This window comes from Canis lupus, chromosome 10 (genome assembly GCF_011100685.1).
Source record: "Canis lupus familiaris isolate Mischka breed German Shepherd chromosome 10, alternate assembly UU_Cfam_GSD_1.0, whole genome shotgun sequence".
In the NCBI taxonomy this organism is placed as follows: domain Eukaryota; kingdom Metazoa; phylum Chordata; class Mammalia; order Carnivora; family Canidae; genus Canis; species Canis lupus.
The window spans coordinates 38,852,303-38,924,391 of NC_049231.1; the positions used below are offsets into that span (position 1 = coordinate 38,852,303).

The 72,089-nt window shown below is 44.2% G+C and overlaps 2 long non-coding RNA genes across 5 annotated transcripts in view; both read right to left on the minus strand.

The window, feature by feature from the left end:
- Positions 1-15,908: 15,908 nt before the first annotated feature.
- On the minus strand, positions 15,909-38,783 carry LOC106559419. Of its 2 annotated transcripts, none has more exons than XR_005365200.1 (3): positions 38,590-38,783; positions 37,328-37,446; positions 15,909-17,669 (listed from the first exon to the last, which is right to left on the minus strand). It is a non-coding gene; the product is annotated as an uncharacterized LOC106559419 (long non-coding RNA). The 2 variants fall into 2 exon arrangements; XR_005365199.1 differs by having other exon boundaries at positions 38,394-38,783.
- A 23,454-nt stretch (positions 38,784-62,237) lies between these two features.
- LOC111097690 overlaps positions 62,238-72,089 on the minus strand; it is a 16,832-nt gene continuing 6,980 nt past the window's right edge. The window contains exons 2-4 of one of the 3 annotated variants that reach the window (XR_005365721.1): positions 67,531-67,592; positions 65,659-65,891; positions 62,238-62,549 (exon numbers count right to left, since the gene is read on the minus strand). This is a non-coding gene — a long non-coding RNA (uncharacterized LOC111097690). Of the gene's footprint in view, positions 62,550-65,658; positions 65,892-67,530; positions 68,127-72,089 lie in introns of those variants that run through there. The other 2 variants (XR_005365720.1, XR_005365719.1) reach the window with 2 other exon arrangements.

The following is a 72,089-nucleotide window of genomic DNA, read 5'->3' on the forward strand; positions in this document are numbered from 1 at the left end:
TATCACACTGAACCTTTGAACATGCACTGCCTCCCCCACCTCCTGCCCCCCATCAGCCAATGCATAGCTCCTGCAGATGTTCTGGAATGTTCCAGCCTTGGTATAGGTGGGCTCGTCGTGCAGAACATTTGCCTGAGGTTTGCTTCCAGGCTCTCCCCTCCCTTCTCACCACTGAGATGCACACACAGCTGAGCCGAGAAGCAGGAGGCCCGGGGAGCACTGGCTCCGAACAATCCCTGGCAATCTGGGGTCCTGAGCCACCAGCACATGTCAGAGGGAAACTCTGCATGCCCTACTAAATGCATTGTTAAATTTTTAAGAATTTGTAATGTTAATATGATTATTGTAAAGAAAAAAAAATCAAGCAATACAGAATGATATTAGCCACATACATTCCCTGTTCTTTCCTCTCTGATGTCCAGGGAAGGCATTCTTAGCATGGCGCACATACCCTTCTGATCATTTCCTATGTATGTGGAGTCGATACAGAGCCAGCTTATACATATGTCAGTGTGACGGGAGAGCTTGTGGTGCCTCCCCTCCATCCTTGCACACATGATCATGGAGACAGTCACATTAGCTTTCATTCTAAGCTGCCCTCATGTCTACCATGCTGGTTCCTTTGCCAAATGTCCCTCAGTTCCAAGCCCAGCCTTTGCTCTGTGATACTGTAACGGGGACTCAGCGAGTGACATTCTCCAGACGCTCTTCCAAACACACATTCTTAACTTTCTCAAAAATTTCTTTGGCAAACTAAGGAGCCTGCTGGTGGAAGTGTGGTTGGAGGGTATACTAGGGATCCTATAAAAGAATTGAATTTTTTTTTAAGTAGAAGTTTTGAAATCAGACATAACCCCTCCCGAGACATCGGTCTAGATTCTCTAGTGATATGGGACGTTTTCTGGGCAGAGCTGTCTGGCCCGGCTCTGTCTGCAGAGGTTGGAGTGCCCTGGGGTTCTCATTTCCCTCTCACTGGTTTGGGATGCCTGCTGTCTTCGGTGCTAATGCAGCCTCGCAAACTCCCGTGACAGGGGCCATGGATGGGGCACATTGCCTGAGATGGACACCCCTGATTCATAGTGAAGTGCTGGCCTTTGAGATAAACATCACTCTGGGTCCTTGAGGACGACTGAGTTAGCAACTTTTGCATACCAATTTTTCCACTATAGCCAATATTCAATTTCCTTGGGAAGGAAGATGGACTTTGTATTTTGTCTAGTGCATCTGTTTATCTGGTGATTTTGAGAATAAATGCTGGCTTTCAGCAAACCTGCTAAGGAGCTGTGTCTTGGTGATTTCTACCTTGCTGTTCATCCAGTTTTCCTCCTTGCCTTTTAGGAGAGCGAAGACCTACTCTGAGCAAAGCTGCGTGCTAAGTCCCTCAGACAGCATTTTGAATTGTCCGCAGAACAACCTTAAGGGAGAGGTATAGTATTGTCCTGCATTCCGTAATGAAACAGGGTATGAGCATTTGAAGTGCCTGAGCCCAAGATGATGGTAGGCATCTGGCTTTAACCCCTTTAAGTACTGCTCCATCCTGCCTCCACTTCCCGCAGTATCCCATTCCCACCTAACTGTGGGGATGTAGCAAATATTTATTGAGCAACCTTTGTGTTCAAGCCACTATATTGGGTGCAAAGATGAATAATACAAAGCTCCTTCACATATGGAGTTCAAAATCCTAGACTAGCAGCATTGATATCATGTGGGAACTTGTTAGAAATGCAGATTCGCAGCCCTATCCTCTGGACCCACTGAATCAGAAGCCAACAGGGGGCGGGGGGAGGGAATGACCCTGCATTTTTACAAGGACTCCCCTCCACCTCCCTGTGATTCCAATGTCTGCTAAAGCTTGAGAACCACTGTGCTGGACTATTTGGTTGTCCCTCTGGGATGCTGGACTCCTGGATCATTCATCAGTTTAATGAATCTTTACTGTGTGCAAAGCACTTTACTTTTCCCATTTTATAACCATAAGTTGGAGGTTTGAGGGACATTTCATGTTGCTGGCAGAATGTGGGGAGGCCCAGTCAGGAGCAGACCCTGGAAGCCGTTGCTCTAAGTAATTCTAATCATTTGGCACCAGTGGCTCTCTTATTGTCCCTGGGGCAGACCTGAAATTCAACAGTTTAGGACCTCAAATAAATGAGAACCACACTTGCTCCAAACAGACCAGTCAAGCTCCCCACCTATGCACAAATTTCATTAGTCTGAGAATGTGTCACAGCTCACTCCCACCCATGTTTCCTTCTGAGCCTTGGGTCTGGGCACTCACCTTGTGACCACTCCTAGTTCCTCTGGACTGGGTGTTTGGACTCTTCCTTCAGGCACTGGGTTATCCTCTTTATTCTGGGTCCCTAGTGCTCTGGCCCCTGCCTCCTCCCAGCCGCCTCAGTAACATATCCCAAACCAGGCTCCAGAGGACAGAACTCAACCCTCACACCCAAACTCTAAAAGCACACTTAGGAAGAACTTCTGGTAAACTGTAAAGTAAAAAAAAAAAAAAAAGGTGATACCCACAATGTAGGTACCTTGGGATTAGAACTCTAAAATTACATGCATTCAATGAAAAAGATTGGAAGGGAGAATATACAAAATAAAATCTGGGATAACTGACTTCATGTTGATCCATTATAAGGACACCTGGGTGGCTCAGTCTGTTAAGCATCGGACTCTTGATTTTGGCTCAGGCCATGACCTCAAGATCATGGGACTGAGCCCCAAGACAGGCTCTACGCTCAATGGGGAGTCTACTTGAGTAGACTCTCCTGTTGCCCCCCAGGAGAGAAACACATCCTTTAAAAAAAAATCCATTCTATATACAATGCATGTTTTAAAGTTGCATTGTTAAAAATTGTGGTAAAATACATGTAGCATAATATTCACCATCTTGACCCTTTTTAAATGTACAGTTTAGCACTGTTAAGTGCACCAAACTGTTGTGCACTTGATCTCCAGAGCTCTTTTCATCCTGCAAAAAGAAAACTCTGTACCCAATAAACAACTTCTCATTTCCCCCTCTTCCTGGCCCCTGGCAACCACCATTATTCTTTCTGTCTATAAATTTGATTACTCTAAATACCTTATACAAGTGGAATTATACAGTATTTGTCTTATTATGAGAAGCTTATTTCATGGAGCATAATGGCCTCGAGGTTCATCCATGTTGTGGCAGGTGGCAAAATTTCCTTCCTTTTTAAAGGCTGAATAATATTCCATTGTGTGTATGTATATGCCATATTTTGTTTATCTGTTCATCTCTTTCTGGCCACTTGTTTTTTTTTTTCACCTTGCAACTACTGTGAATAATGCTCCTGTGTATTCACTCAGAAGTAAAATAACTAGATCATATGGTAATTTTACATTTAATGTTTTGAGGAAGCATTATACTATTTTCCCTAGCAGTTGCACCATTTATATCCCACCAACAGGGCATGAGAACTCCAATGTCTCCACGTTTTCACCAATACTGGTTATATTCTGTTTCTTTGACAGTAGGCATCCTAGCTGGTGTGCAGTGGTATCCCATTATGGTTGTGCTTTGCATTTCCTTAATGATTAATGATATTGAGCATCTTTTCCTGTATTTATTGGTTGCATATATATCTTCTTTGGAGAAATATCTATTTAAGTCCTCTGTTTGACTGCGTTGTCAGGTTTTGGCTATTTTTATTGAGTTATAGGAGTTTTTCCTATTTTTTGGATATTAGCCCCTTATCAGCTGTTGGCTTTTCATATATGACCTGTATTATGTTGAGGTAGATTTTTTTTCTAAGATTTTCTTTATTTATTCATGAAAGGCACAGAGATAGAGGCAGAGACATAGGCAGAGGGAGAAGCAAAGAGAGAAGCAGGCTCCCTGAGAGGAGCATGATGTGGGACTCAATCTCAGAGACTGCAGGATTATGACCTGAGCCAAAGGCGAATGCTCAAACACTGAGTCATCCAGGTGTCCTCATTTTTTTCTATTCCTAGCTTGTTCCGTGTTTTGTTTTGTTTTTTTTTAATCATGAAAGTTTGTTGAGTTTTGTCACATGTTTCTTCTGCATCAATTGAAACGATCATGTGAGTTTTGTCCTTCATTCTGTTAATACAGTATATCACATCCATTGATTTATATATGCTGACTCATATTTGCATTCCACGAATAAATCCCACTTGGTCACGGTGCATACTACTTTTAAAATTGTATTTTTTAAAGAGAGAAACTCGTTGTTGAAGACAGTGGTTACTGAGAAAACACTTTTGAAACTGTAGAAAAACAAATCTACTTCCCTGCTAACTAAAAGGTTACAGTGAAGTGGATGGTGAAGACACATATTCCATCCCAAAAATATGGGATGCAGGACCTCTGACCCTAACATCTGGGGGTGCTGGTTGACTTCTTTAGCTTTCTTGGTACAATACATCCTTCCTCGCATTGACTCTTGGTCTTTCAACTTTCACCTTGGGTTGGGAAGGTTAACCTCTAACACATTTATCATAGATATAAATTAATAGCTTAGAACTTCTTGTTCAGTTGTAGGTTGGTTTGCAACTAGATTCACTCTATTGGTTGTGGTGATTTCAGATTTTGTCTATTTTGAAGTAGAATAGAACTTTACCACTGGAAAGACCCTCGGGGACCATCTACATGTGTTACCTCATCCTCCAGATTAAAAAAAAAAAAAAAGATTCCCAAGGAGTTAAGTTCTTGCCCAAAGTCATGTAGATAATTAAACATGAGAAAAGGAACTAGAATTCGGGTCTTCCAGCTGGACACTGTCCATATGCAGATTCAGGGCTCGATTACCTCCTGCCATAAAACAAGAAGCTGTCTAGGACCTCAACAGATTTGTAGAGATTTGGGATTATGGTCCAACCAGTTCTTCCAGAGGCAACTCCCTGCCCTCTGCATTGGCTGGGGCTGATAGTCAGAATACCACACAGTGTCTTCTCACCTCCGCCACAGCCCAGACCACAGCAATGACACACACAGGCTGTGCCTTGTTGATTGTTGTGTTCCACCATTTCATAAATGAAAACTTCCAAGTCCTTGCCTGGGGATGGGGAGATTGGGGATGATGCCATTTGATGCCATCTTACACATTTTCCAACTTTTTCTTGAAAAGACAAAGGTCTCTCAAGCAAGTCATTCCAGAGAACATGGACTTGGATTTTCTTTCCTTTCCCGACCTAATCAATATACCAGTACTCACCACCCATTTCTATTTACATGATATTGTGGAAAAATGTTAAATTAGAATACTGTCCTATCTGTCATGGCTGCCAAAGCAAAATACATAGACTAGGTCACTTACCAGCAACAGAAATGTATTTCTTACATTTCTGGAGGTCAGAAGTCCAAGATCAAGGTGCCATCAGATTCAGCATCTGGTAAGATCCACTTCCTGGTTCATAGATAGCTCTCTTTTCATAGTGTCCTCACATGGCAGAAGGAGAAAAAGAACTCTCTAGGGTCTCTTTTATAAGGGCAATAATCCCATTCATGAAGACCCCACCCTCATGACCTAATCACCTCCCAGAGGACTCTACTTCCAAATACTATCTCACTGGGGATTAGGATTTCAACATATAATTGTAGGGAGACACAAATATCCAGTTCATTGCAAATACAGTTTTAATGCCATCCATCGAGTCATCCAATTGTTTTTTACCTTAAAAGTGTTAGTCATTTTTTCTGTGGCAATAATTTTCTGTAATTATAAGATTTCTGCTTCCTAACAGTCTTAATTATAATGTTCAGGTAAATTTCTTTTTCATGAGAAGAAAAAAGACTAGACTCTCCATGTTATTATGATATTTTACTGGCACCGAATTCAAGTAAAGTAGATTTAAGTTGTTTTGAAAAATATGTTATTCTCGATCTCAGAGATTTATTTTATTTAAATGCATTCTATATTTATTTCCTTACTGAATTAAAACATGGCATTCCATTTTTAACTGCCCTTCAAGGAAAATGTGGCAGGAAATTTATGAAGGCAATTTTACTTCATATACATATTTCCAAATATTTAATTATATGCTCATACCAAATCCCATATGTAATTGATCTTTTAAGGCATATATGAAAGTGTTCAGAAAATAAATGGGACATGCTATAGAAAACATTATTTATCAAATACTTAGTTAAAATGCAATATGGGGAGCCTGGATGGCTCAGTCGATTGGGTGTTGACTCTTGACTTCAGCTCAGGTCATGATCTCAGGGTCATGAAATTGAGTTCTGCAGGGAGTCTGTTTGAGATTCTCCCTCTCTCTGCTCCTCCTTCTGCATTTAAAAATGCAATACAACTTGAGAAGGGAGGCTAAGTTTTTAAGGTTAGAGAAAATAGAAGTCAAACTGAGATGAGGTCCTTCTCTCCTTAGGACAGATGCTAAAAGTCCATGGAAATTTTTACATCGAAATTCCCATAGCCACAATGAAAGCAAAGGGACTCTCTTCTTTGATCATATAATCACAAAGACCTTCTCTAAATATTAAGATTTGCACAGAGGAGACATCTTACAAATTCAGTTTGCAGCTCTACTGATAGTGTCACATGACTCTCTCATAAGCCAGTTACGTTTGTGTATACAGAAAGCTGGGTTCTAGTGTCTTCCTCAAGGCAGGTCCTCTCACTTCCCAACCAACAGCCTAGTGTCAGCACCCAGATTTTTCTGATATTAGTCACCAAGAATAGATTTGGCTTTTGTAGACTTTCCCTTTGGAAATCAAGGGGAATCTCTATAAATACACATTACAAAAAAAGTACAGTCATAAACAAAATATCTTCTCACTCATTGTGTGAATTTCTATCACCACAGGGGTATTCTTGCAATTTAACTATGGAGTTTTATTTTTGATAACATTTTACTTTTGAATGATGAGAGTACCATCTAAAACTTGACTAAAAAAAAAGTGGGGAGAGGGGGCCTGGGTGGCTCAGTCAGTTAAGCATCTGCCTTCCACTGGGTATCCCAGGATACGGAATTGAGCCCCACACAGCAGGGAGCCTGCTTCTCCATCTTCTTCTGGTCCTCCCCCTGCTCTCTCTAGTAAATAAATAAAATCTTTTTAAAAAAATTAAGAAAAAAAGAGGTTCAGACATTTTACTCCTGCTTTGGCACGGTGGATGTGTGTGCATGTGTGTGTGCCCGCAAACTCAGGACATCTTTGCCTGTTTCTCCTTGTGGTTTTTTTTTTTTTTTTTTTTTTTTGCCAACCATCTTCCTCCTGTGCAGATTATCTCACAGAGATCATCTTGTCAGGATCTGGTTTCATTTATCCACAGAAACCGCATCTGCTTCCATGTGATTGGCTACCTCAAGAGCATATTCAATTTGACACCTTATCTTTTTAGGCCTAAGGCCATTGCAACTTTCTGGCAGACAAAGGTCTCAGGTTCCAGCAGGGAATCTGCTCTCAATTACAGAAACCCATTTCCCAGGAGACACGACACCAATCCTATATCCCACGACCCAACTATCCACATCACGCACACACATCACACACTCTATAAACCATATAACACACACATACACGCACACTTACACACACTATGTAACCTATAACACACACACACACACACACACACAGTATGAAACTAAGATCCATATGTAGAACACCCTTCCCAAGTGCTGCAAACATAATAGTAATCCTCAAGTCACCTTTGGAATGTAATTTGGAATCTACCCACTCCTTGCCTTTTAAATTAAAATAGCACTTAAGAGTAACTCAGAGTGTACATGAGTCATGAACTTGTCTCCCTTAATGGGCCATGAGTCTTTCCTCAATGTTTAGTCTTAGGACGTGCATCTCCAATAAGTTGAAACTTGGCAGAAATAAACCAGTGAAGGCATCAAGGTGCAGCAGGAGGTGGGAGATCCAAGGGGTGTAACCACAATGACAGAAGTCGGCTGTGGTCAAATGGCCAAACTTTGGTGACAGAGGAACAGGGACTTCAGCAGAAAGGCCTTTAAAGAATTAATATTTCTGCCATAGAGAGATTCACACTGAGATAGGGCTGATGGGACCCACCATACCGGATATGTTGGGAGAGGGGTGGGGGGTCTGGTGAGAGGGAGGAGCTAGAGATCCAACTCACATCAGATCCCTCAAGTGGGTGGGAGGCTCTTCGGGGTATTCTAGGGGAGAGCCAGGCTTGGGGGGCAGGTGGACCAGACCAAACCACCCCTGGGAACTAGGGATCCCTGACACCGGCTCTGCTTAGCTGATACTTCAGTGCACAGAGGTACCTCACGAGTCCTTGTGTGGCTCCCGGGCCGCAGTGGTCCCAATCCATATCCCCAGCAGGCCTGCTTGCTGCTGTCGCTTTATGTCTCATATGAAGGAGAGATTTTCAATCAAGGGAATGACACTATTTTTTAAATTTTTTAAAAAAATTTATTTATGATAGTCACACACACAGAGAGAGAGAGAGAGAGGCAGAGACATAGGCAGAAGGAGAAGCAGGCTCCATGCACCGGGAGCCCGACATGGGATTCAATCCCGGGTCTCCAGGATCACGCCCTGGGCCAAAGACAGGCGCCAAACCGCTGCGCCACCCAGGAATCCTAAGGGAATGCCACTTTTTAAGACATGTCAGATTTCTGGGTGGCTCAGTCAATGAAGTGTCTGCCTTTGGGTCCTGGGATTGAGCCCCACATGGGGGGCTCCCTGCTCAGTAAGGAGCCTGCTTCTCCCTCTCCCTCTGCCTGCCACTCCCCCTGTTTGTGCTCTCTCCCTCTCTTTCTCTCTGTCAAATAAATAAAAATAAAATCTTAAAAAAAAAAAGACACATCAGATATGTTTATGCTGACATTTTATAGGAACTCTTTTCTCTCCAAGTTGAGTAAACCACCCCCTCCTTGGATTTGTGGTGGGAGGAAGACCAGAAGCAAGTATTCTAGCCAGGACGGCCTGTCCACTGCGCAGTGTCACTTGTCTGGGATGAGCGTGGAGCGCTCTCTGGGTGCCCAGCACTCCCTGGTCAGGGCCGAGAAGCTGGAAATGTCCACCTTAAGCCAGAGGGCTGGAGACAGGAAGCTGGGCTGAGGCCGGCAGGGGCAGGCCCCAGGCTGCACCACAGAGGGTGCCCAGGTGGAGGCCCAGGCTCAGGGTTTCAGCTCACCTGGTGGATGGAGAGAAGTGGGGCAGACCCAGAGGATAACTTGGGGGCAGGGTGGAGACTGGGAGTTGGGAGCCCTGCCTACTTAACTTGTCTCTGTTCCAGAAGTCAGGGGGCCCCCTGCAAGTAAGAAAACCTCCCTGGGGCCCTGAGTCTGCTTTGAGAAGGAAAAAAGCTCAGACCAGACCCACCTCATAGGCCCTTCCATCCTGGGCCTGTGAAGGCTGCCGGGAGACCGTGGAGCCTCACTTAACACCCCTGTTGCCCTCCTTCGGCCTCGGGCCCAGCCGCTTGCCACTTTCTACTGCAACTGAAAGTGAACACGATGGTACACTCTATAGACCACGTTTTCATGACAAAAAACTAAAAATAAAAACTGGGAAAGAACTTTCCAGAACAATGCAAGGACAAAATCCAAATGCCAAAATGTACCAGCTAAGACACCTCTCAAAAAGTATCAGGAGTTGGCTAAACCACCCGAGACGCTGTTTACCCAAACCACAAGAGAGAGGCAGACAGACAGCACAAGAAAATACAGGTTAGGTCTGGTGGGAATAGACCTTCTAGCTCTCTGCTCCAGCGGAATCATTGTCACGGCCGGAGGAGACACTCTGTTTACAGAGAGGTGCCTGGCGACCTCATTTCCATCGGGCTCCAGCCAGTGACTCACTGTCTGTTTACTCAGTGCTCTGTCATAAGCCTCGGCTGCATCCCACGGAGACAGCACTTGCCGTACACACGGGGCAGCGGCAAATGCTTCTGGATCTTCCGCTATCCCACCCGGGCCCAGATGCCTTTCTGGAACAGAGGGCTGCTTTTTCTAGCCTGCGGAGCTACACCTCTGTGTCACCTTGAGCACGTTTCTAACCCTGTCTGGGCCCCAGTTTCCATATTTGTCAAATGGACTCATATGACATCCCCTTCATGGAGTCCTTGTCGTGATTAAATGAGATAATACATGCGGAGGGACTTTCAATGGGAACACAGGAAAGTCCACCATACATGTTAGCTATTATACATCGTCTTTAAAAATACACTTTATTTTTTAGGGTAGTCTTGGAATCACAGCAAATTGAGCGGGAGGCACAGATTTCCCATATACTCCTGCTTCCACAGGTCCCCCATGATCAAAATCCCCTGCCTGAAATGCTACGTTTGTTAAAATAGATGCCCTACACTGACACATCACTCTCACCCCAAATCCACCATTTAATTAGTGTTCATTCTTGGTACATTCTATGGGTTTTGGTAAATATATAAATATGTATCTGCCATGCTAGTCATATGGAATAGTTTCACTGCACTAACATCCTGTCCCCTGTGTCCACCTCTCCATCCCTCTTTCCCCCCCACCACTTGCCATCACTGATCACTTTATCGTCTCCATAGTTTTGCCTTTTCCAGAATGTCGTACAGTTGGGCTCTCACAGCGCGTGGCCTTTGCAGACTGGCTTCTTTCACTTAGTAAAATGCTTTTTAAGATTCCTCCATGTTTCTTCATTGCTTGATGGTTCATTTCTTTTTTAGCACAGAATGATACACCATGGCCCGGATGTACCACAGTTGATTTATCCAGCCATTATTATTATTATTAATTATTATTCTTCACACCTGTTGTAGCTCTTAGAAAGTATAGCCCTGGAGGAGCCCCTAAACCAGGTGTGAAGTGAGACATACACCCATGTAAGAAGCCCAGAGTTGTTGTTGTTGTTGTTGTTGTTGTTTTGTCTACTCTGGTGACTTTATTTCAACTTGATTCCCTCTGTAAAGACCCAAGGTTACATTCTGACACACTAGGGGTTAGAGATTGAACACATCTTGGGGATAGGGACACAATTCAACCTGTAACACATACCTACCACATAGGGTTACTGGATGATTAGATGAGATAATCCACCAAAAGGGTTTTTAACTCAGTGCCTGGCAGGTAGCAAGCCCTCAGTATATTGTTTATTGTTCGTCAGGGAATTTATCACGCCCAGAGTAAGATGGCACACCATGCGTCTGCCTTGACCTGACCTCAGTGGAATTAGCTCGACCGGGCAGCTCAGAGATTGGCCATGAACCAGGAAGAACTAAGGGGGAGCTCCTGGGGACGCAGGCAGAGGGGCGGCACAGGTGGTGCCCAATGAGGCAATGAGCTATGAACCCAAGGCAGGCCCGAGCCGTGGAGCTTTGGAGGCTGGGAGGCCGGGGAGGCCCTGCACACACAGTCCAGGCCGCTTCACCCAAACCCTCAGAAACAGGGACGCTGAGCCCGGGGAGCCTCATGAGGGCCTGGCTGAAGGCACTGAGGCCCATCTGGAAGACAGGCTGGGCCTTGCAGGGGTGCTGGGGGCGGGGCGGGGAGGAGGAGAGAGGCCTGAAGAGGAGGCCAGGTGGAAAATGTCTATTCCAGAACACTAACGAGAGGGATGGGACAGAGGGAGTTGAATGGATATTTTACAAAACTGATGAATTGGATTTAGTTTTAGACACTTTGAGATGGAATCCCATGTGACAAATTATTCTGAAGTATTTCTTTAAAAAAAAAATTTATTCATGAGAGACACAGAGAGAGGCAGAGACACAAGCAGAGGGAGAAGCAGGCTCCCTGTGGGGAACCCCATGCAGGACTCAACCCCAGGACCCCCAGATCACGTCCTGAGCAGAAGGCAGATGTTCAACCACTGAGTCACCCAGGTGTCCCTAGTCTAAAATATTTCTAAATCAGGACTTGGTGCTCTAGAAGGAACAGGAACAGAGGTGAAAGTTAGGGGGTGGTCCCCACTGCAGACAGATAATCAATAGATCAATGGATAGATGATAGATAAGTCGACAGAGATACAGGGTAGTTATATATATACACCTACATATACACATATACATAATATGCACATGTACACACTCCAGATCCTTCCATCCAGGAAGGCAGGCTGATTGCAAAGCCTAACGCAGGGAGGATGATTTCTGAGCTTGTTTGCGGGCTGAGAGCTTAGCCCTGGGAGCTCTAGACAGGGGCGGCTTCCTGGCACTGCAGCACACCTGGCCCCACCTGCTGCCACTTCCTATCCTGGTGGGCTCTTGACCTTCCCACCCGCTGAAGGTTAACCCAGGGAGCAGGGAGGCAGGTTGAGGCTTCCTCCCTGGTTTTTCTTTGCCACTCATTAACAAAGCCTCTCTCTTTAATTTGCTTACTGTAGGCACATGATTAAGTAAAGATGCTGATTTATTTACTTAATTTATTATCTATTTTTAAAGATTTTATTTATTTACAGAGGGAGAGGGGCAGTGACAGAGACAGAGGGAGAAGCAGGCTCCTCATAGGAAGCCCAATGTGGGACTCGATCCCAGGACCCCGGGATCATGCCCTGAGCCGAAAGCAGACGCTCACCTGCTGAGCCACCCAGGCATCCCAATTTATTTACTTTTTAATTGTTGCCCTCGCCCCCCGCACTAGGTTTTCTAAGTGCTCTGGCTCTGAGCGGACTCCCCTGACAGCTCCACCTTTGGCAAACAGGAAGAAAGATTTGTAACTAAGTGGCTAGGTGTGGAAAGCTAGCTTCACCTCCGGATAATTCCGAGGATACACACTGTCAAGTTCATCACAAGTACCTCACAGGGGGGCTTCCTTATCACTGAGGGTCAAGAGGGGAGGAGACAGGTCAAAACCATAAGTGTCTCTCTCTTCTCTACAGGCTACTGCTGAGCGCCCCCCACCCCACTCCTGCTTCGTGGCCGGCTGCAGGCAGCCTACTGTGAAGGACAGTCTAGCTTGGTAGTAAAAGCAGAGGCTTGGGAGCCAGGCTTCTTGTGCTACTACAGACTGGGACAGGTCACCTCGCCTCTCTGTATCCCCATTTCCTTGGAATGGAGTCTGGATCATAAAGATGGGGCTCCTTTGAGAGGCTGCTGAGCTGCTTATAAGTAGATGATAGCACATGAAAGATAAGCCATCGTTCTCAAATGAGGGTTGGTCATGAGTGGGCTGCAGCGGCAAAGGCTAGGAAGATCCCCTTCCCTGTTCTGACATTCCCTTCACCCGCAGCTCTGGTTTCACAGCTCTGGTTGCCCTCCTGCGCATCCCTATGTCCCATCTGTGGCCTTGTTAGAAGCACTATCAGGTACCCTGCCTTTCCCCATCCTTCCCCTTTCCCCTCTGGGTAAAAGGGTCCTTCAGTCCACCATGAGGCCTTCCCCAGTTGAAGCTCCAGGATGAAGCCCTCAGTCCAATGGGAGACTGGTTTCCATTTGCAGTAGAAGGAAATATTTTTTTTTTTTTTACAAAATGATCTTATTTATTCATGAGAGAAACAGAGAGAGAGGCAGACACAGGCAGAGGGAGAAGCAGGCTCCCTGCGGTGATCCTGATGCACGATTTGATCCCAGGACCCCGGGATGGGATCATGAGCCAAAGGCTCAACCACTGAGCCACCCAGACATTCCTGCAGTAGAAGGAAATCTTACTGTAGTCCTTCTGCATTCTCAAAGATCCCTCCTTATCATCTACCTGTGACTTTCTTTATATTTAAGGGCAAAGAGTTGCTAGTAGCAATGTTAGAGCCCTTTGGATCTCAACCCATTGGAAAACCATGGCTTCATGCATATACTAGCATGTCATGTTGTCTGCTCTCCTCCATCAGAAACAAAAACAAATTGAAACCTTCAGAGGGATATTTCTCAAAAAACTCAGTGTTTCAGTAGTTCTTTAAAGACCAGCGATGTTCTCTGAGCACACATTTACCTGGGTCTTTAGGGACCACACACAGCACTGAGGACCACAGGAACCTTGTCTTTGCTCTTTTTCTTTCAGGACAAAGACAGCTCTCTCTGTGACATTGGCCTCGATGTGTGTGTGGTCTCTGTGGCCCCTCTCATTTCCCAGTAGTTTCCAGGATCCTATTCTTCCTGGGTGTAGCTACACCAGCAGGCTTCAGCACCCACCAAAGTTGGAAGCTACTTGCAGAGTTCAGTCCAATCAGACTTGAGACGGTGCTCCTTTCTTCCTCCCTGGAATCTGTGTTCTGGTGGGAGGCGCCTGGGCGAATTTGGAAGGAAGCTTCCCCTTCCCTGTCCCTCCCTTCCCTCCTCAGGCCCTGGCCCTGCCTCCTAGCCCTCTCCCTCCATCGCTCAAGAATTGCTCCTGTCCCGGCAGGCATTACACTTGCCGCTCAAGCAGGGACTCTCAGTGTTTGATTCTTAGAAGTTTGGAGGCCCAAGAGGTCATCCGATTTAACCTCCTCATTTTGTGAATGAGATAGGGGGTCAGTAGGTCAGAGGGAGACTTTAAGGGGAGACAAGAGCACACAGCCAGCCCATGTGGGGCAGGGACCAGAGCCCAGGGCCTCCTGACCCCGGGAGTCAAGGTCCCTTGCCAACACATGACTCCATCACCAGAACTCTACCATTCACCTTGCCAGGCTCTGGGGGAAGGGAGCCTTCCTTGTTTTGTCATTCTGCCTGGCAAGTGACCTTCTGCTTATCCTAAGCAATCATAGAGACCCCGAATTTGGGTCTGTCACACTCACTCTTTAAGCACAGAATTCTTGTAAGCAATATACTTAAGGGACACCTGGGTGGCTCAGTGGTTGAGCATCTGCCTTTGACTCAGGTCATGATCCCGGAGTCCTGGGACTGTGGCCCACATCAGGCTCCCCGCAGGGAATCTGCTTTTCCCTCTGCCTGTGTGTCTGCCTCTCCCTGTGTCTCTCATGAATAAATTTTAAAAAAATCTTTTTTAAAAAGTAATACTCAAACTCAGTTGTCGGCATGAATGTTGTTAAAATTCTCTAGGTTTCTAACCTTTAGTTGGGATGGGAGATAAGAGCAACACATGATAGCGACCTCTGATTATGTACTGGGCTCTGGGCTCTGCTCACAATTCTTCGTTTATTCTCAAAACCATCCTACCATCCACTGGCTATTCCCCCTGTTTTACAGATGGGGAAACTGAGCCTTGGAGACGATAAGGTAGTTGGCCAAGATCACACCACCAGGAAGTAGAGGAGCTGGATTTCACCATCTGATTATCCAACTCATGCCACTAAATCCACTAGCTCTAAAGGTGAGGTCCCTGGACCAGCTGGAAATCTGTTAAAAATGCAGATTCTCAGCCCCACCCCAGACCCGATGATTCAGAAATCTTAGGGTGAGGGGTTGGCACCTGTTTTTACAAGTCTCCATGTGATTCCAACAGGTTCACACCAAAGCCCAATAATCACTGTACTAGATACTGGGATGTACTAGACTTCCCAGCTATCCCTCTGGGATACTGGATACCCCCAGGATCGTTGCAATTCACGAATCTGTACTATGTGCATAATACTTTACCCTTCTCATTTTACAACTATAAATCTGGAGGTCTGAGAGACTTTCTAACTTGTAAGTAGAGGATGGGGAGGCTCACTGTGGGGCAGACCCCAGAAGCCCTCACCCCAAGAAATTTTTCTAATCATTAGATACCAGTTCCCCTCTTACTGGTCCTGAGCCAGATCTGAAGATAAATAGCTAAGGGTCTAAGATAAATGAAAGCCACACTCTGTCCAAATAGATCAATAATGTTCTCTACTCTAACATGGATCTTCTCAGTTGACTGAGAACAGGTCCCTGCCAGCACTTATTTTAGCAAAGCTGTAGATTCTTTCCGCCCATCTTAAACATCCCAGTTTTTATCCATCACCTGGGCACCAGAGATCAATGATCTCACAGGTGTGGGGAGACGTTAGCGGTCACTGCAGCTATTAATATACCGATGGAAGAGAAACAATTTATTGTGGGATTTGTCATGCCATTGATCTGTTTACATACATGTTGCTGGAATAACAGGGTATGTGGCTATGTCTCCATGGGGAACAAATCTGACACCCTCACGATGAGAGGAAAGAGCAGGCAATGTTCATTTCGCATAACAAATCAGGTGAGCTAAGAGCTTAATGAGAGCCCGCCTCATTTAATCCACCAGAGGCTTATGAGTGACATTCCAATGTCTCTCTCCTCACCGCCTCCCTCCTATCCCTCACACACACATTACAGAGACACCTTCTCCTGGGCCACAGCGAGAAACTGATGTGAGAGAAATGCCTTAGAAAATTGATTTTTGGAAAACTTATGTCCAAACTATGCAAGAGGAACCTGGTGAAGCCACTTCCTTTTTTTGCAACATGTTCTGCATACAGTAGGTGCACAATTAGTAAGGCATATTGACGACTGCAATGTGTCCTGTCTCTCTTGATTGTCAAGGATGTCAGCTTGCTCCTGTTTGGATGCTGTCTGTATTTTACAAAAACAGTCCTATTTATTCATGTATCCCATTATTTATTCATTCATTCTTTATTCCTATGTACCAGGAATGTGCTAGAAAATGAAAGTCCAAAGAGGAATGAGTCCTCCATCTAGGCTAGGAGATCTAGAGATGGAGACTGACCAGCAACCCTGTAGAATGCCTCGCAGGGCTCCAGAATACCCTCCAGACTCCCACTGGACATGACAGCACCTTGTGAGGGACACAGTTCAGACCGTAATGCTGATTTTAAGGACAAGGAACAACTGAAGGCTCTCTGATTAAAAGACATCTTCTCTCAATGAGATTCCTCCAGGAGCTTCTACAGATTGTGACAATGGAGTTTTGCTTTCTGAGCAAACATACCCCCCATCTCTTGCTAAGATACGGGTCACAGAAGACATGACTGTCACAGGGGTGACAAGTGTGCTCTGTGGAGCAGGTGACTGAAGGTGTCAACCATTGGGACAGGCTTTCTGCTTCCCGAATAGAGCCTGTTGGGACTTGGAAGTGATACTGCGGCTTCTACTAAAGTAGATGTAGCATTGCCTGAGTGGGGAGGGGGGGGCAGGAAGCCAGGCACCCCTCACTCCAATTCCCTGGGGGGTCAAAGTGGATGTGAGTGAGGGATGTCAAAGCCATCAGTGGCTTGTCAGTGGCTGCCTAGGCAGCAGCACACATGTCCCCAAGCCCTTGCAAGGAAGGTTGGTTTGGATGCTTAGGCACTGCAGGTAGAAGATCTCAGTACGAAGGTGTGGGGAGGCTGAGAAGGACCTGTCTCCCCAGCTCCCTGTCTTCTTGAGAGGCCCATGGGCAGGAGTAACCGTGTGGCTTTTCTTGTGCTCAGAGGAGACTGCTGCACGTGAGCAACAGGTGCGCCTGTCTTTCCTCCTTCTGGTCCACATTTCATCACGTCACAGAAGAGCTCCTTAACATGTGCGCAGCAGGTCAGGCCTCAGAAGGCACCGCTTCCCACGTGGAGCCTGTGGCCCTTCGCATGCCTCTCTGATGGGGGTTTTTATCCACATTTTAGCAAGGAGGGAGAGGGACCAGAAAGTCCCAAGTCTCACAGCTGGAAAGTGGTGGAATCAGCTTTGGATGCAGGTGTATTTCTAACGAAACCAAAGCGAGGGCAGACAGAAGCCACAGGAGCCCAGGCTGATGAGCCCGGGAGGGGAAAGGCCCGCGGCGGGTGAGTGCTGTGTGCTCCAGGTCGGGGAAAGCCGAACGAAAAGGAAACCCTTCTTAGGAAGGAAGCAGAATCTTCGAGTCATCTGGTTAGGTATTTTGTTTGTTTTTCCCTAAAAAGAAAAAAAAAAAAGTGAGTTTTTCTGCCTTCTTTGTTGACATTATTTTGTTTGAATTAAACATCTGCTGTGTGCCAGGCACTGTTTTGCACGCAGGTTTCCTGACGCCAAGTCTGGTGAATTTTTCATCCGGCGCAGCTGCCTTACCCCACCGCCTGGCTCCTTACCCTCCCCTCCAATCCCTGGTGCTCTAAGTCATTCCCAACAATAAAGGACGTGGGGTTTGCAGGAGCTCCTGAGTGTGATCTTTCAGCACACCGGGTCTCCGCAGCCACGGGAGCTCAGCATGGCAAGACAGAATGCAACACTGCAAATACTCAGGCAAGCAAACCTCCTCTCCTTTGCCTGTCCCCGGCTGGGTAAAGTAGCATCCCTGAGGCAGAATGGTTTCATTTGCAATCGAGCAATCTCATGCCAGAGCTTTCTGATCAGCAAAAAACAGGCAATGCTCCTTTTCTCAGGAGCTTGCAGACATGTCAGTCTCCAAAGTCATTAATTTTCTCTCAAAGCAGCCAGGCATGTGGACAGAGGACTACAATAGAGCTCTCTCTTCCTGGAGTCGGGACCCTTGCGAAACTGCAATTTTGATTGTCACCGAATAAATCACCACTGTGTCATTTGGGGATACATACAAACAAGTGCATTGAAACAGGGAGAAAAGTGCCCTTCTCAAGAAACTCCCGTGTCCTAACAGGGTGGTTTCCATAGGCCCCCGTTCTTCCTCAGAGTCAACAGCAATGGATGAGGGTATAAACAAGACCTGCATCTTTCAAATGTTTGTTCCCAGAACTAAAAATTCCTACTTTGCATAGAGAGAAACCAAACCTGAGCTCGTCTGGCCTGGTAGCATCTGAGGGAATGCTCCTCATTTGACACCTGCAGCTGCTCATTGCTCATTTGGGAGAATTTCCTCCTGGCTCACAGCTATGTCAGGGACACCCTGCATCATCTCTTCTGAAAATCAAGTGTTTACAGAACCTGTTCATCCTGCTGTGACTTCCCGATGACCCATTGTGGGTGATCACCCCACCCCCACCCCTTTTGAAAAAAAGAGAACGTGACACCTAAGAGCAGCCGGTCAGGCTGTCTCAAACTCTTGCTCCCATTCTACAAATACTCAGGGTAAGAGAAAAACTGGCAAGAAAGGAATCTAGCAGTTCTCAGTCATTCTGTTTGCCTTGAGTGTCATTTATTCTCTGCCTTGACAGTAAGAGAAAGACACAGGAGTTGCCTTCCCTGGCTGTGCCTGGTTGCTGAGGATTAGCAACCTTGTGTCCCAGTTGGCTCTATATTTTTGCTAGGAATAGACAAAGCTGTAAATTCAAGTTTCTGAAGCCCCGTAAAAATCCCTGCAGAAATCCCTGTTGGGGGCACCTGGGTGGCTCAGTGGTTAAGCAACTGCCTTTGGCTCAAGTCGTGATCCAGGAGTCCCAGGATTGAGTCGCACATCAGGCTCCCCAGGGGGAGCCTGCTTCTCCCTCTGCTTATATCTCTGCCTCTCTCTCTGTGTCTCTCATGAGTAAATAAATGAAATCTTAAAAAAAAATAAAAAAAAAAGAAATCCCTGTTGAGATGGCCATAAACCCTTAATAAATCTCCTGCCTATTCTCCACACATCAGCTCTTTCTCTGATAGGCTGCTCTGGGCCATGGGGACACAGCTGCACATAGGACCCTGGTAAGAGTGGGGGGAAAGGGGGGTGATGACAGGCTGTATAAACCCTCCTGGTGAAAGGTGTGCAGCCCCTGAGCCTGAGGAGGCCTACCAAGGGTGTCATCAGTACGATCCTTAAACATGGAGCTGGGGTAGGACACATGCTGTGAGGGTACCTTCACGGCTTTCCATACCGTGCTAAATCAACTACTTGGTTATGAGCACTGCTAACTATGGCCCCAGGATCCTGAGAGCAGTGAAGAAGGCGCACGGAGGCTGTCTCCCTTGGCTTCTCCCCTGCAAACCCCTCTTCCTCCTACCTACTCTGTATCTTACTGGGCCTTCAACTCCTTCACCTTCCCTGTTCCAGCCCAGCCTCCCTTCCCCAGAATTCCTGGATGACTGGGCATCCATACCAAATTTTCACTCAGAGATTGCCTTGTGATGAGATTATTTCCACTTGTATATAATATCTTCTTTTCTTTTTTTAAATTTTAAATCAGATGACAAACTCTTTAGTGCCGGGGGTTAGTACCATTTCCCTCCACTCACTTTTTATGGCTGAGCCATCATGCATTCATTGCAAACACTAGAAACATAATAGAATTTATTGGTCATCTATTCAACTCATGTCTCAATCAGCATGTGAGGTAGAGATACAGACAATGTTCATGTGCAGTGAAAATAAATTACTCGGGCCATGTGGTCAGGTAAGGCCACCACGTGGTCAGGAAAGAGGCCCCTCCCCACTCCACCTCTGTGATGACATGTGTGATTTCATCATCAGCTGGCCTCGTGGTTCCTTTATGTGAAGGGAGGAGATTATTTCAGACCACCTGTGAAGGTCCCTTCCAGCACAAAAATTCTGCCAATCAACACTGGCAAATTTGCAGGATGGAAGCCCAGTGGCTGCCCAGGCTGCCTCCCAGAACAGCACTGTCCTTCTCTCTAAGGGGGGAGCCTCACACCTTCCTCCTTGTCAATCCCATCAGTTGGTCCTCAGTTCTGCCTTTTGAAGTCCCAAAGTCAGTTGAATCGCCTTTCCCATGATGGCTCCTCAGATGCTGGAATACCTGTGTCACATGCCACCCTGCTTCCCCATTAGCCTGTTCCCTCCACCCATCTGCTCATCCTCTGACATGCTTCCCAGGCTGCCCAGCGCATGAGTCCTGCGCCGGGCAGGCCTCACTGGTGGAGCTGCCTACAGTACCCCAGATGGGCCGTCCTCCGCAAATGTGCTGAACAATGGGTCTATTATCCCCCTTGTAATGGACACTGTACTTTTATTAATGCAGCTTAAAATTTCACTAGCTTTTTTTGGCAGCCGTGAGCCATTTTTAGATCCAAATGAATATGTGGATATCTAAAACCTCCTTGCCCTTTCCAGAAAAAAAGCCAAGTTTTCTCCCCAGTTCTCTTAACAGGCATTATTTCATCGAATTTAATTGATTAAATCAAAGTTACTAGCTTCTACTGCTTATTCTATTTAAAAGGGTGGTTATTCATAATAGGAAATTTTGTTAAGAATGTTTTTATACTTTGACTATGTGGCTTGAATAATAACTTAATAGAAAAAAGGACAATTTTTAGTAGTTCCTTTCTTCGGAAAACACTGTTTTCTTTGTGGATAAGTGAGAGTTCTGATCTTTGGAACTCTGAACTAAAGATGAATCTGTTTTCTATGCACCCATTTGTCATTCTGTAGCATGTAGATTATTCCAAATGTATCACACTGGGGTTTGGAAAAACTAGGATAATCTGAAAAAAGGAACTCTGAGTCATTGAGTGATGTTTCTGGGGAGAGCATTCAGCTGCTTTCTAGGCTGCTTACTTGGAAACAAAATTAATTATAAGATTCACAGATGAAGTTTTGCAGTTATTGAATTTGTATACATTTTTCAAATTCATCTGTACTTTTTAAGTAAATTTATTGCTTAGGGGTTTGTTGGGACTTAAATAGAAACAAATCATCCTAGCCCTTTACAATAGTAACTCTAGGCTGGATTTAATTTTGAGAAGCATGCCAAAAACTTCTTACTCCAGTTTGCTAATTAATATCTTTACAGATGCAGTGGTGTCATTACAAGTAAAAGTCTTGAGGCCAAGAGGGTCCAACCTGGACAATTTGATGAAAATGTAAGGCCTTCATGCCAATGAAATATGAGGATGCCATCAAATTATTCAACCATCAAATAATTAGGTTTCAACCTGTTGTTCTATAATCCCAGTGATATATATTTTTCTTTGTAGAAAGTGAAATTAATCTGGAAAAACCTCCTTGGAAATGTTTGTGAAATCTTGTGGTCACCCAGATTAGAGCTGTTCTCCCCAGGACAAAATGAGCCTTTTCTCTGACACCTGTCATTTTAAGCTACCAGGGCTATATCTTGGATTAGGAAACATCACCAGCTGTTCCTGGAATGCTTGTGTGTGTGTGTGTGTGTGTGTGTGTGACATTTTGATTCTTGTTAGTACCGTTTTGAAAATAACATGTTTTTCTTATAAATGTTATATACATAAAATCTTCACTGCAGAAAATTAGAAAAGTAAATAAAATATAAAAGAAGAAAAATCATCTCAGCATCATAGTCAACATTCTGGTATATTTTCTTATTACTTTTTTTTCTATTCATGAAACATGTAGGGTAATTTTGAAATAAGACATCATTTTGTATATACAAAATACAAGGCTGTGAGTTTCTTTTTTTCTTTTCAAATTATAAAGTAGGCAATTCTACGTATCATTTACTATTGTTCAAGTATCTGATGTTCAATGGCTATATAATTTCCATATATATGCACATAAATATATAAATATACATATACATATATCTCCTAATTTAGCACATTTGGGTGTCTTCAAACCGTTTGCTGTAATAATGCTGTGAGGAATATCTTTGTGCATCCATCTTTGACCAAGTATCTGACTATTTAGAATAAGTTCCAAGAAGTAGAGTCATTAAGTTTAAAGGAATTAGTGGTTTTTTTTTTTATGGCTCTTGATATATATGAACCTAATGCTTTTAAGGAAACTTTCCTCAGTACAAACTCATTTCAAGACTGAACAGGAATGCCTTCTCACTTTATACTTTGCAGCACTGAGTCTTATTTTCCATCTGTCAATTTTATATGAAACAGTCAATTCTCATTTTAATTTGCATAGCTTTGATAATGACTTGTGAGAAACTTTTCTATGTGATATGTACATAGGTTTTTTTATGAACTGACTTTTCTTGTCACTTGCCTAGGCTGTGAATCTTATTAACCTTTACCCCTTTTTAAGAGATCTTAACAGTTGACATTTTAAAAGCCAACTTTGGACTGCATCTGTTCAGGATATATTGCACTTGTAAACATAAGTTCATTGTGGCTCAAGGAGGGTTCAGGCTAGTGATTCTTTCCAAAGCACTCAATGTACTGGCCATTCAAGCAACAATTATTTCTTCTTTTGTCCTCACATCTCATTGGCTTAGATAGTATTCAAGCAAATTATACAATGTTAAGAATGAATTTGGAAACAAAGAAAACTTGCTTACAGAGCAATGATTCAAGGAGCAGAGCAGACCTGGATGGGCCTGGGTATATGTTAGAGAGGTCTTCAAGCCCAAAGAAGGATGCGGTGCACTGGCCCCAGCCAGTTTATCTCACAGGGGAATGGGGAGTAAGGGCTGATGCATCCAGCCAGTTTGGTGAGTGGAGCCAGGCCAAGAGGGTCTCCTGGACTTCATATGCCCAGAGGAAATTGACCCTAGGTTTCTCTTCATTTCTTCTTTCCTCCCTTTCACTCTCTGGTTCACCCCTAAGCTTTGAGAAGGTGAGTCATTCACACTCCCTTTTATTTTGCTACCAGCTCTTTGATGCTATTCTCCAGCAAGACTTCTTGCAATTTTTGACAGCCATTAGCAAAGTCTAATAATGACATGCAGCAAACTCATAAAGTTCTGTTGCATGAATAAGTAAGCAAATGAATAAATGGATGAGCTGCCAAATATGTTAATCATAAAAACACAACAATTACTACCCAAAGACTAATGTTCAGTCTCTAACAAGGGAAAAAAATACGCTTCTAGAAGATGCACACTGACAATCTATGGAGTGACAACTGAGGACATTTATGTCCCCCAAAAAGGGACATAAAGCAATGGCCCTGTCACCATGGCATTTTGGTGGTGAAAAAAGCCAAGTGGCTGTCCATATTTGGGGTTGTCAGATAGTAAGTTTATGTACTTTCAAAATGAAGACAATTTGTGATCCAGCTATCAGATCATGAGCAGAATTGATAGGAGAAAAAAATAGTGGGAAAATAAGTTGAGTAAAGAGAATGATGGAAAAAAAATCACTTGGAAGTACTGAAGGAAATCCTTTTTTGCATTGTAAACTGGGACATATTTACAAAACAAAAGGCAAAACAAATACTTTCCAAGGGTAATGTGTTCCCAGTTACATAGCAAACACTCCCAGCCACTTGGACAAGCAGGTGGGACACTCACCTCCAAACAGTAAGTGTAGATGCTGGGGATGCAGTGTTTGATGTCACATTACCTCCCCAAATGGCTTGCTCCATGAAAAATCAACTGTTAGCAGATATCAGGAAATGTGTCACATGCATTCTCATAAAAACATTTAGAAGGGATTTGCTATAAAACCTCAGTATAAACAGTCAACAGGAAGTTTCCAAGCATAAAATCATGGTAGAGATTATTTGCTTACCAAAGTGCATTTTATTGGCCTCTGAAATCTTGCTTCCCCTATACTTGCACCTTCTCTCTAGGTTCAAAATGATCAAAAAATGATCTCAGTTGTAAACAGAGGCATCAGGCATCAGAGTACTTGCCAATGGGATGAGCAGAAGTGAGGCATGTCATTTCTAGGCCACCTGGTATGCTCCTCTCTGGCTCTTTCTCCCCATCTGCCACCGTCAAGACCAGAGCTGCTTGAAAGCTTTGTGCTGAAGGTGACAGGGTCTCCATTAGCCCAAATCCCTGGATGATTGCATGGACCCGAGCCCCTGCATCCCCATTGGCTGGACTTTCTGTGACAAGGAAGTAAACTTCTGTTGGTTGTTAAGCCACAGGTGTGGAGCAGAGGGCCATGCCCACTCCGACATATCTTCTTTTTCTAGCCAACAGAGTGGGTATATCCCTGAACTATGGACAAGGAGCAGTGGTGGGCAGGAGAATGAGTCCACTAGATTATCACAGGCGCTAGGGAGGTAGGGCCTGGTGAGAAACCACTCAGAGAGCAGACCCAGCACTCTGCTACCCACTCCTGGCACACACCTCCTCTCTATTCATCAGTGGGGGATCTTTCTCAATGAGCTAATATAGATGACAGAGAACACAAATTTTTTCTCCAGTATTGAGGGACTTTGAGTTATTCCTCAGAAGACAGCTTGGTTCAAATGATTATATGGGTAATACAGTTTCTCCTTTTTCCTAAATCACATGTTTTATAATTTTGTCTCAAAGTAGCATTTTCATGAAAATCATCAAGAAAGTAACACTAGCAGTGTTCCTTAGATTGAACTGTGGCTCAAGATCAAGTGCCACCCTGCAATACATAGGAACTTGTTTCCTTTCTGAGTTTCATGAATCAAGGTGAAGCATTAAGAATATTTATGTGGATCCAAAATGATACTATCTTAGTTTGAGTTCCTCAGAAGCAGACCATGAGAGACATCAGAGGGATTCCTTAGTATTCCCAGGAAAGGCCCATGGTTGGGGAGTAGAAGAGAGGAGGGAAGAAAGCCAAACAAAGCTACAGTATCCACTAGAGACCCCTGGCAGCCAGTGTCCACTCAATGCCACAGGGAGTTTGGGGCAGTGGGGTCACATGGCAGAGTTGCCCTGAGGGTAAGAAAGCTCCAGTGTTTATAGACTCTCATACTGTCAGTCCTTTTATGAAGAGTGGACACCTCAGGGCAGCCCTTGTGTCCGGGGCTAGGGGAGGCCTTTGGGGAGCCAGGATTGAGGGGATAAAGGCAGAGCACTCCCAGTATCCCCTATAGACAACATGAATAGAGTGGGCAGAGGATTGTCCCACCCCAGTACTCCACCACGTTGTGCTGCTGTCCCTGGGTGGCTGCTACACACAAATTAGGTCACCCCACTCATCATTTTGTTCTCTCCAGCCACTGCCTCCAAGCCAAAGCTGAAGTGGAGGAGGGCAGCTGAGACATAGAGGGTGGCTATGGTTGACCACCAGAAACCCCACTCATGGGGGCTGTGGGATCTGCCGGGTGGCAAGCCCCCCCCCCCCCCCCCCCCCCCGTAGCTGGCTTGGCGTTCAGTGTCAGTACTCTACAGAGAACACTTTTATGGATATTTTCATACAGGCTGAGCTTCCTAGGACTAACAGTCCTCTGTTTTACTTTGTTTTCTGCTCTGACTTCTGTTCCCTGGGCATGATTTTAAGGAGTCTGTATTTTTATATGAAGAAAAAAGAAAAGAAAGACAAGTTACCGACTTATCTACATATATTTTCATTTAAACCCTAGTGCCACCTTGTGAAAATTTATCAAATGGTGTATCCATGGTTTGTGCAATTGTCTGTTTTAGTTATAGTTCCATCAAATGCTGAAAAATAAGTATAATTTTACATTTTACCTTCAGAGCATGACCAGCATTCACGGAAAATTTTCCCCTTGCCTCACACTTTAGCTGGAGCTCTTAAGTGACAAGGTGGATATCCTTCTGCCAGTCTAGATGTTCAGATCTGGGCTCTTTGACTTGTCCTGGAGGCCTTGACACCAGGTGAATCGAAGAGATGGCTTGCCAGGTTCCTAGCAGCCACTGCCTGGGTCAACCTGGCTGCCAGCAGAACTTAGGTCATAGAGAAGGTGGAAAAACCCAGAATGATAAAAAGGAAAATACTATCAATTTTCCAAGAAGATGATTCTCAGATATCACAAGAGTGGATCTGAAAACAAAGTAGCACTCACTCAATTATTTATGGGACATATTTAGCTCGCTGGAAATATTTTGCAGTTTATAAGCAGAGCTAACTGAACCCTATTATTCTGTTTGTTTGCATGGCCTACATATTCTGGAAGAGAATTCTGAAGGAAGGTTCTATTGCTGAACAAGCAGATGGGAAAGATACTACTTAATCTTTCTGAGTCCTGGCCTCTATGTGTCATTCCTCTCAACTCCCCACATCTGACCGAAAATAATGCTTAGGACCTAGGGTTCTAGACCTCTTCTCACCCAACATAGCATGCATGCCTTGAGCAATTCCTCTCTGTTCTAAAATTCCCTCATGTCTGAAAGCCTTTTGAAGAAGAAATGTTAAAGGAAAACAGAAACCAGGTCGAAAAAAACGATGTTATTGTTTTTTTCAGTTGGTCGAGTACCAACTACTAACCACTCCAAGTGCATTTTTCTAAAACTGTCACCCATTCTTTCTCAGGGACGTGTGAAGGGATTTAAAATAAATGAAATCAGCGTTCTTTCTCTCCCACTGACACACGTGTTCCTTTTCTCAATGGATGGCTTTTCCAGGACCAATAACTACTAATAGAGGTCTATCACCAATTCTGACTGCTATGATTATTTTTGTCTCCAAGGGGAATATTACTTTGTAATTGAGAGCCTTCCGAAATTGCATCTGGCTCTACTGAAAAAAGACATTTATTGAGGGCTCCCAAGAAGCCTGCAACTTAATCTGAAACTATGATTAAAACATACACCAATCAAAGGTCCAATAGGATACAAGCGTGACATTCAAAACATTTCAATAAAAATGATTTTTTCAGTAATAGAAATAGCATATTTAATTTTGAGGGGCATAAATGTGAGAAGCAAATGAACATCACTCACGACCCCCATACTTAAGAGGTAATGACTACGTTGTATGTGTGTACTATATACGTATATATGCACACATATACAGAATTCCATTGAATGCAATTTCATATTTGCCTTTTCAGTTTATATGAAACTAAATCTTCTCATACCATCACATATTCCTTTAAAAAATGTGCATTTTTAGGGAGTGCACTTGTCATGAAGAGCTCACAGTCATGTGTGGCAATGTTGAATCACTATATTGCACACCTGAAACTAATATAACATTATGTTAACATAGTGGAATTTAAATAAAAACTTAAAATAAAAGAAAGGTGCATTATTTACCACTGACAGAATGACAGGAAGAGCATCTTTGTAGCCATCTCTCAGCCAAAGAAAGAAAATATTTGGATCCTGCTGAATTCCTTTGTGCACCTCTATCAGTCGTAAATCATTTTCCCCCACTGAGAGGCAACTGTCTTGCAGATTTTGGTGAATACTATCTTGTCCATTTCTTTATATCTTCCCCTCATGTATTTTGGTTCCTAAGCAAGATACAATGGGATTTTTTTTTGTACTTTTAAACTGAAAAAAAAAATGCCTTAGTTTTCTTTATTTTGCTTTTTATCTTCTCATTATTTTGCAGACATAATATTTTGTTTGGAGGTTCATGAATGTGGATTTGTGCCACTTAGGCTGTTCACACTCACTACTACCTGGTGAGCTGTGAAGTATCCACCAGCCCTCTAGTGCACTGCTGTTTCCTGTGTGTTTCCTTTAGAAGCATCATTGCTATTACCATTCTTGGCTGTGGAGCGTTTCTCTAGGAAACTATACCTGGAGTGGAATTGTGGGGCACTAGACGTTGCCCATTGTGCATAGATTTCATATAGCTTCGTGGACTTATTGTCAGACTCTCAGATTTTTACCAGGTTGATGGGTATAAAATATTATTTCACTGTGGTTTTAATTAACCTTGCCTGTTACCTAAAAACACAGTTTTCATAGATGCATAATACTCTGTCTTAAAAAGAGATCAAAACTTATTCATTTTCCCCTTATTACTGGATATACAGTGTGTTCTCAATTTTTCACTATATCAACAATGCTTCTCTGAATATCATTGTACATCAAATATCCTTTAATGGAGGAGAAGCTGATCACTATTCCTTAGGATAAATTTAGGAGGACACATTACTCCAAGTGCTTACACTGGCTGCCCAATTCCCTTTCATGAGGACACACCCGTTTCCTCACCATGGAGCCACTTCTGAGTGTGCCCATCTGCTTGCACTTCCATAAATACTGGTTTTTAAATTATTTAATAAACAGTATTTATCAATATGTGAACAATTGTAACTTGTTTAAATTTGCATGTTACTCCCTCACTGGTGAGTTCAGTCTTACCATTATATGTTTGTTGATTATCTTTATTTTTTATTTTGTGAATTATTAACACATTCTCACTGCCTATTTTTACACTGACTGTCTAAAGAAAGAGATAGCTTGATCCTTGAAGATATTGTCGTTTAAAACTGATTTTCGATCAACACAATTGCAGGATAAGTTCCCCTAAGCAAATGAGCTATTTTGTAAAATGGTGTATGTCCAGAGTGGATATTATTAATCAAGTCACATGGTACCATTAGGAGGATAATTATTATATGGACGTGGAACTTTCAGACTTTGGTTTTGATTTTAGTTTGAGCCAGGTTACCTGATAATGTTTCCTAAGGACTATAAACCTGGCATTAATAAGTTCAATGTTAAAGGTAAAGTATGTTAAAAGAATATTTTCTATAAATCCAGGGTGTGTGTTTAGCTGAGAGAAATCTCACTGGACCAAGATAGCTCCTTCCAATATACTCACGCACAGCCTTGTGGCAAACTTCATAATTAAGTGTGATTATAGATGAGAATATAATTCAAAGCCTTGGCAATTTTCTACTAGGACCCAGAGCCATAAGAAAGAAGTTCACTCTAGCTAAGAGAAAAGTCATAAAACAAGCTGGTAATGAAGCTCATTTGCAAGGGAAATGCAGCATTTGTGTGAGCTGAGCTGATTGCTTTCCTTAAATGGGAAAAAGATTGTCATCTTTTCAACCTGATAGGAAGGCTCTGATATCTGTTTCAGGAAGACTCTGCCTGTCTCCCCAGTCTTCTTTCCCTCCCTACACTGGGGTGAGAAGGCCCAAGATGTTGACATGGCACATAATTAAATGGCAATCAACTCATAAATATGCAAGAATGGGGAGAAAATCATTAGTTTGAAGTCAAATGAAGTAACTATAAATCTGAGAGAAATGTAATGAAGCAATTAGAAGTCTGAAGACCAAGTATCTTAATATATCTAGAGTCTAACCTTGTTATTCACAGGATTGTCGACCCTCACACAACACAGGGACTAGGGGCACTGGCCCCCACATAGCCAAAAATCCACGTATAACTTTGGACTCCCCCCCAAATTAACTAACAGCCTACTGTTGACCAGAACAGAATAGTGCATTAACACATATTTTGTATGTTATATTTATTGTACACTGTTTTCTTACAATTATGTAAGCCAGAGAAAAGAAATTGTCAAGAAAATCATAAGGAGGAGAAAATACATTTATAGGGCTCTATTTTAGAAAAAAATCTGAGTGGATCCAGGTAGTCCAAAGTCACGTTGTTCATGGGTTCATTGTAGTTATACTCTATAAAGTCACCTCAAACACTAATTTAGTGAATACTGAACCTCTGCTGCTAGAAGAAATATAGAATTAGGTTTCTGCAAGCTTCTGGTCAACAGATCAATACATCAACTTATTTTCTGTGTGCTTCGTTTTAAGGACACCTTATTTAATATACACTGTTGAATCATTGACATTGAACTCATGGCTAACAGCACTCTAACTCATGCGGGAGCGAAGCACATCTCACACTCCTGTATTCTTCATAAGGCATCTCTCAGCCCCCCTGTGCTTGGGAACACAGGCACCACTTCAGCACAGCCCCGAGGGCCATTTTAAACACAACGTCACCATCAAAGAGTTCAAAGATGCAAACAATTTCATAGTATGAAATAGCCTGGGAAGAAGATGCTTTTTTACAGCATGAGGGTTGGAACAAGAAGGCAGACCAGTGCCTTGTCCCACCTGGATTTGGAATGAGCACATGAGTCAACTCAAATCCCCTGCACCCTGTAACATGTCTGTGAACCACCAGGAAAGCACCCAGAGTATTGATTTGGTGACTGCAAATAAACTTCAGTGAGTGGGTGAATTCACAAATACAGAGTCCATGAAAGATGAAAGATAAGGACCGACTGTATTTTTACTGTACCGTTCCATCATGGCAGACATTAGTTGTTTCAGCCTCTGTTCCTCATTTTTTCCTGATAATGTTACTTAGTTTTTCCTGAGATGCTCGCCTTCCTCCACAGTGAGCATTCCCGACAATATTTCAATTAGTAATCCGGTTCTCTTATGACCAAAGGATGGACATGCCATTCAAGCCAGACCAGTAAGAATATCCATTCTGGGCATGTGAATCTTGAGTTGAGTGATACCTGGAAAATGGTTGAAGTTGATTCATGCAGACAGTGGCACCTACAGGACTTGGTCCTTTGGTTCCTATGCTCTTGAGCCCCACATGTCCTTTTAGTTTCTTCCTTGACTGTGAGCTACCTCTCCTATCCTTCCATTAGACTCTTCTTCTGTTTAGTTAGCCAGAGTGAGTTTCTATTGATTCTGCCTAAAGGGTCTTGACTAATACACATCCTGAAAAAGGGTGGGTGGGAAGGCGCCTGTCTTGTTTTGTCTCCTTCCACACAACTGTACCAATTTCTGCTCAAGGAAGCAGGCTCCTATTATTTGCATATTTTAGGGCCAGGGAAAGTGGCCTTCAAATGAAATTGTGCGTAATTACAATATACAATACATTTTTAGTGCATATGTTTGGCATTTTTTTAAAACAACAAAATACCCATTGATGGAAAAGGACACAAAGTATGCACATCAATCTGGCCATCTTCAGTGACATCTGTTGATGGGTAAACCTCAAGAACCTCAGAGAGCCTGTCCTCTGGTTTCTTTCAAGAGTATTGAGGGCATTGGGCAGCAGCTGGTGGAAAATAGAAGGTTCTGGAAAACAAGGACTCCTATCCTCTTCTTTCTTAATGCCTTACCTCTGGTGAGTAAGGCAAGACCTCTATTATTACTTCCCATTTAAATGAATGGCAAAATTCAATATATCCAAAATTGCTTTAGTTAAATGATTGGCCTTATCATTATTGTTGTTGAAATGGAAAGTTAGGTTTATAACATGAAAGGGTACTCCCAGATATTTTTATATGAAAGGTGATGATAAAATTAAGCCAACTGTTTTGAAGGCACATGTCCCTAAAATCCTTGTGAATCTATTCATCCATTTAATGACCATTTAACAAGTATCTGCTGTGTTATAGGCACTGAGCTAATCATTAAGGACACCAAGATTCATTCCTTGAATTCATTCCACTCAGTACTGGCTGAGTGCTTCTGCACTCAGGAAATCCAAGCTTCTGCCTATAGGGGATTGCTCATTCTGGTGCAAGAGGTTTACATGTAAACAAATGACTGGAAAACACTCCATTCATGTTACTTTTGTGGGCCTTGGCTACTCAGAGTGTGTGTTGAACTAGCAACACATCACCTGAGAGCTTGTTAGCAATTGCAGGAGGTGATGAGGAAAGAGGTAGTTTAAAAGTAAGTCTGGAGGGACAAGTAGAATTATCAAGCCAGGCCAAGAGTTTTGCCTTTAGGAGTGAAGAGCTTTGCTTTTCAGAAAAACAAGTCCGGCAACTACACTGAGAATTAATGGTAGTATGGAAATTTGGGGTGACAAGAAAACTATAAACTAGACAAAAGACAGGAAGACTAGGTCCATCAATCCCAAGGCCTTTCTTATTTCTATCACACTGTAAGTGACTGTACTTTCCAGATACAGTCCTTTTGAGCTCCTTCATTGACAATTAACATGGTTCTAGAACCTACCATGCTGGCTGTGTTACCAGGCTGTGCGGGGGGCTTAGGATGAACAGTTTGTAGATTTGCCTTTCCAAACACCTCCAGTCAAATTGGCAAGGTTGGAATGTTGAGTGTGTACCTGTAAAAGATGACTGTAATACAAGAGTACATACACCTAGTGCCAAATAAAAGGTGGAGTTGGTAAATGCTATGGGAAGAAGGTGATGTCCCTTGGCCACAGATGTTGAGGGGAGTCTTTAAAGAAGGTGGGGCTGAAGGTGGATCTTGAATGACCTCTCCACTCCTGTCAGGAGAAAAAAACTCACAGGCTAATTCTTACTTGTTCATTCAAGGGCAGTTCTAAGACTATAGGAAGAAATATGAATGAGGCACAATTATAGACTGAGGATCTCTACACTCTGGTGAAGAAATATTGCATTATTTAATTTTTCTAAAACATATGAAAATCCTGCCCAAGTCTCATTTTCCAGGAGGTAGAGGAACTTCAACTAAGCTCTGGCATTCTTCGAAGGGAGTGTATATTGCTTCCATGCCAAACTTGGGATTAGGTGGAAAGCTACGGACCTAGGGTTCCACTCCACCTGGAGGGATGGACCATCCAGCATCTCCAGGCTGACGCCCTGCCTCTTTCTGGGATACTGAAGTGGTGCTTCAGCTGCTCCCATGCCTGCAAATCTGTCTTCTATCTCCTCACCCCAGGTCTGCGTGGTGCTCCTTCACCTTGCCTTTTAAACAGGGTTGAACTTCTATAGTAAGTGGAAAAAAGACCCCAAAGATGTCCAAATCCCAATCCCTGGAACTGGGAATATGCTACCTTATGGGCTGAAAGGGACTTTGCAGATGTGATTAAGGATTTTGAGGTTGGGAGATTATCCTGGGTTGTCTGGGTGGGTCACTATAATCACAGAGTACTTGCAGGTAAAGGGGGAGGGGAAGGTGGGAGAATCAGAGAGATTTGAAGATGCTACGCTGCTTCCTTTGAAGATGGAGGAAGGGCCATGAGCCAAGGACAGAAGGTAGCCTCTAAAAGTTGGCAAAAGAAAAGGAACAGATTTTCTCCTAGAACCTCCAGAAGGAACGTAGCTCGACTGGCACCTTAATTTTAGTCCAGTGAAACCCATTTTGGACTTCAGACATCCAGAACTCTTAAGTTAGTGGATTTGTGTTGTTTTAAATCACCAAATTTGTGTGAATTTGTTATAGCAGCCATAGGAGACTAATACAGGCCTCCTTTCCTGAGGAGGAGCAGAGCGGAGGAAAAAGGGAATCAAACCTCCCCATTCTGTTTCTTGCTAGAGTGTTAAAACATGAGTCAGGGACTTAGCCCACTGTCACACGATGTGGAGCCCAGCCGCCTCGGGAGGGAAGCCTGTTCTGTCACAGAAGGAGCTAAAGGCTGTTTCTCAGAGATGTTTTGGAAGGAGTTCCTGCTTTTGTGTGTGTAGGAGGTGGAGTGAGGGGGAAGGGTTAGTCTAGAATGTCCTCTTCTGTGTTTTCCATACCTGAGTTTCCATTATTTTGAATTAGAAAAGAAAGACTGCTTTTCTTCTTTATGCTCAAATAACAAATCCCTTGTTCTAAAAGCTGGATCTTTTTTTGGTTCTTTTTGCATTTGGAGATGGTAATGTAAGCTGCCAAGATGGCTTATAATCCTTTATTTGAATAACATTCAAATAGCAAAAGGGGCTTACTTACACCACACGTGGTATATGTGCTAATCGGGTTCATTTTGCATTTTCTACAAGAAGGATTTTTTGAGCATTCCAAAGCAAGCCAGCATCCTGAGATCCAATGAACCCCATGAGTCCAGCTGCATTGGGTCTGGAGCCCCAGAGTGAGATCTGAGGAATTTTTCAGCCTCCTGAATTGTAGGATGCTCTCTGAGAACACCGGGAACTCGGGTTCATTCCCCACATATGCCAGGCGTGGAGCTGGGACAGAAGTGGGAAATACGCCTCGTGTGTGCTGGGGGCCTTGTGAGCCTCCCTTCTCTCATCTGTCAAACTGGAATAACAACACCTGGGAACGTAGGGTTGTTGATAGGACCAAATGAGTGTGCAAAGCACAGCGCCTGGCAGAAACCGAGTTTCCTGGATCCGCCTTGTCCAGCTTTTGGTGCTTGTTTCCCATTTCCAGTGACTAAGTGTCCATCTCCTTTCCAGGCAGGGCCAAGGCCTTCAAATTAATTGAGTATAGCTCGTTTTAATTTTTCTTCCTCAGAGAACTTGAACATTAAATGTGCTGCCCAGAGAGGGGCATGATTAACCCAGAGGAAAGCGGGTCAAATGATGGTGGTCTGGGTGCAGAGCGGCAGGGTAAAGAGGACACTGGCCTGGGGAGATGGGGCTGGGATCGGAGGACATCCCTGGACAGCTCGCTCAGCACCACACAGAGAGTGTACGTAACTACCTTCTGTCTCCTGGGGGGTGGCCTTCAGGCACAAGGGAGCTGAACAAACAGGCCTGGCTCCGTCCAGCTTTCCCTTGAGAAGAACCAGGGCCTGCCCTACTAATGGCAGCCTGCTGGCACCCTTTTCTTGGCATATATGGCACCCCAAAACAAAATAAAAACCAATGACCTGAAAATGGAATTGTATTTCTTCTTATTCTGGGTAGCTGCTTCTAACTGACACAATGATCCCCACACCTTTCCCTAAACACAAAAGCCCCCCTGTCTGCCGGTCAAACATGCTGGTAGGCCTTCCAGTTCAACTCAAGCACACTCCAGAGTCATTTCCCAGCTCTCAGGAGCTTATGTTGCCTCTCTCAGCCTTGATTTTCCCAAGCGAGGCTGTTAGGCTGGGGTCACAACGTTTTGGGGGGACTCCACTGTTTTTTGTTTGTTTGTTTTTTTTTACCTATAATCTTTAGACTATATGTAAAAACTGAGGGCTCTATAAGGAGCATTCTTGAGCTAAGGACTTTTTCTGACTCTCCTGGGCTAATGAGATGTGTGGAAGGTTGCCCAGACTCAGAAAAATGTCACGTCCTCTGTTTGCAGGAGTGCCTGGACTAGAATCACCACATTTTTAGCCCCTTGAGCTACTGACCTGTCCTTTTTTTCCCACGATCACTCCCCACTCAACACCAGATTGGACCACCGGTAATAAAGTAGTCAATCCACAATCTCCCACTTTTAACAGGCAGGAATTCCAAGGATATCATTTCTACATCTCTCTGCATGCCCCGAGAAAATTCTAAGCTTCCCCATAAGCCTGTGTTTGTGCGCTTACCCCTTACTCCTTCCTGGTAGACAGACTGATGCCCTGCCCACTCACCCACCCCCAAAGATATCTATGTCCCAGTTCCCAGAATCTGTGAATTTGTACCTTCCATGGCATAGGGGATTTCACAGGTGTGATGAAGTGAAAGCACCGGGATGGGGAGATGATCGTCCCTGAGCCTGATGTCATCACAAGAGTCCTGATCAGGGAAAGCGGGAGGCAGGTCAGAGTCAGAGAGAGAGAAAGAGTCAGAGAGAGAGAGAGAGAGAGAGAGGTGACAAGAAAGCACACAAAGAGACAGCAACTTGGAAAGGACTTGCCCACAGGGAGTCGGCTTGGAAACTGGGGAAAGGGCCTATGAGCCTGGGAACACGGTGGGGGGTGGGGGTGGGGTGTCTCTAGAAGCCAGGATAGGCAAGGGATGGCCTCTCCCCTCGGGGCCCCGGAAGGAAGTGTCAGCAACTTTCTCTTAGCCTGGTAATACCGGAGTCAGACTTCCATCTACAGTAGTGTAAGATAATAAACTTGTGTCATCTGACACACTCAGTTTGTGGTGACTTGTACCAGTAGCCGTAGGACACCAATATGCTCCTCCAAAGTAAAATCAATACATTCCATTCAATAAGAAGATATTTTTTTTTTAAAGATTTTATTTATTTATTCATGATAGTCACACAGAGAGAGAGAGAGGCAGAGACACAGGCAGAGGGAGAAGCAGGCTCCATGCAGGGAGCCCGATGTGGGATTCGATCCCGGGTCTCCAGGATCGCGCCCTGGGCCAAAGGCAGACGCCAAACCGCTGCGCCACCCAGGGATCCCGAAGATATTTTTTTTCAAATAGCTATGGCTTCGGACAATTTGGGTTCATAGTAATCAAGCCCAAGCAGTGTAACGTGTCTATTCTGAAACCACTTTTTAAGGAAGGATGGAGGACAGCGCTTGCTCCAGGTCCCACGGTTAACGAGGTGGCACACCAGCTCCAGAGGTTGAGCCTATGGGTTCCTCTGACTGTTTCTGGGAAAGGTGACTCAGTCCCTTCTTCCTACTGCATTTTGTCCCATGGCTTCTCCTGCATCTGCTCTAGTAATGTTGTAACTCCCAAGCCCACCCCACATGCGCCCAGGCACACACACACACACACACACACACACACACAAAGAGGGAGTTTTCTTTAATGTCACCCCTCAGTTGAAATCACCTTTCCAGATAGAATGATGCCTAAATTATCTCAGTTTCAACGTAATTCAGTTAAAAGTCATTTCTTGAATTATGCATTGTGTTGGCTCCATACGTACAAAGATGTGCAGGAGCTATATGCACCTTGAATACATCAACCAGATGGGGTGAGAAGAGAAAGGAGAGGCTGATCTTAGTTTTATTTATTTATTTAGAAATATTTTGCTTATTTATTAATGAGAGACACAGAGAGGGACACAGGCATAGGGAGGAGAAGCAGGCTCCATGCAAGGAGCCCGATGCGGGACTTGATCCCAGGACCCCGGGATCATGCCCTGAGCCAAAGGCAGATGCTCAACCGCTGAGCCACCCAGGCGTCCCTGATCTTAGTTTTATTACAAAGGTGCTCAGATAACAAAATGCTACAACCTCCCTAGATGAGGGCTTTGCTGTCGCCTTCTAGAAGCCTCCTTCTCTTGGGTTCTATGAACAACCATCTATCTCTGAGGCCCTCAGGATCTCCTTCCCTAGGGTCGCCTTCCTCTGGCCCCTAATGGGGTCCAGCCTGGGGCAACCTTCACTGTTCGTTTCACACATTCTCTCTCAGAGGTAACCCACCCTCCAGACCCAACCTCACAGCTCTGGGCCAAGATGACTGCTCTTGGATGTGGATGCAGACAGACATACACAAGTCTGTCCTTTTCTCATCCAGGCGGCCATGCACCTGCACCCCACCTCTGTCAGTAGCTCTGTCATTTTCTGAAGCTTGAAAGTACGAGTTGTACAGGACTTGTTGCTCCTTACCTCCACTCAGGTCCTAGCCCACTGCTTTGTTGCTCATTTTTACTTTAGCTCTCATGTGCTGAATACTTGCCAAGGGAGCCGAACATTGTAGTCCATCATCTTATCATTTCCAGAAAACCCTACGGGATACGAGTATTAATTCCATTTTAAAGAGGAAGAAACAGACACCGAGTCAAGTCTACACAAGCTGCCACACAGCAAGCCTGAGAGTCAGCCCAGGTGTGTCTGACTTGATTTCTGTGTTAATTATGTTTTTAATTTTTTTTCTATTTTATGATATTTTGACATCTCAGGGCCTTGTGGGCCTGGGGAGGACAGCCCCTCCCAGGGTTAGCTATTTCCTAGAGATAGCAAACAACCAGCCTCAGAACATTTCTTTGATATGCAAACTAACCAGTCTGGAGCCTGGAGGCCCCCCCATTCACTTCCTTTAGCAAACTGTCACACACTCAGACAATATACCACCCCCACCCCTCCCTAATGCACCCCTGAGCCAGATACCAGACAACTGGGGACCACCCCTATGGCCAGGTCCTACTGAAATTACTCAGGCTATGCCATCCTGAGTTTATTCAGCATGCCACCCCTGCATCACCCATTTCTTACCAGGAAAACCACAACAAAGGCCCTGGCCCCTGCCTCCCCCTCACTTCTGCCTCCAGACCCACCCTGGTACTTCCCCTGGCAACCTTGCAACACAGGCATGCCCCCACCCTCTTGGGAACTTTGAGTGATGACTCTCCTTTCAAGGCCTTATCTCCCTGTCATCTTACCACATCCGATTAAAACAAAATCCTGGGGACATTTTAAAACAACTTCCTGTTTTACCCTGCTTCTCTCCATGTCCCCTGTGCTGATCTCTTAACCCTGACCATTCTCCTTAATTTGTATGTCTAGTAGCCGCCTTCATTTCAAAGCAGGATCAGAACCAGCTCAACCTTCATTGCATGTTAGAATCACCGGATGAACTTGTAACAAAGCCACACCTCCCTCACTTCACCCAGAGATCCCGAATTACTTGCTGTGCAGTGGGGAAGTCTCATACTTGGGAGGGCATCTCACTCACCTGAAGGACTGATTAATACAGACCGTGGCCAAGTACTGCGGCATACTTCTGGAGGACAAGGCACTGGCATGCTGAATGAAGCAGGAGTGGGGACCTTGGCTTCAATGTCCCCTGCTGTCATTTACTAGCAAGGACCCCCCAGTCCCTGGGAATCTTCTCTCTGCTGTAAAATAAGGAGACCACCTGCCAGACTTACCTTGCTGGGAGCCATGAAAAGCCCATGAAATCCTCGTTCCATTCTGCCCAGAGGAGGGATGGGGGAGGCAGGGACACACAAAGTATCAGCAGAAACTGAATTGTCCCATAATCAGAGCCCTCGCTCACCAATTTCTCCTGTTTATAAAAGGCCATTTTTAGTTCTTTTTCTTTTTCTTTCTTTCTTTCTTTTTTTTTTTTTTACCGACCCTTTATAGTTTCTTTAAAATAATGCTATGAAAAAGCCATGTATAACATTGACCTGAGGACATCGTTAACTACCCCAAGGGAATAGATTTCTCTGCTTGCTGAATATCCAGGGCATCTCCACTCTCAATTTTTCATATATTCCTGTGAGTTGTCTCTCCACTGCTGCCCGGGAGGCAGACGGATCGCACGCTCAGTGGGGACTCCGCTTGTTTTCCCACACTCTCCGGGATGAAATACAGACACGCTGTTCTCAGCTCCCCCAATTTTCCTGACTGAGTATGTTCCAAATCATCCCAGACCATCTGTGAATTGGCTCACACTAAATCACTCTGTCTCCTTATCTCCATGGAAGCCTTCTCTTTCAACCCCTTCCTTCCCGGGACAGCGTGTCCCCAGCTCCTCCTCTGCACAGCACTCAGGGAACCACAGGATGCAGAGAATGGAAAATCCCGAGAGCAGTGTCCTGAAGTGTTTCCAGCACTTCTGCCTGAAGCTAGGAGACTGTCTTTGATAGGTTTGGAAGAAGGCTCCAGAATGTAACAAACCCTACAAGAATTTTAAGGGTCTCTACTCTTATGAATCTTTCTAGGATGTGCTTTTCCTTTTAACTTGGGTCCCTAAGGCTGCTGGGACCTGCAAATTCAAATCCAGCTAACCTGATGCCCAGGATCCTGCCAGGGTCAGGAAATGGTAACCCACCCTCTTCTGAAAGGGACACAAGCACTTGAAGGCAGATTAGTTCTCATAGTTTATCCCATGGTTTTCAAACTTCAGTCCCTGGAGTCCCCGGGGGGTTCCCACAGAGCTGTCTGAATCCAGCCGTTAAGAGAGCAACTCCCTCCCTCTCTACTGAGTGGTGGTCATCTTTCATACAGTCTGTTTGAGATCTTGTCTGACCAAACGGAGTGCAAGGAGGAGTGAAAAGTGATCCTCTTCAAAATAGTCCCCTTTCTCCACTTAAAATATTGTTTCATTGTTTTTAACTGGAATATACGCAGATGATTAAAGAAGTTAAATAGCAGTGGAAACATGTAAAGAAAAGTGACAGTGGGGTTGACAGGCCTATTCAAAACCATGAGACCATCTCCCGTGTTCAGCCCCATGTCCTGAGCCTGCTCCAGAGCTGTGGTTCACGCCTGAACCACAGGGTTGGCCAGGCTCACTGAACTCCTTCATCTGCTGTTCTCCCTCGAAACCAGGCCAACCTGCACATTCTCCCCCCTCTTATCTACTTTCCTTCTCCCATCATTCTGTTGAAGTGTCTTGTCTCTTAGTGACTCTCTTCATTAAATTTGCATTTATATGTTATTTATTCCTTTCCTATAATTTTATTGGGATCTCTGGAAGAAGAGGAGATAAAATGTGTTGGTTCAACCTGTTGTCTTTAACCATCTCAATCTAGAAAGCGTTTTCGATGTCAAATTTCAAATATCTTCAAATTTAGTGCCAGTATGTTTTCTTTACATCATGGCTTTGTTGACCAGAGATAAGTCTGGTTCCATTGTTTTAATCTGATGTTTTTGGTTATGGAAGATGTGGCAGTGACTGTGTTGGGGCTCAGGTATAGTGTATGCCAGAATTAGTGGTTGTAACAGGTCAGGATCCCTGAAAATAGACCCCGAGACTCTGAGATTTTTGTGAAGGTTTTGTGGGAGTGCTCTGAGGATCAATATCCATGGGGAGAGAAAGTGGAATTGGGCAGCAGAGGCTCCAGTCCATCCCACAGGGAACTCTACACCTGGGGCATCTTTTTGAGATGTTTCAAGTCAAGGTGAGGGACTGGGACCTTGCACCTCCACAACGACCATTTTCAGGATGCCTGCTCTCCCTAGGAAGGAGTATGACCTTGGGTAAGGCAGCTTCCTTAGGCCAAGGGCAAGTCCCAGAGATGTGAGTGGTCAGCAGCAAAGCCTGCCAATGGGGTCTGGGTGCACAGTGCAGTATCCACTACATTTGTCATTTCTCCGGATCTGAAGGACTGAGGTGGGGCCTCAGAAAACATCACCAAGAGGCCTGGTAAACATGAGCGTCAGCAGGCCAGTGGATGTTCAAACTCTGCTCCAGGAAGTCCTGAGGCTGCTGTCAGTCCTCTTTGCTACTCCTAGACACCTGGATTTAATTCTTTGTGCTTATTCGGCTTTCTGGTGTGGTTGGAAGCCTCATCAGAGAATCATCTGTGAGAGTCTCCCCTTACTCCTTCAGGCAGAGTGAGTCACAGAAGGCAACCCTGCCCAAAATGAGGGGAGTGCCTTTGGAGGGTGGGAGAGTAGCTCTGTAGTCTAGAGAAAGGGGTCTGGGAAGCTACCTCTCATGTTTTGTAGGCCTAAAAGGAAAAACTGCCTGAATCTTTGGGGTAGAGCCCCAGGTGGGTAAAGGACGTTAGTCCTGAGACCTTGTAAGTGGTCCTGGTGCCAACTGTTTTTGAGGATCGTGCAGTCAGAACAGTGACTGCAGGAGTCCAGCTGGGAGGGTGTCCTTGGGTGAGGGGATCCTCTTGTCCTGAAATCCTGGTTGGTCCTTGGAGAGCTCTGTCCTTGGGAAGGTTCCTGGCTGCAGTGGGTAAGTGTCTGCTGTATTCTTCAAGACCTGTGTACAATGGCCAGGCTGAAGGCCAGCAAGTCACCAGGACACAATCTTGGATGGCTACCCCTAGGGTTCCTGAAAACTATATTGGGGTGTGTGTGTGTGTGTGCATGTGCACACATTTTCTTTTGGAAGGGAGATTTCATGAGACATATACTGAATTTTTTTTTTTTTTAGTTAATATGTGAGGTGAAGGTTTAAACAATTAGAAAAATAACAATTGCTACTCTATTTGCTTCCTGCATTAATAAAGCAATTCATCTGGTTTATATACACCATGTTCCATTTGAACAGAAGCCTCTGGGGCTGAAATGATTTTTGAGAGCACTGTCCCAACATGAAGGCATCCTCACAGCAGGGGTTATCAGGGAGCAGGAGCAAAGGCCAACACTAATTCTGGAACTGCTTGTACTACCTCAATAATCCCCTTACGCAGCAACTGCACCAGCAAGGAAAGGCCTGGCTCCTTCCTCCAAGGGGCCACAGCTCTGGAGAGCAAAGTAAATCATCTCAATATGTCCATCGTGATTGACTGACTTTACAAGTGAACACCCACAAGCTTAAATCGTAATGCTCCAAGGTGGTGTGAACCTTGCTGTGGATTGAACTGGGTCTCTGAAAATCTCGTATGTTGAACTCCCTAATTCCCAATGTGACGATATTTGGAGATGGACCCTTTGGAAGGCAATTAGTGTTGGACGCGATCACGAGGGTGGGCCCCTGTGATGGGATTAGTGCCCTTGTAAGAAGAGACACCAGAGAGCTTGCTGAGTCTCTCTCTGCCATTTGAGGACACAGCAAACAGTCCTCTGCAAAGCAGGAAGAGAGCTTTCACCAGGAACAAAATCTGCCAGCACCTTGATGTAAGATTTCTCAGCCTCCAGATCTGTGAAAAACAAATTTCTGTTGTTTAAGCCACCCACTTTATGGTATTTTGTTATGGCAGCCTGAACAGATTAAGACAAGTCTTAAAGGAAAAGCAGTCTAAATGGCATCTTGGTGTCTGCTCAGCTTCGAGCTGTTAAAAGCGGGGGAAAACCCCAAAACTTCTATCAGAGTGGTAGACTGGCCCTGGAAAATATCAGGCTGATATGATGCTGAAGCCGAAAAGCACAAGAAATTGTTGGAGATGAAGCACCGGAGCCTAACCTCTCGCAGCACAACATTTTCCCCGTGATCATTGGTGCTGCCGTGTGGGTGCCCGGCTGCACCCCAGGAAAGGTACAAAGATGCAAGTGATCCAGATACACACCAGGAAATGGGCAGACTGCCATGTGAAGGCAGATGAAGCATTCTCCTCCTCCCTCCCTCCCCCGCAGACAACAGGGAACGAAACCCAGACACCACAAAGCAATATTCAGCCAGCACAGGTCTGACTCTGCTCCTTCAGGTGGGTGAGAAAGCTGACCCTCACCGCCATCAGCTGTCTTAAAGGTGCTCCTGCAGTTTTGGGACTCTGTTGAAGGGTCTTTTTTTTTTTTTTTTTTTTTTTTTTTTCCTAAAGAGCTTTTTGGCTTTATTCAATGATTCTTGGGCATGGTCCTTTTAAGAAACAAAGAGCCAGGCCATGAAACAGCCACTCTAGACAAGGTCAGAAGGGAGCAGAAGACATATGTGCTGTTGTTTTAATTCATTTCATGAAAGAGTATTTGTGGGTCCCAAGTAGACATGGCATAAGCAGAAAATGCGCGGCACCACCCAGCAGCGGTGGAGGCAGCTGGGATCAGAAGTGCTCTCCTGGCAGCAGATAGAGGCAGGAGCAAGCATAAGACACAGAGTCGAGAATGCTAAGAAGGCAAAACAATGTCTTTAAAAAAAAAAAAAGCAACAAAAAAGCATATATTATGGATACTTGAGACACAAACATGAGGGAAAGGATAATAAATACAGTGCATACCTGTATATTTATCACAACATTTTAAAAATGCATAACTGCCAACAGGCTTGATCCTGTGATCTTGAGTAGGTGAAATGGTGCCAGGCCCACCTGTGCCTCCTTTAATGATCGACTTTTTCACACAGGATTGTGATTGCCAGATTAATGGTCTTTAGCCAGCTCCTTGCAGGCAGGCACTTATTCATTGTAGGGGCTACTGCAGGTTTGCAGAAGACAATCAGAAAATACTTGAGGAATTAATGAAAGTGTATATCACAGAGATAGTAGGTTCCAAAGCCCGAAGTAGGGGTTTTTATGGCCAGATTGAGAAGTCTGTCTTTTTTTCACATGCAGGCATCAGATCGACAATGACAGTAACGTACAGAATGAACAGTGAGTGTATTAATGGCCAGCTAGGAAGCTCCCCAATTTAGTTGTTTGAACAATTATTGAACACTAGCTATGGGCCAGGCACTGTATTAGTCTTCAGAATGTGGACCTCATTCAAAAAAGCATAGCCCAGCCTTCCTGTCCATGTCCGAGGGCAATGTCTTGGAAAGGTCAACTTAGAAATCTTACACATTTGCTATAGGATGATGGCCTTACTCATTGCTGGGATGTATAAACATTAAGTATATATATATTTGCAAATAGTATTGAAAAATATAAACCATGATTTTTATATGATTCATGCCTGTGGTTTCCTACAAAAAGCCTGCTTGATACAATTGCATTGCCTCATTCCTGATGACTGCCATTAGTGCCTGGGATTTGCTTCCCACCAGGCAGGATCTCAAGTGCTCAGCATCTGTAAACATATTGACTAAAGATCTAGGGTTCCAAGCTGCATCCCATTTTTTTCTAAGTTGGAAGCTGAGCCATCTGTGGGGAGAAGAATGAAACTATCAGGGGAAGGTGGTGGGTCCATGGGTCCAATATCCACCGTAGGGGATGTGGGAAATCTTAGGGCACATTACACAGGATGGCCTCTGTCTCTGTAAGCTCATCCCCCACTGTCTTCCATAGATGCTTTAGGAAGGTTCTGGAATTAGGAGAATTTGATCAGTTTAAGAATAATTTTCTCCAAAGGAAATCCTGCATAACAAGGATTGTGTGGTTCCTGCTCAGCTTTTAAATGTCCTGTGTACAGCATTTGAAAAACTGTCTGCTGGTGATTTCTACTTCCACTTCCTTAACACACAATTGCCTAATAAGCAAAATAACAAAGACAAGGCAGCCACATTTTAGATTCTAAAACCAGATTTTAAAAGCCTGGTTTGGGGATCCCTGGGTGGCGCAGCGGTTTGGCGCCTGCCTTTGGCCCAGGGCGCGATCCTGGAGATCCGGGATCGAATCCCACGTCAGGCTCCCGGTGCATGGAGCCTGCTTCTCCCTCTGCCTGTGTCTCTGCCTCTCTCTCTCTCTCTCTCTCTCTGTGTGACTGTCATAAATAAATAAAAAAAATATTAAAATAAAATAAAATAAAATAAAAGCCTGGTTTGGAGTTATGTTCCTATGGGACCCCAGCTCTCAAATTTTAAATCTGAAAACACTCGTACAAATGTCACTGTACATTTAAAGGAGTGGTTCAGAGTGGTGAACTTTCTCCCTTTCTAGTGTTGTGGGTCAGCAAGTGGACCAATGCAGGACTCAGCATGGGCAGGCGCTTTAGAGGTGGCAAGCTTTGGCAGGCAGAGAGCCCCATCCTTACAACCGATAGACTTAGAGGCTGAAAATTAACCATCACAATATTGTTTGGCAAACTTACATGTTTATTTAAAACTCTGAATCCTGAGATGCTTGGGTGGCTCAGGGGTTGAGCGTCTGCCTTCAGTGCAGGTCGTGATCCCAGATCCCGGGATTGACTCCCACCGCGGGCTCCCCCCAGGGAGCCTGCTTCTCCCTCTGCCTGTGTTTCTGCCTCTCTCTCTGTGTCTCTCATGAGTAAATAAATAAAGTATTTTAAATAAATAAATAAATAAAATAAAAGTAAAACTCTGAATACTGTATTTCAGAGTCTTACTTCAAGGGATTCAGTATCACGATTGCTAGAACACACTGAAATTTTATAAGTGAAACATGAAATTTCATGTTTTCATTTCATGAAAATGAAAGGCATTCTATTTCCTTTTAAAAGGACTGTTTTCACACACCATGCTTCACAAACATCACCTGGGTTAAAAATTTGGGTCTGCCCTTCATTGGGTGGGGTTTGGAAATATTTTGGCAGCTCTGCCTAATTTCCAACAACAAAGAAATATTTTTAAAACATGTTAAGAAGTTTTAAATCTTTGATAATTCATAAAGTGTCGACCTATGCAATTATTTTGACTATCTCTGATGTGTCATTCCCTTGGCTACAGTAATGAGATTTTTCTGTAATTTTCTTGCCACATTATCTTCCTGCTTCTCTGTAGCTTTCTTTGACCGAGCAACCAGATTTCCCACACTTTCTTGCCTCCCTTGGCTGTCATCTCTGCAGACACTTTTTCTTGTCTATATTTTCCCTTTATTTCAAATTTCCATATTTCTCTTTATCTCTGATCTGTTTCTTGGGAAATGCAAGTGATAGAATCAGCGAAGTCTGACGGGTTGATTTAGACACAACACCTTTCTCAGGCGTCAAAGGGGCGGTCTCAGAGGGTCGGCACTTCCATGGTGCCAACCACAAGCAGGGAGGGAGGAACAGACCACTGAGGGCTGGGACAGACCAGGGCACAGACAGTACTGAGGGACAACACGAGGACACCAACTGAGTGTCCTCTTTGCTCAGAGAGCTTGTGTCTCCTCCCTAACTTCATATTCCAGGTGATGCATGACTGGGTGGATGATTCCTTCTTACCTGGTGTCAACTTCCCTTTGGGGAGAGTCCACCTCACAGTCAGGAAGAGGCAAAGAATACTTGGTGATTGCCCAATAGACTGGGGCCCGTGTGCCCCAAATGTAAGGCAGACAAATAACAAAATCAGCCAAATGCTCTCTGCAAATAAAAAGTCATCCCTCCAGCGTTTGGCCTGAGAACAGGCAGGCTTGCCTGAGAAGAGCTGTGTCTTTGTCTGTGGAACTTCTCCTACCGACCGTGACAAATACTTCCAGAGATTTCCACTTCCAGAACTGGCTTCAGCCCTTTGACAGAGGCCTGATTTTATTCCTCAGTTCCTATTCCTGAAAGCTTAGCTAGCCCCTCAGCAAATTAAAAATGGAAACCTTTGGTTTTGCATTTGGGGTCTTTTAGTCAGAGGATGATGTCATGAGTTCACATCTGTGCTCTGTGGTGTCTGAGGCAAAACTGCTGTGTGCCAGAGGGCCCTGGTGCCTTCTAGAAGGACCTAGTGGCTCCCTGTCTTCCCCTTTTGCATGTTGCTCTAGCAGAGGTCAGACCAAGGTTGTTCATTTTCAGACTGAAGCCCTCCTCTTTCCATATGAGTCTACCATCTTTTTGCCATGACAGGGATCCCCACTTTTCCAAAGTTTGCATCACACCACTTCTGTTTATGAAAGACCTACATCATCCCTGTTTGCACTAAACTGAAAGAAACCCTAAGAGGATTTTTGCTTTTAAGAAAAAAGATAAGAAGTGACAATAGCGTGTAGGGTTGGTTTTGCAGTAAGCTGTTGCACAGGAGCACACCCCAAGTTCCTTCCTGGGGAGCCACACTCAGCATCTCAGCTTTGCTCCAGAGATCAGAGCTCTGGACTGTGTCTGTGAGCACCTGGGCTTTATCGCCATTTATTTCCCACCTTCTGTAGCAAGATATGTCCTAAGGTAACAGAAAAGCCTAAGAGAGGCTTTATTTTGGGCCTGGGAAAACTCAAAAAATTTCCATGGAAATTGATGTAATTGCTTCTTTGCTTTATTCCATTTTGGCTCATGAAAGGTTTCATGGGAACGGTCCGCCTCCGGATATGGGGGGACACCTGTACTTGTCACCTACATGGGTCCACGGCTCCCTCTGCTCCTCCCTCTCCTTCATGCCCACTAGGGTAAAAACTTTGTCCTTCAGAAACCTTACCGTGGTGAGTTAGTGCGCGGTTAGCCTGCGCCGTGTGGGGATGCGCTGCGTTCTGGAGAGCCACCAAGCCCGCCTCCCACATCTGCTGTTTTCCTCACCATGTGCGGAGCCTGAGCAGCCAGCAAACATTCATCACAGAGGTTGAGCTATGCACTGTTCCTGATGAACAATGATGAAAATGATTCTGAATTTTCCAAAATCACATCACAGAAGGTTTCGTGCATCAAGTGTTGCAGCATATCTAAAATCTAAAAGCGCAAATGGAAAGACCTGGAAACCCTGTTGAGATGTAGGAGGAGAGACAGGCCTGGAAGTGAGGCAGCTGGTCACACAGAGGGGATAGAATCCTCCAGTTTCGGGATCTGGCCAGATAAAAGTCCTCTTCTGTCAGAAAGTTAACATAAATAGGAAGCATGCATGAAGCCATAAATAAAATGAAAGAGGAGTGTGAGCTTTCCCAGGGGCTTGGGTCAAAGGTCAGGTAAGTCAGCCAAACACTGTCCACTCAGATTTTGGCTCCATCCCAGACCTCTCTTCTCCCAAACTTCAGCTTTTGCATGTTTCCAACATCCTCTTTTCAGGCCTCTCGGGGGTTAGAGTCACCAGCACTGAAGAGGCAGTTGCCTGATAAGAGTCGGCTGTGGGGAGACAGGGAGGGAAGGGGGCAGAGGGAGTGATGACAGGAGCAGCACATCCTCCTCCTGGGGCAGCCTGAGCTGGAAGACCGTGTACCCCAGGACAGGGGCTGGTGGGTCAACCCCTCAGAGGGCTCCAGACTGTGTACTGAGGATGGAGGGGTGAGTGGGTAACCCCCTCAGGGGACTGGGAGACTGTGCACCCCAGGAAGGAGGGCCCCAGTGGGTAAACCTGTCACAGAGGGCTCCAACCTGTGCACCCCAGGACAGAGGGGCTGGTGGATAACCCTCCTCAGAAGGCTCCAGAATACCTTGAAAAGGTCTTGCAGACTGTCAGCTGGCAGGCCAGTTCATTCCCAGGCTGCCTGTCTGGAGGCAGGACTGGGTCCCCGGATTCCCAGAGAGGCCCAGGGGTGCGTCCCATGTATGTGGAGACAGAACCACTTCTGAGGGCACAGAGGGAACCGCTAAGGGGACTCAGCCGGCTCAAAACTTTTGCAAGCAGAATAGGTTCCTGAGTTGAGAGAATCCTATGCTGTACCCACTAGCCTAGGAGAAAGAGAAGCGAGTGGAGAATGGCTCTGTGGGCAGTGCTCTCCAGGGGTAGCATGGTCGGGTCAGCCCAGGGCTTAGAGATCCAGGGGCACAGAAGCTACTGGTTGCTATTGCTACCCTAACTCAATGAGTTTTACGGGTCCTTCCAACAGTGTAGTGGCTGAAAGATGCAGGACAGGCTGATCTGGTGGAAAGATGAAGAGAGAAGAGCAAATCTCCAGTACCAGGGGAAAGAGGGGCCAGGGTGTAAATAAGAGAAGGAAAATACTCATGGCCAACAAGCACATGAGAAAATGCTCTGCATCACTTGCCATCAGGGAAATACAAATCAAAACCACAATGAGACACCACCTCACACCAGTGAGAATGGGGAAAATCAACAAGACAGGAAACAATGGAGAAGATGTGAAGATGGAGAACCCTCTTGCACTGTTTGTGGGAATGTGAACTGGTGCAGCCACTCTTGAAAACAGTGTGGAGGTTCCTCAAGAAGTTAAAAATAGAAATTCCCTACAACCCAGCAATTGCACTACTGGGTATTTACCCCAAAGATACAGATGTAGTGAATCGCTGGGTCACCTGCACCCCAGTGTTCACAGTAGCTACATCCACAATAGCCAAACTGTGGAAGGAGCCTCGATGTCCTTTGACAGATGAATGGATAAAGAACATATGGTCTATATATACAATGGAATATTACTCAGCCATTAAAAAGGACGAATATCCCCACTTGCTTCAACGTGGTTGGAACTGGAGGGTAGTATGCTGAGTGAAGTAAGTCAATCAGAGAAGGACAATCATCATATCGTTTCACTCATATGGAGAATACAGAAATAATGGAAGGGATTATAAGGGAAAGGAGGGAAACTGAGTGGGGAAAAATTAGAGAGGGAGACAAACCATGAGAGACTCCTAACTCTGGAAAACAAACAAAGGGTTGTAGAAGGGGAAGTCGGTGGGGGAATGGCGTGACTAGGTGATAGGCACTGAGGAGGGCACTTGATGGGATGAGCACTGGGTGTTATACTATATGTTGGCAAATCGAATCTAAATTTTAAAAATTAAAAAAAAAAAGAAGAGAAGGAAGAAAAGAAGAGGGTCAAGACAGATCCTCACTCTCCCCTGCGGCCCAGCAAGTTTGAAATGCAAGAGATCTCATCATGACATGATGCTGTTGTCAACAACCTGGTACGAAGCAAAGGACCCCAGGGATTAATAAGTTTCCATTCGTGAATATATATATATATATATATATTTTTTTACTGATTTTTATTTATTTACTCATGAGAGACACAGAGAGAGGCAGAGACACAGGCAGAGGGAGAAGCAGACTCCCTGTAGGGAGCCCGATACTGGACTTGATCCCAGGACCTTGGGACCACAACCTGAGCCTGTGTTCAACCACTGAGCCCCCCAGGTGCTCCCATTCTGTGAATATTTTAATACTATTGTTGGGACCTGGGAAGGTCATGGTGTTTTAGGGTTCCCTTCTTGCCACTGAATCATCTATCTGCTTCTTACTGCGTCACAGGAGGTTCTTCTGAGAAAGCGCAGCCCCATGAAAACAGATCTGGGTGAGAGTGGCCCCTCTGGCCCAGTGTTCTGCAGGAGCTCCTGCCCAAAAGGAAAGCCATTTGCACAAGTCACACAACAAGAAGAGGAAGAAGACCCAAAAGGCTGTTATTAGAAATGATATCTAGCCATTCCCATCCATGCCATCCTAGAGTAATCAGCCCTAGAAAGACAGGAATGACGATGGCCCTGAAAAAACAAACAAACAAACAAACAAAAAACAAGTAAGGCAGCACGGGAGAGTTAAGGACACCAGAGGATGGGAGAGCAGACCTGGCGAGGTGAGTTGTGGGCAGGCCATCCAAACTTGCTGAACCTCAAAACTACCTTCTGTATGAAAAGAAGAAAAGCAACTGTCCTTTGGGTGAAACCATGGGTCTATTTGGGTGAAACCATGGGTCTATTTGAAAACTCTTCATGACCTGTAAGGTGTGATTCCAGTACAGGTATTCCAAAACAGGGTGGTTCTTCAATCTGTGAATCTGAATGTTGACACTAGAAACCAATGAATTGCTACTCAGTTTGCAAATATTGCCAGAGAACCGGTTGCACAAAGATTACATACACGAGGGTGCAGGTCTACCCTTAGTATTTGCCAATCTAGGGGAAGACAAATGGGAGGCTTACCAAGCACATGTCTAGTATTTAATTTCCCACTCAAGCTAACAAAATGTGAAATAAGTTCTACCTTTCTACCTTGATAAGAGCCTGGGAGATCAGTTTTGGATGAAGCTCCTCAGCATCCCATGCTAGAGTGTGCTGGTGCAGGGAGAGCTTCCCCATCGGCTTCTCCCCTCCCAGCCCTGCCTCAGCCTGAACCAAAGCCTTGAGCACCTTGCACAGATGCTTGGTCTGTGGGTCTGAACCCTGTTCGCACCACTCACAGGCTGTTGCTGCCCCAAACCAGCCAGGAATACTGAGAGGAGGCTGCCTGGGAGGCCTGTCTGTGACAAGGGATGCCAGATGCCATCTTTGGAGCCCACCAGCCACTTCCAGCTCGCAAGTGCTGCTGGGAATACTGTGGCTCAAGGTCATCGACCTGGAAAAGATGTTTGGAATAAATTATGCAGGGAAAAAAGCAGGTTTGAAGGTACTCTACAATATCTGTTGAGGAAAAAAATAGCCCTAAATCTGGGAATGTATATATATATATATATATATATATATATATATATATATATATATATATATATATATACACACACACCAAAATGTGTGACTTTTATTATGCTTTAAATAAAACCATTTCTATTACCTGTCCCTCCTCAGGAACAATTAACTTTTGATCACTACTGTGGTGTGACACTGAAATAGATGGATACATAGATGGATGGGTAGATGGATGGATGGAAGGATGGATGGACAGACAGACAGGTGGCAGGGATTTAAATACAGCAATATAGGTGTTTCACAACACACATGATCGACACGTTTGAGGAATATTCTCAATAGGTGATTAGTGACCTGTGGTTGGGGAGGTTGGGGATGGAGAAGGAGTCTCATAGATGTCCGTTCTCTCTCTCTCTCTGTCTCTCTCTTTTTAAAGATTTTATTTATTTATTCGTGAGAGACAGAGAGAGAGAGAGAGAGAGAGAGAGAGAGAGAGGCAGAGACAAGGCAGAGGGAGAAGCAGGCTCCACGCAGGAGCCGGACATGGGACTTGATCCCGGGTCTCCAGAATCACACCCTGGGCCAAAGGCGGCGCAAAACCACTGAGCCACCCGGGCTGCCCAGATGTCCGTTCTCTACCCTGTTAGGAACAGCCCCATCCCTGACGGGGATAATACAGCCCACAGTGTTCATAAAGTCGGTGGCTGGAGAGCAGGATGCCGGGAAAGAGGCTCCAAATGCTGGAAGGTCAAGTGCAGACTAATAGAAGAGTCTGTGCAAACAAAGGGCACAAACGTGAGCTGACAGCACGTGGAGCTGTGCGGAGGGGCAGGCAGAGGTGGCAGGGCAGAGCAAACGTGGGTGGGTCATGAGAGAGCAACAGGCTACAGGTGACACAAGGGCACATGCACACACATCTGTTGACTACCAGGAGGAGTAAAGAGGCTGGTAACTGCACGACGGCCTTCTGCCCTCACAGCAGCTCAGCCTGGGGTTACCAGGGCCTGCAGGCTGGGGCTTCATACTCACGTGGGTGAAGATCCTCAGGGCAGGTAACTAAAATAATTACCTGTTTGGGCATGACAAATACCAAAGCCATCTCTCAGTTGAAAGGGAAACAAGCTAAGTTGGGCTTTCATTAACAAAAGTACTTAAAATATAACAAACTAGGGTAGAAAATAACAGCACCATACCACCACCCAGATTGGAACCGAAACTGCGGGTGATTCCATGGCCTTTGGCTCCCTCACCTCATTCCCCTCCGCCCTTTTCTAGGGGTAAGGTAAACATGACCCCCAAGTCAGGGAGGGTTCTTCCTGACAATGTGTTTGCATTTTTTTCTATAGATACTATTGTTTGGAGTAATTTAAAATTGGTATTGATTTGATCAGCCCAACTCGCTTTCTCCCCACTAACTTGGCAGAGTCTGTTTGGCCAATTCGTTCGTGATGAAGTATGCTTCCTTGAGCTCATCAACTTTCACTCTCAGATAGTCTACCTAGCATTCCACCCATAAATACATTGCAATTTACCCGTTTACCATCGATTGACTTTTTTTTTATTGTTCTTTTCATTTGCTGATACAAACAATGTACAACAAGCACCTTTACGCATCTTCTGTCCTGCGTATATAAGTTTCTCCAGGACAGAACCGTAAACGTGCCCCTGCTGAGTGGTACAACGTATGCACACCTTCACTTTCATCAAATGCTGCCAAGTTGCTCTCTAAAGTTGCTGAAACAATTTATACTTCTGCCAGCAGTTTGAGAGTTTCCATTTCTCTACATCCCTGTCAATACTTGTTGGCTCTACAATAACTCACTGCCATTTAATTGACATTTTCCTGATTACTCGTGAATGATCACATCTTCGTTATATTTTGAGCTATGCAGTTGTCCTTTTCTGTGTTTTGCCCATTCATATCCTTTGCCTGTTCTTCTCTTGGTCTGTTTATATCTTATTGATTTGTAGAAATTGCTTATGTTACTATTGTCCTAGTCTTTTTTTGGTTCTATGAATTACAAGCCTTTTCCTAACAATGGCTTGTCCTTTAAATTACTTTATAGTGTCTTTTCCTGGAAAACTTTTCACCTAATAGTTTTTTGTTTTGTTTGAAGATTTTATTTATTTATTTGAGAGAGAGTGAGTGAACTAGCCACAAGCAGGAGGGGAGGGGCAGAGGGAAGGAGCAAGAGACAACCTGCTCAGGGAGCCCAATATGGGACTCAAAACCAGGACCCTGAGATCATGACCAGAGCTGAAGGCAGACATTTATCCAACTGAGCCACCCAGGAGCCCCACTTTTCACCTGATTGTAATCAAGTATATAAGTCCTTCCCACTCAGTATCAGGTGTGTTTGTTCTCACTTGAAAATATCCTTTCCTACCCTAATAGTATACAAGTATTTTCCTATATTTTCTTCCAAATGTTTTAGTTTTGTTGTTTGCATTCACAATTTTTTAATGCATCTGGAAATAATCTATTGTCCCTACCTTGATAGCTAATTTTCCCAAGTACTCTTTATTAAGTAGCCCATTCTTTCTCCAGTGTCTGATGCTATATTTGCTCCACCCCGGAGTTTCCATATGTTTGAGTCTGCTTTTAGAGTCTCGGTTCTATTCCACTGATCTTTTTGTACATACTTCATAATATTTTTTTTTTTGTAGAGCAAGTATTCCAACTTTTATTCTTCTTGAATTTTCATGTTCTTAGGCTTAGAATTGTTTACAAAAATGAGTTACATTTCTCTGCTTCCTTTAAGGGTATGACAAAGCATCAGTTAGGAATCCTTTCTCCTGCAAGGAACAAAATATGCCTCTGACTATTTTAAGCAAAAACAAGGGGGGGGGGAGTTTTTGGGTTTTGTTTGTTTTTCTTTTTTTGAAAGACACAGGTCTCACAAAATTGGTAGGAAAAACTCAGATCTGGCTTAGAAAATGGGTCAGTCCCAAGACACTGATAGGATACCAAGCAGAATGAAGCATAATCATCACAGAGTGGCCTGGAAGGTGGTGAGGGTGCAAAACAGACCCTTTCAACATTGGAGGTTGTCTAACAAACCCAGGGATCCTATTTGATATCATTCCTGTAGAACCACTCCAATTTTCAGTAACTGGAAGACATGGACATAATGTCGTCATAGAGGAGGAGCATATCTGACTTGCTCCCCCTAAGTATCAGATGGACAAATAGCAAATTCACATCAACTCTGTCAAATGATTTTTATAGAGGTTCAATTAGTGGTACTTAATCCTCCATGTATATTAAAATCACCTGGAAAGAATCCCTCTCCCCAACCTTTCACAACTTAATGATGCCCTTGACCCTTCTCAGACTAATTAAAGCAGAATCTCTGGAGATGAGGTCTAGACTTCAGTACTTCTTGAAGCCTTCCTGCCCTACTCGCCCCCCATCCAGTGATGCTGATAGACAAGCCAAGGCTGAGAGGCACTGAGTTCTGGAGAAACTGCTGTGCTGATGTGAGTTCCCAGTCACAGTGCCTCCATCTTTGATTTGCATGGAAGTATCATCACACTAATTCAAAAGAGGCACAGACAGCTTGCACTCTACTTCAAAATTTCAGTTTATGGATGGAAGCAAAGGCTAGTAGAAGGTAGACACATTCTTCAGACACATTTAAATAATCTTGATGAGATGAACCACAATATAATAGTGTTTGTGGTGAAATAATGGGGCCTGCAACCACCTCCTCTTATGGGTGATATTCTTTATTTTTTAAGTCCTTCATTTTTTTTTCTTCATATTTTTTTAAGTGGGATCCACACATAGCTTGGAGCCCAGCGCAGGGCTTAAACTCACGACCCTGAGATAATGACCTGAGCTGAGATCAAGAGACGCTTAACCAACAGAACCACTCAGGTACCCCTAAGTCCTTCATATCTTTGAGAAGAAAAAAATCATATTTTGTAGAGAACTCTTATTGAATCATAAATTTATAATATAAAGGGGATAAAAGACTCCATTTGCAAAAGATGTAATATACCAGATATTTTCATCAGGAGCAAACCATGTTGATAGACTTAATTATAGTAAACAGTTTGGCAATTAAGTTCTATCACTCAGAACAAGATCTCCGTAATTCTGATGGCAAGAGAGCTACTCCCGAGGCATATTTTTCTTCTTCAAATTTGAGTGATCTAATTCTTGAGATTGGTTGGAGTCCCTGGCTTCCAGAAAAGGGAATCCTTGGAACCATTTTAAAGAGCACTTGGATGACTTTAGAGTGAATCACTTAGTTTAATCATATATGAAGATCTATGTCTGTAATCTTTTCCCAAGAGCTCTACCTCGATCAACATCCTCAGCTGTGTATGTGTTATTGATCCTATTATCTGAGTCCAGTAACTACACAGTATTGGTGGTGTGCCATAGATTTTTTAATAACCAACTCTCTTGGGGGAAAGGTCCTGTATGTAGTGATTTCCATTGTGTACATACTCCCACCATGGCTGATTTCATTCCAGGCTACCAAATTGAGACCACTTAACATAGAGTTGGGAAGATTAGCACAGCAGCACACCCCTGCACTGTAATTCCACTATATAGGTGCGATAGAGAGAGGAAAACTTAGTAACATAGATACTAGCAATATGTAACAAGGAGGAAATGAGGAGTTTTGTGATTATTACCTCTGTTTTTAGGATATTTCATTTAGTTGAAATTTATACTGTTCAATTTTTTAACAAGCTCTATTTTTAGAACACTTTTAGATTTATAGCAAAATTGAGTGGGAAGCACAGAGATTTCTCATATACCCTGTGCCCCTGCACATGCACGGCACTCCCATTATCCACATCCCCCACCAAAGCGGTACACCTGTTACAACTGAAGAACCTTACACTGACACATCATCACTCAAAATCCAAAGTTTACATTAGGTTCACTCTTGGTGTTGTACATTCTCTAGGTTTTCATAAGTACATAATGGCATGAATGCATCATTATAGTATCATACGGAATCACTTCACTGCCTAAAAATCCTCTGTACTTGGCCTATTAATCCTTCTCTCTCCTCTGACTCCTGACAACCACTGATATTTTTATTGCATCCATAGTTTTGCCTTTTCCAGAATGTCATATAGTTGGAATCATACAGTGTGTGGCCTTTTCAGACGGTTTCTCTCACCTGCTGATATGCTTTGAAGTTCTTTCCATGCATTTTCATGGCTTAATAACCCATTTCTAGTTAGTGCTGAATACTATTCCACTGTCCAGATGTACCACAGTTTACTTATCCATTATCCATTCATCTACTGAAGGACATCCTGGTGGCTTCCAATTTTTGGCAAGTATAGTAAAGCTTCTATAAACATCTGTGTGCGGGCTTTTGTATGGACATAGGTTCTCTACTCACTTGGATAAACACCAAGGAGTGTGATTGCTGAATACATAGTTTAATCTTTAATAATGGAAGTGTTTAACAATCATCTTGGGAAGTTCCTGGAAATTTAACAGCTTTCATTAGCCTGTGTGAGCCAGCTTTGACACATCACTGCATTACAACTGTATCCTTACTCTTCCTCCAAGTTATACTTAATAAAAATTTCAACTTAAGTTTTTAAAATGTTCCTTTTGTTTCTGTATTCCTGTGTATTAAATTAAAAATAAAACTGGTTAGTTCTCAGATTTCCAACAAAAGTGAATCAAAGCTAGTACCATTCTTTTTGCTGCCCTGAAGGCCTAAAAGGGGCAGAAAGTGATGAACTCCTATGATCAGAGATCATTCAAACCACTCACAGTATCTCAGGCTTGTAGAAGCGCCCCAGGGAACAAACCAAATTCAAGTAAATCTCTCCCTCTCCCCAACTTTGGCTGTTCTCCCTGAGGTTCCTCCAACCAGAGCTTCTCCACTTGTCTATTTGATGTCCAGGGTTTCTGCACTAGATTGTGTTTGAAGAAGGATTTTGTGGACTAAAAATGTTTTCAAATCACTGCTTTGGAACTCACAATGTTAATCAAGGAATTGGCTCACACCTCACAGTGTTATTCCCTGACTCGTCAACCATACTGTTTGAACTGTGTTTGCCATTCGCTTCAAAACAATTGCTCTCAGGATCAGAAGGCAGGCAGAGAGGAGAAGCCTCTGGCACTGGGGTTCAAGATGTCCTTCTCCATAACAATGTTACAAAACGGAGAACCAATTGCTAAGTAGGCAAAAGTGCTGTCTATGTCATTATAGTTATGTGTGGAATTATTCTAGATTCATACCTGGGGCTACCACTTAACACTGTAAAGTTGCAAATAGAAACAAGTGTGATCAATTTTTATTTTCCTCTTTGACTCAATCAGGTCTTTCTAGAGGAATGACCCATTAAGACACAGCTTTGGCAATCGAGACTCCAGACAAAGTCTTGGCAGACATGTTTGCCAGTTGCGTTAGGTAAGCCTCCCTGAAATTTATGTTGTCCAGTGCAGATTTCTTTACTGTCATGTGAAGAGTTTATCACATTGATCCTAGGCATTACATATTTATATTTTATACATAATTAATTGGTGAGTGCTGTGGACCATAAAATACACTCTGGAAGCTAGATCAGAAGTGGAAGAAATGAACACAGAAGGTAGGCTCTTTGATATCTCAACTGCTGGTTATGATCATGCTATTTGCTGACTCCTCAGTTCTCTGACAGAGGCAGAAAATGGGGCAAAACTTCTTGCAGGTATGCCTCATGGGGAAGAATCTATTCATTTGGAGCTATTTCAGAGGCAAGATAGAAGGAAATTCTCCCACGTACAGTTCCCTTTTGCAAGCAGTCTTCTAGAAAGATCAATAAATCTCCTTTACTTTCTGTTCTTTTCCTTCATTTGCTTTTCTGGAAGGACTCCATCTGGGTCTCTCCCTGGGTATGGCATAGTAACTATCATATTCTTAGGTTTCATGTTGGACTGATTAGAAGACTGGAGAAGGTTATATAAATGGTATACCATGAAAGAAGCTGGATCAGATGTCATTTGGCAGGTGGCAGGCTCTGTATTGAAGGAACAATATGTTTCCAGAGGCTCTCTTCCATCCATCTGGGGATGGGTTTCATTGTTATTTGGAAAGGACCAGATCTGAAGCTCTGTTGTACTCCCCAAATATTAGAATCCAAAATTTCAAATCTTGAGATAACCTTGCACTGCATCTTCCATTTTATATAACAAAATCGGAGACCAGAGAGTTTAGCCAGGCTGAAGGAGGCCACACAGCTCAGAATCGGCTGAGGTAATATGTCACTTCATGTCTAGTGTTTTTTTTTTTTTTTTCTTTTACTTTTATTTGATTTTATCTTTCTGAAACTTTTTGTTAAAAGAGGGCAGACCTTTAAACAAAAGGTGAATGGATCGGGGCTCTGGTCAGGAAGCTAAAAATGCCTGTGAAGAAAGAGGAATCTGGCCTTATTCTGGTACGGAGAGGATGGTTTCTCCTCTTCCCCTTTCAGAGAAAATTTTAAAAAACGTAAAGAGATGAATTAGCAGAATCCTCAACAGTAAAAAAGGCTCACTGAGGTCTAAGCAAGTCCCAAAAGGTAGAAGCTACAGAAGCCTTTGTATCTCTGGGAATGTGCTAAATTGCTCACATGCTCAAGATGAGGGAATTCAGCTGGAAATTCATTTGTTACCTAGAGCCACAGGCTCGGGCTCACGACTGCCCTGCCTGCAGCCCACCACCCCCAAGCCTGAGGCATTTTTCACCTGAGAGGGGAGGTGACATGTAGGCCAAAAGGTCTAGCCACAGCACAGGGGCTTTTGCAAACCCCAGCAAATACAAACAGCCCTTGCCTGCTTTGCTGACAGGTTTATTTCTGGGAAAGTTAAATGCAGGGCTGGCTCTAGGCAAAACCGTAAGTAGGTGAGTCCGCTTCCGGCACCTTCTCTTCCTCCCCATTAACAGCACCCTGTTATCCCTGCACCACCCACTGCTGGCTGCCACTCACGCCTTTCCATCCCTTCCTCATTCTGGTCCAGCTGTCCTGGGGGCAGCCCTGTCCTCCCTCGTCCCAGCCCCAACTCCCTGACAAACACACTGGGGCCAATGCATTGGTGTCGCTAATGGGTTCCTTCGTTCACTCCTTCCTGGGCAATACGCTTTCACATTAATGTTAGCTGGCTGGAGGCAATGTAATCAGATTTTTCAGTGGTAGAAATTTCCAGAGCTATAAAGTAGGGGGACGTTGAGAGAGGGAGTGGGGGAGGGCTTTGACCTCTGGCCGTCAGTCGCTCACTTTGGTTTGGAGAAACTAAAAAGTAGTGCAGGACATGGCATCTTTTTGTTTTTTGTTTTTTGTTTTTTAAGACTTTATTTATTTGTTCATGAGAGACACAGAGAGAGGCAGAGACACAGGCAGAGGGAGAAGCAGGCTCCCTGCAGGGAGCTCCATGTGGGACTCGGCCCCAGGGCCCCGGATCAGGCCCTGAGACCAAGGCAGACACTCAACTACTGAGCCACCCAGGCGTCCCAGGACATGGCATCTTAAAAGCTTTTCCCAGGCACCGGATTTTCTGAAACTTTTGCACCACACAGACCTGGTTTTTTTGGCATTCCCTAAATCACCAAATAAATGCTAACAGTGGGCTGCCGGTGGCTCTTCCATAATTGGGCCTTACTCAAGGAGCCTCTCCCCAAGCTCAGTCTTACAGGACACGGGTTCTCTGGGGCTGGCCCTGGCTCTGGGCACCCGGGTTGGGAATAGACACTTATTCTAATGACGAGGTCTCGGCTCCTCTTCATCAGCCGCCTGATGCCCAGTTTGTGGGGGCATTCTGCGTTGTTCTTCCACCTTTCTTTCTCCTTGCATTTGTTTCTTGGTCCCCAACTTTGCTTTGCTAGGAAAGGTCAGATGAGGTAAGGCCAGGGTGTCTGGGACTCAGAACTCTTGTTCACCCTCACATTGTGGTTTTGGTGTAAACACACTGGTTTAAAACGAGGAGGAAAATCAATCAATCAATCAATCAATCAAGGAGGATGGGGCACCTGGGTGGCTCAGTGGTTGAGCATCTGCCTTTGTCTCAGGTCGTGATCCCGGGGTCCTGGGATCCAGTTCCATATCGGGCTCCCTGCAGGGGAGCTCCCTCTGCCTCTGTCTCTACCTCTCCCTGTGTGTCTCTCATGAATGAATAAATAAAATCTTTAAAAAATAAAATAAAATAATAAAAAAATAAAAATGAGGAGGACATCATGGGAAATTTTTTAAACAGATATCCCTGGGAAGGAGGGACCTTGGTACTGGTGTCAAAGGTCTGCCCATGTTCCTCTGAGAGAGCCCTGGAAGTATCACTGCACGGTCATTAGCACTTGGGATAGCCACAAGGCCGCGGAAATGAGTCCTTCATTGTGTTACCCTGTGTGCTGCCTGACTTGAGTCACACGCTCTGTCTCATCTGTTCAACTCTGTCACAGCATTATTGCCACCTGAGATTGGTGGCCCCGTTGCCCATGGCCAGCTGCACTGTGGGCTGATGTCAGGGAAAAGTGGCCTAAACAGATCCTGCCTTTCTCCTCCTGAACCTGCGTGAGCATTTTCCCGAGACAATGCCAGCAGCGGTTAACATTGCTCTAGGTCAGGTGCTTGGTGACCAAGGGGTGGAAGAAGTCTTGGGAAGCAGACAGTGGTGCTGGGAGACAACACCCCCCATTCCAGGGCTGCAAAGCTATTTTGTCTCCAAGAGTGACAACCTGAAGCCTGTGTTCCTTGGCAGTTGACATCAAATGCATGCGCTGGACTCCCCCAGACACAGTCACTCGTGCTCCCTCTCTGCAATAAGCATCCTCAGGAAGAAAGCATCTCCTCTTCTGTTGAGCTCTGTAATTATCTTTCGATAAGCCAACTTCATAAAACAAGACAGGCAGCCTTGTGGGCCATCCGCGCGTGCACACACACACACACACACGCACACACAAATAATCACAAGACTTTATTTTAGAAGCAGCCAGAATAATAGCTGAAGCATCCAGGAACAGTTTTGAGGAGTGTCTGTGAGTGATAATTAAATGTGAGTGCTTCCCACGTCGATGACAGCTTCTCCTTGGAGTGACAACTTCAAAGTCAATGTTAGCAACACAGTTCATGACTTCTTCAGTGCCAGTGAAGTGTGGGGATTTCTCAGGGCGGTATGCCAAGCACTTAAAAATGGACTTTCATAAAAGTAGGCGTTTGTGCCATGGCTGCTCAGTGATCAAAGAAGTGGTTTCTGATGCTCCAGGAAAGGGGAGCCTCTAGCACATTTAGAAGAAAGCTCCCTGTGAGGTTAAAGCTTTCAAGGACAGTCAACCAGGAAGTCACAATCTCTTCTCAGACTTCTTTTTGGAAGGGGGTTGGTGTTATGCTTCACAGCACTTAGCCACTGGGAAGTGTGACCTTGGTGGCCTTGGCCAGGGCCCCTGGAGCATTTCTAGAAGGTGATGCTGCTGCCTGAGCCCCACCATCTCAGGAGGATGTCACTGATTAGCCCCACCTTCACATCACAGCCACCTATCATTCATCAGCTTGTCCCCCTAAAGAGATCTTTGCTTGGTCACTTCTTTCTCCCTCTTTTTCTCAGGCTGACCTGTCATTGTCCTTTACACACTTTGGTACACAATCCAAACCCTACTATTCCTTCAAGGCCAAGTTCACGTTCCACTTCCTCTACAAAATCTTTATTGCCAGAGGTAATAATAATAATGTAATACTGCCTTACCAACACATAATTATTTTATAGCTTTCATATACATTATTTCATTAGAATATCCTACAGTTTTGGAGCTGGAAAGCCTGAAAGGCCATCACACCATGATTTTATCGAGAAGGAAGCTAAGGTCCAGGAGGCTGAGGATACAAGATGCCAGTGCTGGTTGCAGAGTGAGAAGGAGATCCAAGGTCTCTAGACCAACCCAACCTGTGTTCTGTCCCTTAGTAACTCTGGAGGAGCCGCCCTGCCTGGAGCCTGCTTCTCCCTCTGCCTGTGTCTCTGCCTCTCTCTCTCTCTCTCTCTATGTGACTATCATAAATAAATAAAAAAATAAAAAATATTTTATTTATTTATTTGTTTGAGGGAGAGCATGAGCTGGGGGGAGGGAGGGATAAGTGAACTCCCACTGAGCAGGGAGCTTGAGGCAGGGCTCTATCCTCAAGGCTCCGTCCCAGGACCTGGAGATCAGAAACCCCAGAGGTAGGCAGAGGCTTAACTGACTGAGCCTCCCAGGTGCCCCAGGCAGGTATTTCTGCCTCACAGCTGTGTGAGTCCCATGAGGAGGCCCAGCCCAAAGGCCTGAAGGCCAGATACCAGGGGTATCTGAAGATGTCTTTGGCCTAATCTTGGTAGAATCTTGTGCTGGTTCCCTCGCAGCGATTTCTCTCCTCTTATGGTCTTTCTCAATATCGATGACCTTTCTTCACATTCTGAGCTCCAGTTCCTCTCTGGGATCTGCCAAAAGTAGGTACTCAGGTGAATTCTCTTCTGGATCCCCTTCTTGACAGGGTCCCAAGCTACAGCAGCTGGGGGTGGCACCCACACAGTCATGACTGGGTCCCTTAATAACCTGCCTGAGAGGCTGATGTGCTCCAGCTGTCTATTTTGCTCAGACATTTCTCTAGAAGGTTCCTACTAAATGCATATTATCTGGGAAACTTTAAACTCATTGATTTGTGTGGCAAATCATAATTATCCCTAAAAAAACACAAGGGCCTGTAGAAACAAGACTTAGGAGAACCAATATTGGATTGCAGGTACTGATTAGTTGGGGTTTTGTTGTTGTTGTTGTTGTTGTTGTTGTTTTTACCTGCAACACAAATGAGTTGGACTAGTCTCCTAAGATTGTTGTTACTTTTAACAACAAATATGTGCTTTTGGCATCTAGAGTCCTGTGGTAGAAGGATTAAAGAAGAGTCTCGATTCTGTACATCTGTGTAGCAGACTCATGGAACTGTGTGAGGCCTATACCACCACAGTGGGAGGCAGGCCCCAAGGTTCCCAACCAGGGGGAATAGAGGGGCTTCTCTCTTTGGGGCTTATATCTGAGCCCCAGGAAGGTTGAAGTGTTCTTTGCCAGAGTCCTGATCAGGCCAGATGGGTGGTGGGCTTGGAGAGACTGGATCTACAATGATTGTACCCATTACTGTTGTGAGGACAGCCCCATTGGATTTCCCCAGCTGAGGGGGAGGGGGAAGGAGAGGGATAGGGTCTGAATAAAGGCCAGTCTGTGTATTCCCTATGTCACTGGCAGGCAAGTGTTCTTGCCCTTTTGTTTTTTTTTTTTTTTTGTTTTGTTTGTTTGTTTTTTATTTTTATTTATTTATTTATTTATTTATTTATTTTTAAATTTTTATTTATTTATGATAGTCACACAGAGAGAGAGAGAGAGGCAGAGACATAGGCAGAGAGAGAAGCAGGCTCCATGCACCGGGAGCCCAATGTGGGATTCAATCCCGGGTCTCCAGGATTGCGCCCTGGGCCAAAGGCAGGCGCCAAACCGCTGCGCCACCCAGGGATCCCTGTTTTGTTTTGTTTTTAAAGATTTTATTTATTTATTCATGAGAGACACAGAAAGAGAGGCAGAGACACAGGCAGAGGGAGAAGCAGGCTCCCTGCAGAGAGCCTGATTCAGGGCTGATCCCAGGACCCTGGGATCATGACCTGAGCTGAAGGCTGAGCCACCCAGGTGCCCCACCTTGTTACTTTGTTACAGATTAGAATGAAGCTCCACGGAAGGAACTTGCCTGGGGCCATGCTACTTTCCCTTTTAAGGCATCCTCTTCCAGGGCCCTGTGGCCCTGCTAGCTGCTTACCAGTGGTCTGTTGTCTCACTTTGGGGACAAGTGAGGCTGGCTTCCTCCTAGCCCCGGACCACCTGGCCTTCATTTGCCTTCAGACTCCTAGCGGCATCTCCTGACACTTCTTGGGAGTCTGCCCTCCTTCTCAGTCCATAGCCAGCCCACAGGAAGGGCGGTGTCACAGACACCTGGGAGGCACACAGCCTGTGCCATTACAAACACACCATGTGGTCCTTTTTCTTTTTGAAGCAAATTACCCCAACTGGAATGGTCCAGAATTCCTGTGTCTATCAAGCCCAAGCCTGTAGCAGTGCTATAGGTAGCAAGAATGTCTGTGTGTATGGTCACATGTCTGATGTGTCTTAACATAGAGATTGCTTCTTAGCATGACAAGACTAATAATGAGTTGTGAAAACAAAACTTAATTGTCGACAATGAAAGGAATTTCCAATTCACCACACTAGAGGAAGGATGGCTCTCTCTTCTGTTCCCTTTATAGAACAATGGATCAGTGCCAGTTAACAAGGCTCTCAGACTATGAAAGGTATGCCACAGAGTTAATTCACAAAAAGACGATCTTAGGTTCTGGACATTCTAAGGCTTTTAAAAATGTGTAATTCATTATGACTGTTTATTGTTGTAACACACATTGATTTTGTGTAGGATATCTGCACTAGTAGTTTTATATTCATCTTCTTGGAGAACCCCTCCCCTGCCCTGATGGTCTAAGTTTCCAGCCCCATGGAAGCTCAATCTGCTCCAGCCTGATGGCTACCAAAGGTGAGGAAGACTGGTGAGGAAGACTAGTGAGGGTGGAGGCAGAGAGGTTGGACAGAGGCATGGGTGGGAGGGGAAGGTAGGCCAGGGCCAGCTCCTGAGAAGGGCTCAGGGGCCATGCTAAAGAAGCTGAACTCTTGTTGGGGGCCAAAGGATCTTTTAGACAGGGAAATGACAGAATGAGATTTGTGTCTTTAGATAATCCTGATGGAAGGATGTCCCTCCGGAGCATCAGCTAGCGATAAGAAGACCAATGTCTCAGATAGGGAGGGTCAGGAGAAGGGAGGGAGTTTCAGAGACTTCCAGAGAGCAGAGGAGGAATGTGTTTGGATGTGCTGGGGTGTGGGGACCAGGGGCAGAGATAGGGCTAAGGTGAGGGAAGGGGTTGGCCGAGAAGAAACTGAAGTGTGACCTGGGGTGGCTGGGAGAGTACAGATGCCTGCCATTTGAAGAGAGCCCAGAGGGAGCAGCATCTCTGAGCAGACAGTTAAGCAATGTTGAGGCCAAACAGCCTAAGTATTGACCTGCAGAGCTAAAAGAATTAAATGATTTGGGTCAACACACTGTAAGTTTAATGAGCCCGATTACATGCTGGGTGGGGATAAGGTGGAGGGACGGTGCACCCTGAACGGTGGTGATGACATGGCCTTGGGCCCAGGGAAAGGGTCACAAAACAGACTGCCCCCCTTTCATTTGACCTACACAGTATTTTATTTCATTATTTAAAAACAGGAAATGTATTCAGTGGTTCAAAAGCCAAAACATGTCAAAGGATATTTATGAAAAGAATCTCTCCCTGCTGGTAATTGGTGACCAGTTTCTTGCACATTAGAGATATTCCATAAACGTGCAGGCAAATATGTACACTTCTGCACAAATGCTTTCTGCACTTTGCTATATATCTTGAAGATAGTACAGTAAAAACTATGTCATTTTTAATAGCTGCGTATTTATCCTTTGTACAGATAGAGCAACATTTATCTTACCAGTCAGGATTGATGGTCATTGGGCTGTTTCACACACTTCCTGGGAGTGGCATCACCGAGTCAAAGGGCGTGTGTGTTTGTAATCTCGGCATACATCCACAGAACAGTTTCTAAAATTTGGGTGAGAATCTGTATTTATTATCTTCAGGCTCCTGCTCATCATGGTCCTCACTGTGCTGCATGGCCTGATGGTCATTTCATACCTTTGTGTTATCTGTCTGGCTGCAAAGACACTGGGGAAAAGAAACAAAGGTGTAAGAATGGGGGGACCATATTCCAGTCCCAGCTTCATTAGTTACTGACTGTTTTTGTGGGTAAAGCAAAAATAAGAACCATGTCCAAGTGGTTTCGAGAGAATTAAACAGGGTAATGTGCATTAAGAGTGTTATATGAAATGCTAGGTGGGTTGTGGCCAGGTGTGATGATGATGGTTGGTCTCTATCCTGGACCAGCACGAAGGAGAAGAGGATCCTGTGGGGGAAATCTTGCCCTAGCTTACACCTGCTCACACAGGTCACCTGACCCATTAGCACTGGAAGGTAGGGCAACAAAGCACAGAACAGATAAGGAAGCCGAGGAGGCCAGGGACCCTCTCTGTGTTGTTCACTGTTGGATTCCTATGCTTAGAAAACCTAGTAGGTGCTCAGTAGGCATTTGTTGAAAGAATTGGAAGACCAGATGTCACTCTGCCTTTTCTAGATGTTTCCTGACTGCTCATATGCCAGGTAGAAGTCAAATTCTTTCAATTTCTCAGTTACTCAAAGCTCATCATACTGAGTCGAACGGTAACCTCCTCCAAAAAAACCCATGCCCCTCCCCCTAGAACCTCAGGATGTAGCCTTATTTGGAAATAGTTCTTTGCAGATATAATTATTGTCATTAGGATGGGTCATAAGAGATTAGAGTAGACCCTAAATCCAATGACTAGTGTCCTCAGGGGAGGGGAGGCTGCTCAGAGGGGACAAGGTCATGTGAATCCTGAGGCAGAGACCAGAGTGACATGTCTTCAAACCAAGGGATTCTGAGAATTGCTGGCCACTACGAGAAGCCAGGAAAAGGTCTGGAACAGATCCTATTTTCAGAGCCTCCAGAAAGAACTGACTGAGCTGATATCTTGATTTTGAACCTCTGGCCTCCAGAACTGAGAAAGAACAAATTTCTGTTGTTTTAAGCCATTCAGGTTGTGGTGCTTTGTTATAGCAGCCTTAGCAAATTGATCCACCTACCCTTGATTCTGGGCCTCAGTCTTATTAGGGACTCCAAATCTCTGACAGAATGTCACACAGCCATTGAACCAGCCATACCACATGGGGAGTGGGCAGGATGGGGTTGTAAGAAATCATGGATAAACCTGGCTTGAACCTGGGCTTTACCACTAATGAACAATGCACACTATCCTGAGCATCAGCGCCCTCACTGTACAAAGCAGATAGCAATATGCACACACAGACACATCACCTGCATGTACATGTCTCCCCCAACACACCACCTACACATACATGCCACACACACACACACACACCACTTGCACATAAACATCACATGCATATAATATCTGTACATATGTTCCACACACACACACCATCTATACATACCACACACATCACCTGCACATACACACCACAGGCACGAAATACCACACACCACACACACAAACTTCATACCACACACATATAATAAACACCACACATACTAACCATATACCACACACACCACACACACCACTCACACAAACACACATATACCCCCTACGTAAATATCCCAAATGATACACATACATATCCCATATGTCACACACTCACAACACACATACACACAGTTGTTGTGAGGGTCCATGAGGTTACATGCAAGACATACAACATATAGAGGGACCTTGATAAATGTTTTCTCTGTCCTCTTTCAAACAATGAATGACGTTTATATTTCTTCTTTAACTGAAAAAGAATAATAGCACCTTATCCTTTATAATATTTTACTGTAAGCTTTAACGCAAGACAACTTTTATTGTTTAAGCAATTATTGGGACCTACAGCAGAATTTCTGAGAAACAATTTTTTGGTCTGTCAGATATCATTATTATAAAATGCAAGTACATTTAATAAACCAGGAAAGTATAACTGGGAATAAAGAGAATTCAGTACAAAGAGGTGTGTGCGCGCTCAGGGTTTGTGACAGATTTTGTGTGCAGATTGCATAATGCCCTTATAAATATTAACTGTCGGTATCAGGTTCATGTCACAGAAGAGACAGACTGACATCATCACTATTTCTGCCCCCTCAAGTAAATAAGGCAACCTATACAAAGAACAGAAATAGTTTATAGATAAAATAATCTTCTCAATTAAGTGTATTTGGAACCCTTGGCAGTTTTGTCATCTCGGCTCTTCTGTTTCTCTGAGTTATGCTATGAGTTATACTCTTTTTTTTTTAAAGATTGATTGATTTATTTATTTATTTATTTATTTATTTATTTATGATAGACATAGAGAGAGAGAGAGAGGCAGAGACACAGGAGGAGGGAGAACCAGGCTCCATGCCGGGAGCCTGACGTGGGACTCGATCCCAGGACTCCAGGATTGCGCCTTGGGCCAAAGGCAGGTGCTAAACCACTGAGCCACCCAGGGATCCCCAGTTATGAGTTATACTCTTGGTGGTTCATCCAACAGTTCTCTCCTCTGCTCCTTCTTTCTTGCTAGTAGACACTGCCTTCCACTGCAGATGTTGAAAACACCAGATAGTCATTCCTAGCCTCTCTTGCAGCTAGCTCATGGGTCTGAGAGCCAACCAAGGCCAATGGACAGTAGTGGGAACCTGCTAAAGGCCTCACTAAGGAAACAAACAAGTGGAAAGAATTTCCTTGTCTGCTTTTATTGGACTTGTGGGAAGCTAGTGCCTGGGAAGAGGCCACCATTTTATGGCTTTGAAAGAGGGAGGGGTGGCCAACAGTTAGCCTTATGAGGAGCCAGAGAAGGACCTGAAACCTCTAGAATTTTTGTTATGTGAGATAATAATGAACTTTATTTTTTTCATCCCTAGAAATGGAATATTCTGTTCATGTCTGAATGCATCTAAAATCGCAGACTTAGTGTCCAAAAACATTCCATGTTTTTTGTATATGAGCTTCTGTTTTATACCTTTATCCAATATCTTCAAATGAAACAGTCTGTTTTATAGGCCTATAATCTTAAGATTTATATAAGGTAAGGTAGGGAGGCTTGACCTAAACAATTAATGACTGTAAACCATCGACAATAGTGCATGTTTCTATTCCAAATGTACAACCTCCACTCTTATCTCCTGGTCTAGATATGTTAAATAACCTTGACTTTTTCTCTGAAATAAAACATCACATTAAGGAAGAATTAAAACTTGCATTACTTGCAGATGACATGATACAATGTACAGAAAACTCTAAAGACTCCACCAGAAAAAGTACTGGAACTGATAAATGAATTTGGTGAAGTTGTAGGATACAAAATTAATATACAAAAATTGGTTGCATTTCTACACACTAATAATAAAGCAGAATAAAGAGAATTTTAAAAAACAATACCATTTACAATTGCACCCAAAATAATAACATGCCTAAGAATAAAAACAACCAAGGAAGTAAACAACCTGTACTCTGAAAACTATATGACATTGACGAAAGAAATTGGAGACAGCACAAACAAATGGAAAGATATTCCATGCTCATGGACTGGAAAAACCAATACTGTTTAAATTTCGATTAAAAAAAAAAAACCCACGTAGAGGAATTCATTAATGGGTACATTGTTTCATCCATCAAGCATATATTGAATGCCTACAACACACCAGGGCATGTACTAGACCTTGGGAAAGCAAAGATGAATGAGAGCGAGCCATCGCCCTTAGGAACTCATTAGTTACTGAGGGAGACTGGGAGACAAATAGATGACATAGCCGAAAACCACACTCTTCTCAGGCAAGGTCTCGGCAGAAAACAGACGGCATCATCAGAAAGTCTAATTGAAATGAATTTAACTAACCAACTATTCAGAGTGTGGATGGCTTTCACGGAACCATCAAGAGAGGGTGCCTAGTATCTGTGAGAACTGTCACCACTCTTGGACCTGAAGGGACAGAGGGAGGTGCCATGTAGTGGAGCCCAGAGAAAGCTACAGCACCCCACCCCCAACGGGGCTTCCCCTGCCAAACCTGCATCCCTAACCAGAAGTCAAAGGGCCAAGAAGCCAAGGGAAGGTGCAAATACAAGTCAGAGTCCTGGGACACACAGGACAGGGAAAAGCAGAAAATGAGGGAGTGGTGGGGCTAGTGGAAATAACCAGTGCAATACTAAAACGTGGCTTTGTCCCAGAGCTCTTGTTTCTCTTGTTACTGACATCGATAATTTCCTATTTTAATTCTTCTAAAAGTGAGCACCCCTTTGTACTTCCATTTTTCAGAGCTTTATCTTGAGTTTTATTACAAAGGTCATCCCAATGGGAGCAGGAAAAACCTTTTCAATCTTAGAAAATATAGAACTGTGCATAGACAGCATCAACTCTAGCTTAATTACAAATTCAAGTACCCAGTGCGTGCGGCAGGCCCGAGGGGAAATGGTAAGAATTAAAGACATTCTACCAGCAGTGTGTGCATGGAAATGAGATGTGACCCCTATGACAGGGGCATGAGGAACTGGGAAAGAGGGTACTTAACCTGTTTTAGCTTTCACTCAGGGACCTTGGGCAAGACCCACTCAAAAAGAGCAAACTTCATTTTACTGAGATCAACAATTCTGAGGAATAAGAACACTTAACTTTTAATGAACCTGAATCTCTTTAATCAAATCTATAATTAATTCTCATGCTACCCAGGCTTACACTGGAATCTTTAATCATTAATTCAAATTATCATCCATACGTCCTACCCTGGAAACACACTCAGACACTTGCCATGTTTTTATGGCAATATAGCAGCAGTGCAATTGGAGATCCCTTCTCTCCCAGAGAGACTGTTGACTTCTCTGAAGAAGAAGGTGTGGATGAAATTGGCCACCCACCTTTTGCCACTGCATCTGTGAAACTGTGCACCTCTGAATCACCTGCCCCCTTTCCTAGTCCTTATCATGACTCTGTGAACTGCTCTTAAAGATCAAAGTTCTTCCTTTTCTAATTTGTGGGTTTTTTCCTATCAAAATTATATATGCACATATTTTAAAGTCAAATTGTTCCACAAGGCTTTTTATGAAAAACAGCAGAACCTCCTTAGCATGTTTCGCTCCCCCAGAGGCAACCCACTGGCCACGAGTTTAGCACATCCCTTTGTACTTCCTTTCCTATCTACAAATAACATGCCCGCGTTCCTCTTCCTGGAGCCTTCCATTTTAGGCCCTATCTGTTAACTTCCCTTTATGGAAGATGACAAGCCTGTTCTCAGAAACCCCATAACCATGGTACCCTACTTTATCCACGCAGGTTTCTCGACTTTTCATCCTCTCAATATCAATACAGTTACAACATAGTTTGGTTGTAGCAGTATTTGGTGTTTATATAATTATGCTTGCAAATGCTATTTACAGCTGAGTCACAGTATACTGTTACTTTTTCTTTCTTGCACAATACTATGTTTTCCCCAGAGCTTTTCACTGTACTGTGTGTATGCGCACATGCACTTAACTCCCTGCATATTTATTACCACCATACACCCAAACAGTATCCTTGTGTAAATCTCCTTTCTATATATCCAAACATGTGAGGATATCAGATCATTTTTTCCAAAGAAATGTCTCTGCCATGTCCTTTGTTTTCTATATTCCAATTCTTCCTCTTCTGTGGTTTTTTGGAGGATATGTAGCAGCTTCCTCAGTAATTTCTTCATGAAGTGAATTTCTTGAAATTTTGTATATCCTCAAAGGTCTTTGTTCTACCCTCACATTTAGTGGATTTTTCTGGCAAGGGATAGGATTCTAGGACAGAAATAATTTCTTCTTGGAATTTGGAAAGCATTGCTTCATTGTCTTCTAGCTTCTGAGATTGATACCAAGAAGTCTAATTAATGTCATTCTGATTTTTTTTTGTTTTTTCCAAAGCAGTTCCTTTTATTATCTTTTTAAATATAATGTCATTCTGATTCTTGATTCTTTACCTGTGAGCCACATGTTTGTCTCTGCAAGTGCTTTGAGTCTTCTCTTTGTCCCCAACACTCTGAAATTCTGATGTACTTTCGTTGGTGTAGACCATTTTCATACTTTGGACAGGATATATGGTGGGCCCTTTTCATCTAGAAAATAGCCTTCTTTGGTTTTAGGAAGGGTTCCTCTGTTATTTCTAACTAATTTCCTTCCCACTGCTTCTTGTTTTTGTTCCTATGATTCACTCATTGATTTCCTGTTACCAGGATTGATTCTCTAATTTTCTTATTTTTTCCTATCTTTAATTTTTTAAAATCTTTTTACTCTACTTTCTGGA